Source organism: Dipteris shenzhenensis, chromosome 23, assembly GCF_047967505.1.
Source record: "Dipteris shenzhenensis isolate YYH24624 ecotype China chromosome 23, Dip_SZ_1.0, whole genome shotgun sequence".
NCBI lineage: Eukaryota > Viridiplantae > Streptophyta > Polypodiopsida > Gleicheniales > Dipteridaceae > Dipteris > Dipteris shenzhenensis.
The window spans coordinates 12,251,203-12,323,291 of NC_141618.1; the positions used below are offsets into that span (position 1 = coordinate 12,251,203).

Sequence of the window (72,089 nt, forward strand, 5' to 3'; positions counted from 1 at the left end):
TGATAATGATACCTATTTAAAGAAACAGTAGCCCATGCATTAGAAAACAAAATCCTTGTTAGCTTGCAAAAACTAGCACCAAATCCTAGAAGTTCCATTGTTTGCAACACAAAATCCTAGCCTACTCCTCGCTTACTCTATCATAAGCCTTTTCAAATCAATGTTCAACATCACAAACCTCTCATTTAATGCCACAGCATAGTCAATAGCCATCAACACTACTCTCCACTAGTTGACATTCGATCTGTTCTTATTCTTAGGTACTAACTTGATGACCCCCATGCTGATTTTCTTAGGCATCTTACCTGTTGTGTAGATCCAATTAATTATCTTGAGCCATGCTCATAATAGTGAACTTCTCTCCAAGAGCACCCTTCTTTGCAATTTGCTTCGTGGGGAAGCACCCTTCTTTGCAATTTGGAAAGAAAATCCCTCGTTCTACACTTGTAATCCACGAGCCAAGTGTCTTGCAAAAACTTGAGCTATATTCAAGAGTCAATTGAGGACATTGCTCGAAAGCTCTCATTGAAGGTTATCCAGCGTGAGATAGCAAAATCGCAAAAAGAGATTTTTTTGTTGAAACGGACAAAAACGGGCAATCATCGGGTGAAAATCTTAGGGAGCCCAAATCGTGTGGACACAGGCACAACAGGCTCTTGAACCAACGATAGATTGCAACTCGTGTGGGAGGGGGACGAGGGTGAGGTCCGGTCCCAGAAGAACCGCAAACGAGGAACGGTGAAGAGGAGAGCCGTGAGGCATTGAGAAATGGGAATGTTGAGGTGGAAGGCAGGTCCTATGATTGAGGGATGAAGACAGCAACGGGGAATGTGGTCGAAAAGCGGTCGGACGGGACGTGGAATCAAATAATAACGGAGAAGAAGAAAGAGAGATTATAAAGAGAAGATAAACGAGTGATGACTAAGAGTGACGGAGAGTGTGAGAGAAGAAGGGAGGAGCACGGAGGCGGCGGGAAAGGAAGCTGCCGGAAAGGGCGAAACCAGGTTGTCCCATCCTGTCTGGAATGACCGGATGGTCAAGCAGAGAATGAACTGGGATTATAGAATGGAATGGACACCAGGACGACCGACCGCAGAATGGATTCTCGCACAGAAAGAGCTCGTCTCTCTCCTTTAAGTTGAGAGGTTCCCCAGCTCTTCCCTCCACCCCCCCGCCGCCATGGATCCTGCTCCAGCTCCCTGCTGCTGCTGCTGCTCCTCCTCCTCCTCCTCCTGCTCCTGCCCTCCCTCTTCCTTCTCTACCCTCTCCGCCTACCTCTCCGCCCTCTCCCTCACCCCCCGCCGCCTCGCCCTCCGCTTCTCCTCCACCGTTTCCGCTGACTCTGAACTCACCCTCTTCAAAGCCCGCTCCGGCTCCCCTATGCAACGTAAGTTGCATTGGTTTGATGTCATCTGCCTTGGCGTCGGTGGCATGATTGGCTCTGGGATCTTCGTCACCACTGGCAAGGCTGCTCACCAGTCCGCCGGGCCTGCCGTCATCGTCTCCTACGCCTTGGCTGGCCTCGCCGCTTTGCTCTCCGCAGTTTGCTACACTGAGTTTGCTGTGGAGGTGCCGGCTGCCGGAGGGGCTTTCAGCTACCTGCGCATCACCTTTGGTAATTTCTACAATGCCACGCTATGTCTTTCCTGCGCTTCGATGCGCCGCTTTATATCTTGGTAGCTCAGTGGTCGTTTCGATTGCTTTGCGTGGCACTCGTATGCATTGCACTCTTGACTCGACGTGTATTGCTGCTTCCCTGGCATTATTGGTATGATCATGGTACGATGTGTCTTTAACAGAAACCATTGCTTTGATGCTTTGCTTGTCCACCGTCCATGGTAGTACTGGTAGTACTTCGTGTCGTCGTAGGTTTAGTGGTTCCTAGATGTGAGCTGCTCAAAGTATATTTTCAAAATTAGCACAGGTTTCAGGTAGTTTCCGAGTCCATTTAAAGATGTTTCACGTGACTAAACCAAGGCATCAGCAGCCGGAAGTTCCGGATTTGCGCGGCTTGGGATTCACATACAGCCATAAAATAGTCAAAAGTCACTGGTGGCGAATTTTTGCATTGATAGAGGAAGAAGATATGTATCTTGCAGACGTGCGCGTTCATACTACATAGACTGATTGAGTAGAAGAATTTGACAGCAGTTAGAAAAGGTGACCGACATTCGCTTATTGATTGCGGCCGAGAGGAGATGCAGACGACGTGTTAACTTCTCACTGATTGTGAGTCGATGCTTTTGGTGATGTGTGGTGGGCAGGCGAATTGGCAGCTTACCTGACAGGAACGAATTTGATCATGGAGTATGTGATATCGAATGCAGCAGTCGCTCGCAGTTTCACTTCCTACTTGGCTACTGTCTTTGGCCAGGACGATCCCAATGCATGGCGACTCAAAGCTGAGGGGATTGCTTCTGGCTTCGATATGCTCGATTTCCCTGCAGTTGCTCTCATAAGCACGATAACTGTTTGCATCTGTTGCAGGTTTGATTTCCTGCACAATTCCACCTTCTCTCTGCTGGAGTTATTCTGATCAGAACTTATAATGACTTTGCTTTGAATCTTATTATACATCCTTGCTTTGCAGTACCAAGAACAGCTCAAGGTTCAACGTGTTGATCACATTGTTCCACCTTGTGCTTATCGCCTTCATCATCGTTGCTGGCTTCGTCGAAGGTAGCACCGCCAACCTGACTCGACCCGGAAACCCCCACTCTCCCGGAGGCTTCACCCCCTATGGCATTCAAGGCATATTCAACGGGGCCGCCGTTGTCTATTTCAGCTACATTGGATACGATTCTGTTTCGACCATGGCCGAGGAGGTGGCGAAACCGGCCAAAACCATGCCAATCGGAATAGCTGGCTCCGTGTTGGTGGTTACCATTCTGTATTGTCTGATGTCTACTGCCCTCGTCTTTCTAGCTCCCTACGATCAGGTATCTCCCGAATTTCATCCTTCGTTGATTGGACCTTGATCCTGAGGATGTCTGCGAATCGAGAGCTCTTCAAGTAACACGTTTCTTCGAAATTCCTGTGAACAGATAGACGTGACGGCGCCTTTCTCTTTGGCCTTCAGAGCCACTGCTGGCTGGAGATGGGCATCTAATCTCGTAGGCGTAGGCGCCTGTATCGGCATCTTAAGCTCACTACTTGTGGCTATGCTAGGTCAAGCTCGCTACCTTTGTGTCATTGGCCGTGCCAACGTGATCCCATCGTGGTTTGCTGCGGTGAATCCATCAAGGGGAACCCCCCTCAATGCCTCCATCTTCCTAGGTGGGCGCCAGCTCCCCTAATTCACAAGCTTCTTGCCTTTGCTCGTAATTTGATCAAAGTTAGCTTTTGCTCGTAATTTGATCAACTACTGATGTTCATTCTTTCCCTCCGATTTTTCCAGGTGCTTGCACTGCAATTGTAGCCCTCTTTACAGAACTTGACATTTTGGTCGATCTGATTTCCATCGGGACTCTCTTCGTGTTCTACATGGTCGCCAATGCTTTAATCTTCAGGCGGCACGTATCACTCGGAAAGACAAAGCCCTGGCCAACAATCGCTTTTCTAATTGCAATATCTATACTATCAGCTGGATTTGCCACATTTTTGCAGCTTGGGGGCAACAGAACGTATGAATTGCTCGTTTTTGGTGGAGCTATCCTTATCCTGACAGCAACTTTCAAAGGGCTGGTTCCAATCGTGGGCACGGACGAGAAGAAATGGGAGGCTCCTTTAATGCCATTTTTGGCGGTGGCTTCTATAGTTCTGAATGTGTGTCTTGGAGGATCCCTCAAGGCACAAGCCTACAGGAGATTTGGGATTTGGTCAGCGGGCACACTGCTATTCTACTTGGCTTACAGTGTACATGCAGCACATGATGCCGATGCTTTGCAATCGAGAAAACCTTGTATCACCCCTACCAGCGTAGAAGTCATGCAGCCGCAGGCTAACAAGAAAGGATTCATAGCGGTTAAGGGTCAGGTGGCCTTTCCCCTCGAATCAATCAACATTACGCAGAAAGAAGTCATAGCGGTTAAGGGTCAGGTGGACTTTCCCCTCGAATCGATCAACATTACACGATAGTAACCAGAAACACCTGGATATATTATACTGCTGCAAGTCATTATACGGAACCCACACATTAGAAACCTATAACGCCCCTTGATCTTGTCGTCGACCCTCACAGACATCTAACCAATTCCAGCTGCCTGACAATTCCAGCTGCTGCCTTTCCCGATGACAAAGTGATGTACGTCATTGAGGATGTCAGAAAATACTGATCTTGAGCTCCCAAAAGTTTGACATTTAATGGCATGTTGCACCAAATGCGCATGTTCGTAGTAACCATCGCTCGACATCAAATGTTCGTGAACCTGATCGTAATTGGCAAAAGGGAACGAATCAGTTTTGTACATTAGAAATTCTCAGGGCTCTCCTCCGGTGGTCTATTGCAATGTCCCCCCGTTGTAATGGATATATTGAAATCCGCGTTGTTGGGAAGTCCCATCTTCAACATCTTGTTCTGAAAAAGGCAAGCTGTTTTGGTCTCTGATAGCGTGTCGAGATATTGTTCCTGATTCCGAGTTCTGGCTGTTGACAGCGAGAATGTAAATTCGCGCGCACAACAAATATTCTCTGTGCTAGAAACATTGAAATTTGAGCTTAATAGCAAAATCCTCATCTCTGCAAGTAATCAATGTTGCTGGAGGAAATCAAGTGTGCCTCTCGTACATGTGATTCTGTAGTAATCACTGCAAACTGGATGATTTCGCAAATAATTTCGAAAGTGCGCTGATCCGCTTGTTAACGGCCTATTGTGGTCTTGGTTGTCTCCCATTGCGTCAAATTCCACGGATCCGATGTTTATTGCCGATTCTGTGTGTAGGGAAATAATGCTGGCTTTTCCTAGGCAGCCTACTTTATGCTATATGCCTTGTCAACCGTTGCATTTGCATTCCAAAAGAAGATGCTCGTTAAGCCTTGCCATGTATATTCCATCTTTTAGTTCTTAAATTTGCCCTCCATTATTCCCATAAGATTCATTCCCCTTACCTCCTTTTCTTCACATGAGTCCACCCCCCTGGAAGATGCTCGTTAAGCCTTGCCATGTATATTCCATCTTTTAGTTCTTAAATTTGCCCTCCATTATTCCCATAAGATTCATTCCCCTTACCTCCTTTTCTTCACATGAGTCCACCCCCCTTTATTCTACTTCCTGCTTAAAGACATTCCTCTTAGTATGTGGGAAACATCATTTGAACAAACTTAGTCTATTTTTATGACAACTATGTTATAGTGATGTGTATGTAGGGCATATTGCTTCTCACTATCAAATTAAAGTTTCGAAAATCTCATTACAACCTTGTTAAGTGCACAAGAAAAGGAAAAAGTAATTTTCTTAAGAGATTGGGATAATCAGATTTGCCTTAAACTTTCATGAAGTAGCATTTAAAAATAGAAAAAGAAAAACTAAACAAGGCAAATTCTTTCTTATTAAAAAGTTGCAAAACTTTACCGTAGGCCGTAAGCTTGATGTGACTTCTAAGCATTATTTGTTGCTCATAGAAATTCTTTTGTTTTACATGTGATGATCAATGTGATCCCTTCAAATTCTGTGCCCAATCCAAATGCAATCACTTTGGAGGATAAGAAATTGTTCGCAACCTCAAGATTTACAATTATACAAAATATTGTATGACTTCAAGTTCCTTGAGACCAACATATATTCCCTTCACATGATATGATTTTTCAAGCATGAGATGGATAAGGGTGATAACTCAAGTATTATCCAAGGTCTTGTAATGTGCTCAGTATGCATTCCTAATATCCTTGATGGACTTCTTTTATATTAATTTAATGGTTGATTATAAGAAACACACATTTCTTCAATTTTTTACTTTAACTCTTGTTTGGATAGAGCCAAAAATCCTTTCTAATTGAAAAAGTGGATCTCAAAAATCCTTCCTAACAGAAAAAATGAATTGGAGGATCTTCAACCTTTCATTAATACAAAAATTTGGAAAACTCAAGTGTTTATACTAATTCTAACTTTTGCATAATTATAAATAAATAAATATAATTACAAATACAAATACAATTAAATATATATATGTATAAATATGAATGCATTATACAAAATAAATTAATTTACATTTATTCATCAATTTATATTTATGTCTATATTTACACATATATCAATTTCGGAATATCACTAAATGAAATAAAGAACTATGGAAGCCTTGATTTATTGCTGTAATTAATATTGCATTTAAATTTGAAAATCTCTTGTTTTGTTAATGGGGCTCTTTGGTTTTGGAAATTTTGAGAATGTATCTATTGTTTTGTTAATTTTGGGAATGATTTATATATTTATCTATTCCATTAATTTTTCCTTTTTGAGAGAATCACTATGAGACACAGGTTGCTTTTCGACATCGATATCGACGCTAAATACGAAGAAATTTTTTTTGTTTAACAAGTGGAAAGTGTTGAAATGACCGTCATTATGGACGTCACAAAGAAACTGTTGGTGCAGGAGTCAGTATCACCATAGGTAACTTATGGCTACCAGTGTCAGTGTAGGAGATGATGTAGTCGTCAGTATATAGCGACATTGTTGTGTCAGGTACAGGCGTTGCTATATACCGATGTTTTTGCACGGAAAAAAAATTATGGGGCAGCCTTAGGGCTTGTTTCAATCCCATCCTGCCCCACATTTTTTTTTTCATCAGAATCATGATGATTAAATGTTGCAAATGAGGCATACATGTTACAATTTTGCAAAGAAGGTCTACCAAGTAATGGAAAACTTGCCGGAGTAATGCGCTACAAAATGGCAAAAGTGCCAAACTCCAAAATGGCAAATCCGCCGAAGTAATGCGCTAATGCGCTACAAAATGGCAAAAGTGCCAAACTCTAAAATGGCAAATCCATTGAAGTAATGCGCTACAAAAGGGCAGAAGTGCCGAAATACTAAACGACTAAATGTCCTATCGTACTATTGCTCCTCCTTGTCCGCCTAGCCCTCCTCGTCCCCCTTGCCCTCCTCACCCTCAGTCTCTTTGCATGTGCCTGATCCCTCGCCCTCCTCTTCTGCGAGCCCAATCACTTCTTCTTCAGATCCAGTCTCTCTATCTAGATCTCCGAATAAGTCAAACGTGCCTCCCTAAGAATGAAACAGGTTAGAAAAACTAAGAGCATTAATTGTAAGACAACGGTGATAGTCAAATGATAACGAAGAGGAATAGGGTATACTCACATGATGCGCCGCCACCCTTTCCCAATCGATGTGGACCCCTTCTTTCTCCTTCTCCTAAAACCAAGGCTTGGCTCCAATCCTGAATGCCCTTCTATACTCCTCGCCGTCTAGAGGCCTTTCAATCACAGATTCCTATGGCTCCAAATTCAATTAGTTAGATATGAATGACAAAACATTTGAACAACTAAACATATTAGATATGTTGTAGAAGATAAATATATACTTACCACCCATGTTTCATTGCCTAGTCTTCCATTGCTCCCGAGATGCGAAGGACCTATGGTCTCCAGGCGTATCCTCGCTGCCCTCTGTTGAGCCTCAAATGCATTTAGATTCTCCTTGTGCTCCTTCTTCACTCTCTTCCAGTCTTTCAGGTCCACCCACCTTGGCTTGTGCTTACCCTCCTTAGCAGCCTCCCTTAAGTCATATCTATAAGACTTAAGGAGCTCCCCCATGCATGTAAGCATGGTATTTTGATCAAACTCATACCCTTTAGGGTTTGTAAATTGTCTCTTGAGGGCATCTATGACTGCCTCCTTGGCTCTATTGTCCTATTGTTTCCAAGGTTTGAATATATCCTTGGGGAAGTGGGTGCTCATCAACCTCCTCATGTATCTTGTGACCTTCTTCCCGTCATCATCTTGTATAACTTTCCCAACGCTGTTCACTCTGTAGGATAGGTCCTCGGACAAAACAAAGTTTGAAGGATGCGTAGGGGAATGGAGTAGCAGAGCTAGAGCGAGGGGTGGAGCGAGCGCTTAAAGAGCGAGGAGTAGGGGAGCAAGTGGTCTCTAGGGTGCTGCGGCCTGTGAATGGAGAGGGCAAGGGACTAGACTAGTACTGCGTCTCATGATATAGGGGAGACCTAGAGCGGTGGGTATACTCGTGTAGATCTCCCATGCCACCACAGCAGCCTTGACCCTTACTACTCTTTCTGGACCTACAATGGGTACTCCCAAGTGATGATCCCTCGAAAGGGGCTACAGGGGACAACTGTCAAATAGCTAAAGCCATCGATGTCCCTGATCTACCCTTGAGGGGTGTAGGAGAGGAAACAGTGGAGGTCCTCTGGGATAGGAGAATTGCGTTTTTTAATGTGAATACCTTATTTATTGTTCCAAAACAGTGTTGGCTTCAATGTCTAACATTAATATATTTTCCTCGGCCTCACAAGGGCAAAGTCACCCTTTTTCACATCTACTAGTGGTTCAAATGTTTCTTTGGACTTGTTACATCGTGGACCACAAAAGTGGTCCACTAGCATCCTTAAGCCCATGAATCCTTCGTCTTTATTGGCATTGGTGTTTTATCGTATTGCAAGTTTTATGTGACCAAAAGTGTTTACATGTACTTTGGATTTGCACAACTAGTTCTGACAATGCCTCAATCATGATTCGCCAATATTGTATCATTAGCAGTATGTCTATAGAATAAGGGTATATTGAATCTTTCTCAATGTGTTAGTGTCCCAATAGTTTATATAGTTCTTCATACTAGCTGCTTGTATTCACACATTGGAAGCACCATCGGATTCCCAATTTGCAATAAAGGTTTTCCAAGAGCGTCTGTTTTCCATAGTTGTTGCCATCATCCTTGGGCATCCAATTCTCTGCACTACCAGAACATCATATAGCAACAAAATCCAAACCACACAATGGCTTCAAATGTCCAAGAATTTTGGCCTTTGCATAAGTAGCCATCAATAAATCCTTTGAAGTCCAAAACCTTGTCATGAAAAATGGGCAAGCCTTAAGGTTCGACACGAGTTGAAGGTTTTCATTAAATTAGCTAAAGTGAGTGTATGACCTCGACTATTCAAAAAAATGACTAACCAATGTATCAATGTCCTCATGGATATGAGTACCCATTAAGAAACCCATCTCTATGATAAAGAAAACCCACCTTCCCAGCAATAAAGATAGGTATGCAAAATAAGAAGATGCAGAAATCACCCGCAAGGGATGTGGAAATGAGGAGACTTTCCAAGATTTGAATCACTTGCATATGTTCATAGATAGCAAGCTATCCATGCACCAAATGTGCAAGAAATGGTGTCCCCAGGTAGTCCCATATGTACACAATCAAGGTCAGATGATGGATCATCTATTGATGGAAATAATGAGCTCAATGAGGATGATATGCAGGTGGGACAACAAGCTAAAACTCCCTTGAAAAGATCAACTAGAATGTCTAGACCACCTAATAGAGTTGTTCCAAGGGCGGATTATGTTTGCTTACTGATTGCAACAAGGAGCCTTCTTGCTATAGAGAGGCTATGATGTGCAAGGATCATCGCAAGTGGCAGTATGCTATGCAATCAAAGATGAGTTCACTCATGAAGAGTAATATTTGGGACTTGGTTTCTTTGCCACATGGAAAGAAAACATTGCCATGTAAATGGGTCTACAAGATGAAGATCACAGGTCATTATGTGCCTAAGTACAAGGCCCTTTTGGTATCTAAAGGGTTCAAGCAAGAGAAGGGTGTGGAATTTGATGAGATCTTCTCTCCGGTTGTGAAGATGACCACACTTAGATATGTACTTGGACTTGTGGCAGTAGAGGATATGGAGCTTATGCAGATGGATGTCAAGACAACTTTCTTGCATGGGGATCTGCATGAGGAAATTTACATGGTACAGCCGGAAGGCTTCGAAGAAAAGGGCAAAAACCATTTGGTTTGCAAGCTAAAAAAAGAGTATCTATGGCATTAAGCAAGTGCCTAGAGAATGGTATCAGAATTTTCATGCTTTCATTTGGTCTCGGGGTTTTTGAAGAAGTCAGATTGATCACTGCCACTACACTAAAAGATCTAAGGATAATAGCCCAATACTCCTGGCACTTTATGTGGATGATATGCTATTGGCCAGAAAGAACATTTATGAGCTGGGTGCATTGAAGACCAAGTTGCATGAGGTGTTTGACATGAAGGATTTGGAACCTGCTGGTTGGTATGCACATCACACGTGACTGCAGTAGGAAACTCCTTTAGCTTTTACAGAAGGAGTATATTACAAAAGTGTTGCGACGTTTCAATATGGAAGGGGGAAGGTAGTAAGTACTCCATTGCCTCCATATGTGAAACTTAGTCAGGCAGATAGTCCCAAATTAGATGAGGAGAGGGCCATGATGGCCAAGGTTTCTTATGCATCAACGGTTGGGAGTCTTATGTATGCTATGATAGCTACTAGATCGGACATTGCCTTTGTTGTGGGAGTTGTTTAGCCGATATATGGCTAATCCAAGAGAGGAAAGTACACCATGAGAGGCACATGAAGGGTACTAAGGAGATGTGTATCTTCTTTGGTAGAGGAGAGATGCGTGTACTTGGGTACATAGATTTAGACTATGCAGGGCATGTGGATAGCAGGAGATCCACTTCTAGTTATGTGTTCACCTTTGCAAGTTGTGCAGTGTCATGGATGTCTCACGCATAGAAGTATGTTGCTTTGTTTACCACAGAGGCTGAGTATGTTGCAGTCACAGAGGGTTGCAAGGAGGCTATATGGCTTGATCGACTAGTGGGAGATTTGGATTCATATAGGTGTACCGACATTGTATAGTGATTCCATGAGTGCTATTCAGCTAGCATGGAATTCGGTGTTACATGCAAAGACCAAACATATTGAGATTAGGTACCATTTCATCAGGGAGGTACTTGAGGACAAGCGCATAGAGCTTGTCAAGGTTCATACAGATGATAACTCTGTAGATATGCTGACGAAGAGTCTACCTAGTCAACAATTTGAGTATTGCTGTGTATTGATGGGCATTAGATGTATGTCCACTGGTTGTTCTCTTTTAAAGTCACATTGGCCTTTAAGTGGGAGGCTGTGGGGGTTAAAGGCCTCTGTGCCTTAATCCCGGTTATGTACAATACTCAAACACACACACACACACACACACACACACACACACACATATATATATGGATGCCATAGAAGATTAGGGTTATCTGCACCCACCCAAAACTTGTGTGGTTCTCTTCTGGTTCTCCCTCTCTCTCACCCTCTTCCATTTTGATTCCATTGAGAGCACTCTCAGCACCCTTTGCAATAGGGCATGAGTGGCAAGGAGGCCTGGTCAATGACAACGAACACACAAGCTGTGACTAACGGTGCTATGAGAGGCATGTATGACGGTGCATGGTCGCGCTACTAGCACAACCCCCCTTACAGCAAAGTGCCTAATACGATGAGGCACGAGTGGCAATAGCACCAAGGGATGGTGGACACCCAGACAGGACAACATAGGGTATGGGCATGAGTGGGGTGAGGGGGTATAAAGAGAGAGAGTGTTAGAGAGTGGTGAGGGGTGGAGTTAGAGAGAGAGTGTGTGTATTAGAGAGTGGGGAGGGGGGGGTGAGAGAGAGTGTGTTAGAGAGTGGGGAAAAGGAGGTAATGAGAGGGGGAGGGGGGCAGACAATGGAAGATGGGAGAAAGATAAAAGAGGGAGTGGAGGTGGAATGGATGGGAGGTGGAGGGTGGTTGTGAGAGATGGAGAAAAAAGGAGGGAGGGAGGATGGGAAGGGGTAGATGGAGTTAGAGAATTGACGAAAAGGTGAGAGGGGGACCGATGGAATGAGAGAGGGGAGCAATGGCAAGGAGATGGAGGTGATGGAAAAGAGGGGAGAAAAGAGGGAAAAGTATACCTTGAGAGTTTGACGGTATGGTGGAGGAGGTCATTGAAAGGAAATTGGGACTGGAGGGTGGACAACAATAGAAAAAGTGGTGGTAGAGGGGGTAGAGATGGTGGACGAAAAATGGAGGAGATGGTGAACGAAAAGTGGAGGTGGAGGGGAGAAGGTCAACAGAAAAAATGGTGATGGTGGTGGTGGAGATGGTGTATGGAAAAAGGAGGATATGGTGGATGGAAAGTGGAGGCAATGGTGGATGGAAAGAGCAAGTGGAGGCGAGAAGGTCAATGGGATTAATGGTGGTTATGGTTGACAGAAAGTGGGAGGTGGAGATGGACTGAAAGACTAGTGGTGGTGGAGGTGGTGGAGATGACTGAAATTATGGAGGGTGGAGGAGAGGGGAGTGGCTTGCAAAAGTGAGAAGAAAGAAATGAGGGGGAGGGGTGTTGCTTTTATAGGGTGTGAGGGATTAGAGGGTTAACCTTGTTTGATTACTGGGTTAATGTGCTTATGCAAGTCGCCGTTATTTAAGATGAAAATCTCATAATTTTGCACAAATTAGAAGCATTTTGGCACTCCTTTGTCTTGAGGGATGTATCTGGGATGGCTTTTTGAAGGGCGTGCTTCCTTAGACATGTAAACACATGTTTCGCTTTTGCTTTAGGTGCCAACCTCCTTGGAAACGGTGCCAAAATGTTGTCATTGTCTCTCTCATTTCCAAGTCTCAAGGAAGTTGGTGACCTATAATCGTATCGTTTCTCATTTGCAATATATGTCAATGAGTCATATCCTAGTGAGAGGTGTAGGCGAAAGCGTAGAAAGAAATGCTCATACATACTTAGATGAGAATAAAGCGACGATCACAAAGATTGAAGAAGGTTCTTGCCTCCATAGGAGTTCAAGGTTTAGGAAAGGGTTACAAGGTTTAGGAGGGTAAGGTTGAGAAAGATGACTAGGGTCTTAAGGTTTAGAAAGAGTTCAAGGTTGAGAAAGAGTTGCAAAGTTGAGGAGTGGAGAGCTGGTCTCCTTCATGTACTCATGGGGTTTAGGGTTGAGGAGGGGTGAACAAGGGTGAGGAGGAGGAGGAGGAGGAGGAGGGTGAAGGAAGGAGGAGGAGAAGAGGGGATGAGGATGGTAGATTGCAAGGTTAGAGCATGCTATCACATGATAGTGTTGAGGGAGCATGGACCCAAGGAGATCAAACAAATGAACACCAAAGTGAAATGAACAAGGAATGCACATTGCACCCCAAAGAGTCGGAGCTTCTTTCCATTGAAAGATATTTATACATGTTGGTTTCTACACACTTTGTAGGAGACTTCTTGGTGGGACCTCTTTTGTAGGAAACCTCGAGGGTGGGAGTCTCTACAATTTTTGTAGGGAACCTCAACGATGGGACCTCTTTTTTTAGGAGACCTTTTGGGAATCTCTACACTTTTGTAGGAGACTTCTTGGTGGGACCTCTTTTGTAGGAGACTTCAAGGTTAGGAGTCTCTACACTTTTTGTAGGGAACCTCAATTGTGGGACCTCTTTTGTAAGACACCTCTTGGCATCTCTAAACTTTTTGTAGGGGACCTCAAAAAGGGGTAGGCTTTTAGTATTTCTCTCTCTAATTTAGTACTTATCTCTCTAGATCATGATTCTGCAAATATGGTCATATATTTTTTAGAGAGTATTTTGGCTATTTGTATCCGATTGGTTTCCTTACACCTACTTTCAAGCCCAAGATATTACAAGTAGAACTTTGCAGCCACTCCACACACAATGATCTATTAGTTGCATTGAGCCTCTTGTTGCCACAGGGTTAATACTATGGGTCCTATACTTTCTAAGCCGAGTCCTCCTCCAAAGCCTACTTCTCAAGAAACTACTCAAGAGAAGACATTTTGAAAGTGGCAATAAGCTATTAAGAGTCCATAGTGTATGCTCGCAATGGACAACAGTTTCAACCTCTTACACTAGGTCGAGGATGAGCTAAGGGACACTGTGCAAGAGCCACTTGATCTAGACTCAGAGAAAATATTAGAGAGGATAGTTTTGAATGGAATGTTTGATACCAATGTCAATGGGGCACACGGTAGTGTCAATCTAGACAATGTATATCTAGACAATGTATATCTAGACAAAGACATGGTAGCCACAATCAACATTGCAGACAAACTAGGGGTTATCAAGAGTCACCTTTTGAAGATCCTTGTCAAGTAGATAGCAAATGCTTTTAGCCCACAAGGGCATGGTAATAAAAAAAGTAAGAAAGGATGTTGAGTTGGTATTGAGGTGTAGTAGTTTTAGATGATTTTTGGCTCACTCGACCTATCTATTTTTTGGTGATGTATGAATAATAACTTGTAATTTTTTCAAAATCCTATCCCAAAACAATTAACATCATTCATAGTTAAGCAAAAAAGAAGGATCATAAGATAAATTAACCTTCTAGGTCCTTAATGATCACACAAGATTAGCAAGTATGTCCCCCTTGACATTGAAAAATGGGAAATTCCTATTAATTAGTTGTGGAGAAAAGAAGAGGGGGAGTGTATGCTATCAACAATACCGTCCTAAAGTATATATTCCTACACTCCCTCCAATGGTAGTGCTTATTCATGGTGTTTGGAGTTGATGCTGATTCATGGTGTTTGGAGTTGATTGGCTAAAGAGGAAGATATGGGTTCCTGCTCTCGACTGTGCTGCTGGGGCGGAGCCGCCCTTCAGCGAAGTCTGATCAGTGATGGCTTCTCTGCAGTACTTCCCCTACAAGCTCCCCCACTTCTTTCAGCTCACAACCAACTTGCCCTCTCTGCCTCCTGTCTACGCCCGTTTGTTGCTCCCTTTTCATCACCTTCCGTGACTGCCCTTCGGACTTTCGCGACCTCCACGGATTTAGAGCTCGGCCACCATTTGGGCGATTACGTTGAGCTCCCTTCGATAAAGAAGCATCTTTGCTACTACTATTCGCAAGGCCTCTGCACATTGGTAGGTTTCCCTGCTTTTGGGCAAATGCAGATGAATACAAACACACATATACCGCGTTTGGTGAAGTTCTCATCGATTACGAAAACTCACCGAGAAGTATTTGCCTTCAAATAACATTACGAACTACTAACAACACTAATCCTTTTGATACGGGATAATTAGCAGCTTCGCTTTAGATTTTGAGCACGATCCCATATACCCTTATACGGCCAAGGAAAGAGTGGGACGAGAACTCTACTGTCATGATAGCTTTCTTTCAGCTCGTCCTTTCTTTAGAATGTTTCTTTGATATCATAGGCCCTAGTTGATTTGTATGCTTAGCATTTAATATGCTAGAATTACTTTTGAACTCGTAGAAGGTCCGTTGTCACACCTTTATGCCCCCAAATGGCGAGCATTGGGACATCGGACCTACATAGGATTGGGGGCATGCATGCCACATGGAAGATCATCTAGGACCTGACCCAACTCAGGTTTGAAATAGGCTCCCATCTCCTCCTGGTCGGTTGAAATAGGTGGGCCAACCCAATGCCCTCCAAGGGCCGACTGCTCCTGCCAGGGGGCCGACCCCCTCAGCCCTCTATAAGGGCTGGCACACAGCCCTAAGAGGGGCTGAAATTGCAAGCCATCCATGGGTACCCAATCTAGGGAAGAGGCATATTGTTTACCATATAGATATGTTCTTTGATTTTCTTTTTTCTTTATGAGAAATTGATGCTGAAAGCTCAACATTAGGGGAGAAATGGAGTCTCAAATGGGCCTTGAATTAGTGTTTCCTAATTTCAAGGGATTATAGAAGTTATGTATTGTACATGCTTGATCCTTGTTGCAAGCACTTGCTTTTTGTGAGTTACATGACTAGAAATTAGATGAAGGTGGAGCTCGATGACTTCCTAGGTCCTAGTCAGATCAAAGGAGATTGGGAAAATCTTGGCACAATGAGTGTGTGTGTGTGTGTGCGCGCGCGCACGCTCACACGCCCCAAGATTCCTCCAGTCTCCTTTGATCTGACTAGGACCTCCTAGTCTTCAAAGCTGTAGATGAGTCTCTCATTGCTCTTCCTGTTCACTACAATTAGGCTTTTCTACAAGATGTAGATCTGCCTCTTTGTGTACTCCTGGATGACCCAAGACACTTGCAGGATGAACTCCTGTGAGAATTCCTTTTGCTGCACACAAGCACTCTCCTTTGCTCCCCAACTGGATGCTGGTCTGCACTAAGGAAGAGGCTGAAATGCTCAAAAACTGAACCAACAAACAACCTTGCATTGGGGTCCTTTCACAGGGCCCAATGCCCTGCTGTACCACTAGATTTGGAGCCAGATCTGGCGAACTAGATCTGGCCAACTAGTCAGGCAGCAGTCTGTTTGGCCGACCTATGCAGGCCGACAAGGCACCCGCGCTGAGGTGAATGAGGAGTAGCTAAGGCAGTTCTCGCCCAAGTTCCTCTCACAACACACAAAGATACTACTCGGCCAACAGGAATACGTCAAGTTGTACCCTTAAGGCCTAAAGACAGTACCCCAACCAAGTCAAGAGCAATCTACAGCGATCTCACAACCATGAAGGCGGTTATGATAGGTGGGGAGCTAGTGAATCGGTTCTTCCGAGTGGTAGACCTGCCTACTCGGGTTTTGGAGCAGAAAAGTTTAAGTCTAGCTCCAACATCAAGGTAAAGTTCCAAAATTTCAAAGGCACGGATGATGAAGATCCTTACAGTCACTTGCAGAGTTTTTTGTGTGTGTGAATCTCAAGAACGTCAATGCAGCAACAATCAGAGATCACTACCCCCTACCATTGACTGAACAGCTTCCTAGTCCTTGCTGTACTTGCTGCTACTTCTGTACCACCTAGGTGCATTACCTGCTGTACCAGCCCAGGTATCTTCACAACCTTGGCTAAATAGAAGGTCTATGTGCTCTGCCCATGTCGCAGCCAGTCTGCTGCCCTCATGGCAGCCCTAATATTTCTTTCTTTCTTTCTTTCTCAGCCAGTCTGCTGCCCGCATGGCAGCCCTAATATTTCTTTCTTTCTTTCTTTCTGAGCCTATATGGTAATTCATCTTCTCCCAGTCCTCCCTGCTGTACCTGCCGCTTTACCAGCCCAGGTATCTTCACAACCTTGGCTAAACAGGTCTACGTGCTGCCCATGTGGCAGCCAGTCTGCTGCCCACATTGCAGCGCTAATCTCGATCTCTCTGTCCCTCCCTATATAGTAAGCACCTTCCCCATGTCCTCCTCATATGGGGGCTCACAGGTTGGAGGTGACCCTCATATTCCAATAGCCCTTTCTTCCACGGAGGCAGAGTACAAGGCTGCTTGTATTGTGGCTTGCGAGACCTTGTGGCTCAGGTGGATTTTGGAGGATATGGATGTTCTTCAAGAGGTGATATGTTGATTTTGTGTGACAATCAAAGTTGCACAGGTATTGCCAAGAACCATGCTCGAACGAAACACATTGAGGTTCATTACCATTTCATATGGGGAGTCATCATTGATGAGATTGGGGAAGTGATGTGCCATCTATGATCTGACTTCTCTCAGATGTGCCCACGAAGTCTCTTCCAAGAGACCAGCTACAGCACCTCATTCGATGTATGCGTATTGGCCCATAGTTGAGTCATTGAGAGGTGGTATTTGAATTTCGAAGAATGGTTACTAACCCAACTGTGAGCCCCTATATGAGGAGAACAATGGGTTAGTAGGCTAGGGCGGGTTCATGCTTACCTGGAGCTGCAGAATGGGCTGTTAACCATGAACCACATGTGTGCAATGTCTGCACCGGTTTCTAGAGGCATCTGCGGCAGTATGGGATAGTAAGATTGCGTGGCACATAGAAGCAGAACAGTAGAGTACTACCGGAGCCTATTTATAGGCCTGGCAGTAGGATAGCTCCAACAGCATGTCGAGGCAGCAGCAGGTCCAAGTTGGGATGGGCACTGGCTGGTTGAGCAGTTCGCCTAGAGGGGTGGTCTACGGTGATTTTATGTGACACTAACCTAACTGTGAGCCCCTACATGAGGAGAACAATGCGTTAGTAGACCAGGGTAGGTTTGCAAAATGGCCTGGTACACCATCAACAACATGTGCACAATGTCTGCACCTGTTTGGAGAGGAATCTGCAGCAGTATGGGGCAGCAAGGCTGTGTGGCAGCGCAGAAGCAGAATAGTACAATATTGCCTGGGCTTATTTATAGGCCTGGCAGTAGGACTGCTCCAATAGCATGTCAGAGGAAACAGCAGGTCCAGTTGGGGTCGGCAGCAGGCTGGTTGGGTAATTCGCCTATAGGGTCGGTCATTTTTCTTTTTTAGATGGGGAGAGGAGGGGGGGGGGGGGGACACTTCATCAGCCGCACTGAAGGCCTGCAAAGGGAACATAGACTGAGTGTTTGAGCATACAGCTTCCTTAGAGATCTGCAGCAGTGCAATCATCCTTGGTTGCTGTTTCACCCAGCATCTTTGCAGGATGTGTTTATCTCTCCTCGGAGTTGTTTTCCCCACGTGAGTTATATATATATTGTACTTACGATTAATTAGGTCTGCCCTCCCTCACCATGTAATGATGATCGAATCTGTATAAGTGATTATGCTGGAGGATTCTCTTCTCTTGAACTACGTCTGTTTTGGGAGAACTATTGGTGAACCCATGGTGATGGTGTCAACCAAGGAGGAGGCAGCCATTCCACCTTATTGCTGATGTGAGCATGCAAATTTCAGTGAACATTAAGGTGGAATATAATTCCTTCATCATTGCGCAGGAACAAGGTATAGAGAACAAGCAGAAGCTATGTTTCTTTTCTAGAACGAACATATTATGAAAAATTTTCAGAGTTCTGCTCCATCCCTCCTTTTGGTGTGTAGTAGTGCGTGGAGTAGCAGGGCATACGCCCTTATTTAGTTCCCCGAACGGGCATATGTGCCCATAGTTGGGTCCGTACGTGTACGGACATTTTTTCCGTACTCCATCTGTACGTACAGAATAAAAAACGGCCTTCTATATGAGTTTTTTTTTGGGGGGGGGTTTTGTTTTTTTTTGTTTTTTTGGGGTGGGGTTTTTTTAAAGGGGGAATCGATTTTGTGCCTGGCCAAAACCTTGGAAAACGCATTTTTTAGCACTATTCTAATCCGTAAGCTGTACACTGTTGGCCGACTTTGGCTGCGGTTGGCCTCAAGGATGGTCTCAAGGAGGAGGATGGCACTGATGCAGATGATGATGATGATGATGATGATGATGATAAGGATGAGGATGAGCAAGAGAATGAGGATGAGGATGCAGCTTGAGGCTTGAGCCTCATCGGTTGTAACTTGTGAATGGTGACGCTTCTCAATTTTCAGCTTTATTTCCGGGCTGTGGCAGCGTTTTCTTATATGATGTTTTGCCTTCGATGTTTTGGTGTAGTACCTACTTCTAAGTTTCTACTACCTACTACCTTTGATCACGATGTTTGGTGTAGTATTGATCTATCTTTGGCACTATGTATCAGAATCCAGATTCCATATGACTCTGGTCAATTTTCATGAATCATGATTCATGACTTTAATATTAATACAAGTTTGAAGTGGAAATTTTTGTAGCTCTATGTCAATGTAATGTGTACAATGTACATTTTTCTAAATGTTTTTGGGTAAAATTAGGGTCACATATGTTTCAGCCCTAGGGGCTGAACCATACTCCAATCATACTTCCATACTCGTATGACGTATGCGTATGTAACGCATGGAAAAGACTATGTGTGCCACTAAGAGGCTGCCTTGTCAGCTGACTTGTTGGGAGCTTGAACCACCGACTTGACTAACTGACCTCATTTGGATATAATGACTTGAAGTCAGGCAAGTAAACTGAACCCTTGGTAAGACATACCAGTGCTGATTTGCCAATTCTGTGCTCAAGATTGGGCTTCTTTTGGGCCTTTTCGTTGTGCTCGGAATGGAGCCTAGGGTGCCCCCCAAAGTTGGATCATAGTTGGATTATAACCCTCTCCGCAATCTCTAATTGTACTTTTCCTCCTGGCCCTCCTCTCATGGGGTCTTACACCGGGGGATCTATACACTGTATCCCATAGGGATTGGTAGGGGATTGTAATATTCAACAATCTACTGATTAAAATCCGCTTGCACGCCCTATGTCTAGATTATTTGGTCTAAGGCTTAAGCAATGCCCTTCTTCGCAATCATTAGTTGGTTCATGACGTGTAAACTATTGTTATAGATAGAAATTAAATCAGACATCATTTCTTCTCTCATTTGATTGAAGCAAATTTTGATTGTCTTAACAACCTCAGAACTTTATGAGAATGTCACAGACTTGAATAAAGAGAAATAGAAGATGTGAAGTAATGAACTACAATTTGTGATGAATTGTGCTTGTGGATTGTTCGCAGAAATCCTCATGCTTGCTCACACACTTTTGATCTCTGTAGCCAACCCATTCTGCAGCTCCACAATCTAATCCTGATTTTTAAATATCTGATGAGATTGAAACTGTTTTAGGCTATTTATGTCTACGTCTTCCCGTTTTCATGGGCTCTTTTACTTTTCCTTCTTTTCATGCATATGCATGCGATTTTGATACTAGATTGTTTAGACGATTTATTAAGGTTATATCCTTTGTGCTGTTGGATATGCAGGCAGAAGAACCTTCCCACCTAGCGAAATTCACTCATGTGTTTCCTGATTTGAAAGTGAAACCCCAGAAATTGAAGACAGTTCAGCCGCAACCATTTCAGTACTATCTGGTTTTAGATTTGGAAGGCATGGTAGAAATCCTGGAATTTCCAGTAGTAATGGTAAATGCGAGTACACTTGAAGTTGTTGACCGCTTCCACAGGTAGGTTGACACATGCTTATGATCTTGGCTTACTGAAAGTTTTTTGCTCTTTTAGGCAAGCTGCCGGGAGGTGTCAACAACTCTCAAAAGATTTTGACGTTTTCATAACTTCTGTTCATATCATAGATAATCTGTCTTGAGGCTTTTCGGCTTGTTTGCTGGCATGATAACGTTTATTCAGAGGGGATACAATGTAAAATCTTGCCTTTTTTTCACCAGGTTTGTAAGGCCAGCCAAAATGTCTGAAGAAAGGATCCAGCAATACATCAAGGGAAAATATGGGCGATGGGGTCTAGACCGGTGCAATTCTCTTTTCTATATCACCATGTTCTCATTTGCAAGTAGACAATGACAAAAGCCTTCACCAATGTGGTTTCTATGCAGGTTATTTTTTGCACTTATCTGTAGCTTTTTGATTGCTTCCACTGTTTTTTCAAGTGAACTTATGTTAATTCTCTATGTAGTTGCCATTATATCCAGGCATTGTGTTTTTTGGAAGGTGACCCCAAGAACCTTTGCCTCATTAGCGTATAATTATACATTTGGACAAGTGTGGGCTGTCTTTTCTATACTTCTCTAGAACTTGTATTTAAATATCTATTTCCCCTTCTTCTCCTTGCAAATACACTATTTCTTTTTTCTTTGTGGGCTATTTTTCGGGACTGTTTTTTCTCTTTTATCACTTTACAGGTACCCCCTTTTTTGGGTTCCATCTTCAAAAGACATGGCTGAATACTCTTATGAAAAAACATTTCAAAAGGATCAATCGGTTCAATGCAAAAAGCAAAAGCAGGCTGAAGATCAGCATGACCTTGTGCATGATTCTGTTGAAGCACAACTGGTTTATGATGTCATGCACGAAGGATTTGCAGACACAAGGAAAGAGTGGAAAGACTCCGTTCCATCAGTTGGTCTCATGGTTGAAGTGGATGAAATTGTGGATCCACTTAGAGAATATGCCAAAAATGCAGTCATTTTATTTTTCCCATGTTGGATGCCTGTTTTTAAATTTATTTTTAATGTTTTGGACGTATTTTAGATTGCCCAAGAGATTCCGTGGGTCTTTAGAAATCTAGTATAGCTGCTTATGCTTGGGCACTGATGACGACACAGGTGTTGCTTTGCTTGCTATGTATGTTTTCCTGTTGTTTTTCAAAAAAATTTGTTACCGCTTTTTTCTTCTCTTTCGTTTTCTCTTTTATTTTGTGTGTAGATTTTGGACTTTAGAACAACAAAAAATCTGTATTTGTACGATTGGATATATTCTAGTCTTACAAAGGTATATATAATTGTTTTATGTAAGTTGTACCATATTGCCGTTTCTTGTTCTGTCGTTGCGACTGCGGCTGGAAACCCGGTTTCTCCCATTTCCGTTCCCCTGTTTTTGTTTCAGCATGCAACTATGATTGTGCATTTATCTCAAAATTTATTTTCTTCCACTGCTTTTTCATTGTACGTATGTTGTTTGTTCAAAATATTAGTGCCATTATGTGCAGGCAATTTGAATCTGTTGTAGGTGAGCCCAAGAAGCTCTCTCAAGATATCATGGGAAAACTGAGTGGTTGCTATGTCAAAATGTTGGAGATATCATAGCCAAAGAGTGTGTTGGTGTGAAGTGTTGGTGTGTAATACTAGGTGATCTAGTACTAGTGTATGTGTGTGTGTCATGTGAGTGCCACGTGTCATCATGGGACTTATCCCATATGCACTAGGTGCTAGTGTGTGAGTGTGTAGCCTATATAAAGGCTTGTACTTCACTTGTCATGATGTATTTGATAAATGAATGAAAGCCTTCATTATGTCTTCATTTGAGTATCACTTCTTTACTCCCTAGCCTCTCTCTCTCTCTCTCTCTCTCTCTCCCTCACACCATGTTTCTAACATGGTATCAGAGCCAGGTTCACCCTGCCATAGCTGCCACGTCATCCTAGACCTAACCCTAATCCAAAATCCTAATTTTGCTCAATCCTTTCTTCCTGCAGCCGCCTCAGCCCTGCACATTTCTGCCTCAGATTCAGCCTCGTTTCTGTCTCCTTTCAGCTGCTTTCTGCCCTTTTAGGGTTTCTGCACAGCTGCCATCTTTGCTGCCCATTCCGCCTCTGTTTTGCAGCCCGTTGGCTCTCCTTTCTGTACGTGTAGCCACTCCATCATCTCCCCTTCATAGCCGCCTCTGTTCAGGTCTGTTAGGAGCAGCACGTGTGGAAATTCGAGCCATTTTAGAGCATCTTCATCCCCGTTTTTAAAGTTTCCAGACTGCTGCAGCAAAGCAGCCCATCCACGCACGTTGGTTGCAGATTTTTGAGCTATTTGGAGGCATCTTTGACCAGTTTTGGAGCTCTTGCTTGCATTTTCAAGGTGTTCTAAGGTTGTTGTTGCAGATTCGCCTACATCAGAGGCATGTTCGGGTATTTCTGGTCTTTCAGCACGTCCTTATGAAGAGTATGCATGGCATTTGCACACTTTTGAGATCCTTCGTCTTGCCACTGCCACGTTGTTGGGATATCTCAAGGTGTATGCCTCAGGCACACCTTATGTTTCTATGTGTGTGTGCTAGAGGCACAGTTAGGTGCCCACAAGCACAGTTAGGTGGTGGAAGAGCCACATAGGATGATTGAGAGAATCTAGGAGCAGATTGAGGAGATGATTGTGGAGCTTTGAGGTCATCAGTGATGTCAGTGAGCATGTATGAGGTGCCTACTTAAGGACTTCACTCTTCTTCATTCTACAAGTAAGTAATGCAAGTATTCTGATTTTATGTCAACTCTACTCTCTCCTTTCAGTGTTCCAACATGGTATCAGAGCCATTTGATCCCCCTTGAGCCCATTTCTGCCACATCATCATCATCTTCTTCTTCTTCTTCTTCACCATCTCTCCCTCTTCTCCCAAAAATTTGCTTGAGCTTGTTCTCCTTCAATCCTCAACCATTTCCCACGCCCTTTCTGCTGGAGATCCCTCTTGATTAGGCGAACTTCGGGCTAGAAGGAATCGACGAAATACGCGCGCTGCTCGTCGCCATTGCAGAAACATCGTCGAAATTCTCTACTGCAAGTTCTCTGCGCTTGCTCTGTCTTTTCCTAATTCCTTCCAGGGCAAGCTTCTCCATACCTAGAGCTACCTTGTGCTGAAATCTGAGCAGCAATGGCTGCATATTGAAGGAGAAAACAGAGAAAAACCAGTCGACTTTGTTCAAGAAGGTGAAGGCGACCTGACGCATATTTTCGCCTCTTCTTCCCAGAGGATCTACTGTGGTATACCAGCTTTCTTTTGCCTCAGAAAGCCCTCTTTCTTTTGCTTTGAAGAGTGTGATATGAGCCCTCCAAGTTCAGCTCTCTAGTTTTGACAGTTTTGACATACTTTTGAAAATGATGCTACATAAAATGCTACTCTAGCATTTTTGGTCTTTTGAAGTTTTTAATAACTTCACTACAAGTGTTGCTTCAGTTTTGTTTTGACTTGCTAGACTTGGTTGTGATTGGAAAGTGTTTATTTCATTCACTCCTATGAAGCATGCAAAAGTAGCATCATTGTTTGAAAACTAGTCACTACTATTTGCTACATTAAGTGGCTATACTTTGGAAGTATTTCAGTTCTTTTTGCCTTGTAAGAGAGATAGACACTGCCCAATATCTGGGTTAGACCCTCTCATGGCTACTTTATATAATCTTGAGAAGTTCAATGGAAAGGGGTTCCATACATGGCAAATGAAGGTAAAATTTGCATTAATGCGGGAGAACTTATGGGGACTTGTCAAACCTACTCCTTCCGCTTCTTCTACGGCCTCAAATGCTGGAAAATCTTCAGCTCCGACACGACCGGCAAGGGATCCAGCAAGAGAAGAAAAAGCATATGGTATAATTGCTTTAGCTTTGGGTGATGATTACATACATCATATATCTGACTTGGAGTCTCCATCGGAAGCATGGCAGAAGCTAGATTTGATTTTTGGTGCAAGCTCTCATATTTCTAAACTATCACTTAAAATCTCTTTCTTTGAATTAAAGATGGCAAGTGATACTACTTTAGCTGCCCATGTCAACTATATGCGGAGTCTTATGACTCAGTTAGCTTCTATCAACTCTCCTATCACCCCTGATGATGCTATGGCAGTACTACTTAAGAGTATGCCTGAAAGCTTTGATCACATTATAAGCACTTTGAAGAATCTTCCCAATCCAAACCTTGAAGGCATCATCTCAGCTCTCCAAGAAGAAGAAAGACACATGGAGTTAAGGAAAGGCAATGACACTGCTTATGTTATGAAATTCCAGAAGGGCAAGTATTCTCCTTGCAATCACTGTGGAAAGACAAATCACCTTTCAAAGGACTGCTTCAAAGTTAATCCATGTAAGCACTGTGGCAAAAACAACCATAGTGAGAAGTTCTGCAGAGACAAAGCAAAGACAGAAAATGCAAATCTACTTACAGTGAATTTGCCTCCACAAGATGAGGCATCCCATGAAGATTATGCATTTTAAATCATCTCTATGTATGCTCCAGATCTCTCTTTTTATGTCAAGGTACTCAGCCTGGATAGTCCTCCAAAATGAATGAAAATAAATTAATGTGTGTTGTGTGTTTTGTAAACACCTCTGGTCACCTTATGATGTAGGCCATGTGTATGTTTGTTCCATGGTACCTTCTACAGACATTGTGTGCATGTACATGTAGGGGAGATAACCATTGGAAGGTCTGTTTATATCCCTTTCTGTTTACCTTACACCCATGGAAACCCTTGCTAGCATGAGAACCTAGCCATAGATTTATCCTTGACCACCATGAGATGGCATGAGAAACTATGAGACTAGATGTATCCTTGACATAGCCTGAGGCATTTCCTTGAGGGGGGGTTTGTTGGGATATCTCAAGGTGTATGCCTCAGGCACACCTTATGTTTCTATGTGTGAGTGCTAGAGGCACAGTTAGGTGCCCACAAGCACAGTTAGGTGGTGGAAGAGCCACATAGGATGATTGAGAGAATCTAGGAGCAGATTGAGGAGATGATTGTGGAGCTTTGAGGTCATCAGTGATGTCAGTGAGCATGTATGAGGTGCCTACTTAAGGACCTCACTCTTCTTCATTCTACAAGTAAGTAATGCAAGTATTCTGATTTTGTGTCAACTCTACTCTCTCCTTTCAGTGTTCCAACACACGTTTGATGATATGGTGGCCCTCCTCCTAAAGGATCGTCACAATAACGAAGCCGCTCTTGCCTCTCCTATTGATCATGCATTTGCTTCCACAAGCAAATGGAAGACCAACAAGAACGCTATTTGCAGGTTTTGCAAGAGGAAAGGACACATTGAAGCCCATTGCTTCAAGAAGAAAGCACAAGAACAAGAGAAGCATCATGCCAATCTTCTGGCTGAAGACCAAGCTGAACCTGAAGAGCCCCCAGAGGAGATACATGCAACTATAGCAGAGGTTCATGGCCTCTCTCTTGAATGACGACAAGGATCCATTTGACCAGGGTTGGGCTTTCTAGGCCCTATGCTATGTGTGTTTGTGTTGAGTCAAATAAAGGTTCTCAGCCTTGAGTTGTCCCTCTAAATTGAATGTATTTGGAGTCAATAAGAGGTACTTTGCCTTGGGTTGTCTCCCAAAAATGAATGTATTGTCTTTTACTTTGGTTGATGGTATTGACCACCCAGTTTAGAGTAAGGGGGGATGACGAGTAATGATTTGCCCTTGCGGGTCACAAGCTGATTGAGAAGTCACTATCACAAAGAGTTGTTGGATAGTTGGACTTGCTCTTTGCAGTATTGCGGTGGAGGGGGGATTGGTCTACTCTTGCATGTTGGGTCTCACACTCTTTGCTCTGAAGGGGGGTGTTGGAGATATCATAGCCAAAGAGTGTGTTGGTGTGAAGTATTGGTGTGTAGTACTAGGTGATCTAGTACTAGTCTATGTGTGTGAGTCATGTGTGAGTGCCAGGTGTCATCATGGGACTTATCCCATATGCACTAGGTGCTAGTGTGTAGCCTATATAAAGGCTTGTACTTCACTTGTCATGATATACTTGATGAATGAATGAAAGCCTTCATTATGTCTTCATTTGAGTATCACGTCTTCACTCCCTAACCTCTCTCTCTCTCTCTCTCTCTCTCTCTCTCTCTCTCTCTCCATCACATCATGTTTCTAACACAAATACCATGTCATTTGTTTAGGGAATAATATATCTACTAAGGTAAAAGCTGTGCCTTTGAAGAAATCTTCGATCTTCAATTTAAGTCTGTTGGAAGATGTCCTCTTGGTGTGACTCCTCTCGTGAGGATCAGGTTCTATGCTGACCTTGGTGAGGGGGCTCAGAGGCCATGAGGTCAGCTTGGGTGATAAGAAAAAAGATGTTCATCAGAGTAAGAGGATCCATTTCTGTAAAGACCTCTCAGCTTGCCACATTTTAATATCACCAAAAGAAGACATGAATTTCTCATAAATCTGGACCAACCCATTTGAAGATTTTGTACAAGAGTTGAAGTGTTAGTAACTGCAAGTGAATCCACCATAGGAGTAGCAGGGAACAATCTCGGTAGGATCTGTGAAAGGAGTCTAGGAAGTCTTCCAAAGGTGATCAGTTCACTCAAACGGTGCTGGAAAAGACAGAAAGGTAGTCGTCACCCTTTTCAATTTTAATCTCCTTCTCAAGTCATGATACGTGCAGACAATAATAATATATTGGATGGTGCCATTCAAGGGGTTGCGTGGAGTTGAGATCCATGAAATAATGGCTATGTGGATGGACTTTAGAAAATGACTAATGTTGAAAAAGGAAGCTGTGTGCTGGGCAAATCTTAGTGTTAAAAGTAGTATTAGGTGCATTGTGATTTCATCTTTCTTTCAAGGTCACAAAATGTTAAGCCTCCACGGGCCTTTCTCTAGAGGGCTTGGTAGTTGTGGACTGGTAAGGCATTGATGGGGGTGTGAATTCCAATGGGACAGCTGAAGATAAATTCTTTCAAATCAGTAGAAACATTCAAAAGGCTAAATTATTGTATCTTTATGGGCAAGTGGAATGCCTAGTGTTGGTAAGCTAAGGCAACCATGTGGGGTTGAGAAGCATTGGTTTACAGAGGTGCCGCCAAATGGTTTATACACTCGTAGCATGTCTATTGATCACTTGAGAACTCATCTCACCTTGACAAAGCTCGTACCATAAACCTGCTAAGGCCTTGGCCTTAGGCCCGTAGGTCACCTTTCCCCACCCTTTTTACGCTTAACACAGCAAGAGATTTACCTAGTCATCAGAGATCTATGGCAGATGCACAATCAGTGGACATGGGTCTCCATGTCAAGATCACCTATGGCTTCATACAGGCATTGGGGCACCTACTCTCACAAGTAGTATGGATAGCCATGGGCTAGCTCTGGACATCATCCCACCAGTTTAATTTGAGGCAGGATGAGATGTTTTGAGGCTACGTGACATGCCGAGATTCGAGATGCTTTTTATGTGGCACACATGAGGTGGAGGCAGCCAAGCATGCATTGATTAGATTCTCCGAGTACTATGAAATTGAGGTTGATAGAACTCCTTGTTTGACCAAGGTTTCCTATACATGTGTCAGATCATTGATACTAAACCCAATGCTGCAGTTTCCTGCCTTATTTGTATCAAAGATTTCTAGATTTAGCTGGACAAGAATCGTGAAAACAATCGATCATTGATTTCTTTTTGCCAGGAGATGAGCCACACTTGTAGACATCAGAAGAGAAGCAACACAAAGTCTGTTCTCTAGAGATGCAGGATGTTGGACACAGAGCATCGAGCTCTGGTCCCAATTTGAGACACCGCGATTGCAGCATCACCTCACGACACACACACAAAGAGCGAAGTAGAGGACAATAGCAACAAATCTTTGGCACTTTCCAGAGACAAAATTGGGCCCGCACATAGGTTTGATCACTCATATCCGCCGCTTGATAGGATCACCCTCATGGGCTACACATACAATTTTATTGTGAATGTTGTTTTTAGTGACAGTTTTAGTTTCCATTTTCAGTCAGATCTTTAGACACCTCTAGTTTCCCTACTAGGGGTTTTTTCTCAAGCCCCAAGTTGACCATGAAACCCGAAGCACAAGCACGATTGACAAGAGAGAATATCTCTTTGTTGAGACTAGAAAGACAGTGTCTCCAAGCCATAGTCACAATGAAACGCGTTTCATTGGTAACGAAACATTTCGAGACTTGCAACACGTTTCGAAACGTTTCATTACCAATGAAACATGGAGTACCTTTACTTGTACTAACCTAAATCAAAGAGATTAATATTTCAGTAAACTTTAGTTGAAAGTTTGAAATTTAAACTTTGTAATCTAGATTCTAGTCTCTATATTACTAATTTTGAAAGTTCATAGCTCACTCTTTAATTTAAATTATCTCTAGTCTTCTATAAAAACTAGTTAGTAACAACTTACAGGCTAGAGTACTTTCAAAATCATTGGACATTATAGGCATTGTATGAAGGCATTTTGTGATTTTTAAGCTTATTTTGCATAGTTTCAGCATACTATTTGTATGCAGGGCATAAAATTTGCATTTTTTAAGACCCAAATATATTTTTGAAACTCCCCCTGTTTTTTTGAAACGTTTCAAAACGTTTTGAAATGTTTCACGTTTCTAAGTATTGAAACGTTTCTTTGAACTATGCTCCAGGCACACTTCTAGCATGCGAACATGAAGTCACTCCGCTTTGACTTTCTAGTTTGACCAGTGGATTTATATGCAGGTGCTTTTGGACTATAGATCTTTTGAGGATGAGCGGCTTGATTGGAGAGGCTATAGGTCATGGTGGTATTGTGTATGATTCAAGGGAAATGATGTGCTCCACACAATATCATCCTGGTAGAGTTTGTAGCAAGATCTCTCCACATGCCTCATTCCCAATCATTACATATCTAGTCAGAGTCAGATAATTTGGATGGATGGATGTAGGTCAGCATAGACTACCATGCACAGCCCTCTTATCATCGGTACAACTAGTCCTGTTCATATGCATGAGCATCTTGATGGTTTCGATTGTAGGTCATGCCTTTCTATAGTTAATCCCATATCAATGTTCACTAGATGCCCCTTTCTTGTGGTTGACTCACCAGGAGATTCATCAGATCATACGAGATGATCTATGGCAAGTATACATCCACAGGATATGGATAGCCCTCCTCACTTCCACACATGACGAAGATGGCCTTCCATCGAGCGAGGACTGTTTCATCTAGGCACTAGGATATCTTTAGACCCATGCAATAAGGATTACCACAGGGAAGCTCAGTACCTAATCCCATCGATTTAAGATTGAGTCAGGATGTGAGATTGCAGCCACACTACATCGTAGCAATATGAGACTCTAGACTCTGTGGCACACACTACGTGGAGAACAGGGAGCATATCCTGATGAGATGCCTAGATATTATGAGATTAGGGTGAGGTCATTGCCTCTTCACATGGCTACCTTAATCAGAGATGCATCGCACTCTTCATGCATGGGTTCATGGGACTTAGATCTAGACTCATGAGATCCACCAAGGATCACAAGCTCAAATAGCAAGAGATCACTGACTCCTCCTTTGTAGAAGAAGATATGACTAGTACATGCGGAGAGTTAGACCTTGGCTTTTAGGCATGTCTTATCAGGAGATTAGACATCAGGTTATGTGGGCACTGGTCCCATCTGGGGTACCATCATTGTGGCATCTTGACAAGTACATCCTACAAATAGGAGCCAAGGATGTCATCAACAATCTTTGAAATGTTCTAGAGAGACCAAGGCCACACGGCGCTTACACTACTCATGGTTGACACAAGACAGGATAGATTGAGAACTCCCTTAACACTCGGAGCTTCGTCTTTTTCACGTTGATGTTGCTTCTAGTTTCATTTCATTTCATCATCTGTAGTTTCTAGAGGATGTGATAGACACTGAAACCAGCCTTCGGAAACTCCAAAGGGAAGTGGACAGTTAGTAACCAAAAATACTTAATTTTCAGACATATAGAAATTCCCACAGAAAACCAAAATAATTTTGAACACAACACTAAGAGCTAGATTGCCCTCGTCTTGCACCAGGCACCAAATTAGCCCTAAACTTAGCGCCCGGCGGTGAACAATTATTAACAAGAAAATAGCATAATTTCAGCCACTTAGAGAATTATCACAGCCAAGTAGAAAATAATAACAGCCAAAGAATTAATCATCACAGAATAAACACAAGGAGCTAGATTGCCCTCGTCGTGAAGCTAGACACCAGATTGAATCTAAACTTAGCACCCCTTTCGGTTTTTCTTTATCATTTATTCAGAAGGCATCCAAATACAAGAAAAGCACTGTCGTGCATCAGCCCAAAATCGGCCAACTGAATATCCGTTCACACTTCCGTCTTACTATGCATCAGTTTCAGTCTCTGAAAGGCATCCCAGTCCAGTGCAATATCCCATGGCAGTCTTTCTTTCGATTTTGGCTGATAGTTCTAACTTGGCAGATCTAGATTCTAATATCCTTCAAGGGAGTCCTGGTAGAAGAGAAATCAGCCAAGTCTGTCCTGGCTGCTCTGATACCCTTCAAGGGAGTCCTGGCAGGACAAAGACCAACAAAACAACCAACCCTCGCTGTTCCTGGTACACAGAAAGGCTAGCTGCAACAAGGCAATAGGTTCTGAAGATTCTGAGGTAGTAGGAGAGCTTCTGAGAAGCAATCGACAACTGATGTGAAGGCTCTGGGAACCTAGAACGGCAGCAAGCAAGTAGGCGAATTCATCTGGAGCAGTTCCCAAACAGTCTGGCAGTCAAAATCAGTAGCAACAGCCCTGGAAGAGGTGAAAAACAGGAAACGATTTCCGTATGGCACCCCTCAGGCCCCTAGTAGTCCAATCCTGAAAGGCGATTTGAATTCGGTAACAATCTAGCACTCTGGAAGGCTGGAACACTGATTTCGTCCAGCTCTGGGAGTCCGGAGCTGCTCAAACAAGTGGAATTCTGAAAACGCTCAGTCATGAGACCTTGAAGCAGCGAACTCAGATCTGGCAGCCTTGGAAAGCCTTTGGTAGGTGCGACTCAGCAAATCCTCCCACCTGGAAGCAAATCAAGTTGCCTGGAAGCTCCAAAGTGCCTGGAAAAGTGCGATTTTGATAGGCATCTGGCCTGGAAGGCTCCTGGAAGAAGTGTGAATCAGATTTGGGGCTTTGGGAAGGCAGGAACGCAGGCATGCAGCAAAAGCGTACTGATCCGGAGGCTCTTGACACAAAAATGAATTTCGTTTTTGAGCTTCTGGCAGCCTTGGTAGCCCAACAACTGCTCATAGACTGTCCTGGTAGTCGAAAATCAGCAAAGCGATGTGATAGAATAGCGCTGGAGCACTTTTCCTAGCCTGTGACTTGCCTCTCCTCGTTCTTCTGTGGTCCAGAAACAAGCCTAAACACAAAATTTGACTTTTTGCCTTGTTCCACTACCAAACGTGCCACCTGGAGCTATTTTTAGCTAAAGGGATTTTTACCCCTCTCTAACCTTCAGACCCTTGCCTTGGTCCATGGAATTAATTGCAGTGAAGTGTCCTTTGAATTGTTTTTATTAGTTGGAGGCTAGGGTAGTCACCGTAAATTCCTAAAGCTTAAAAATTCACGTCCCCGTGATAGACACCCCTAGTTCCCCTAACAAGGGGTGTGCTCTTATGTTGTATTCATAGCCTTTTTTGTCTTCAATAGATGTTGATAAATCTTCCTTTTGTTCTTTCTTTCTCATGATGTATTTCTGACTTGGTGTTAAAGGCCTTTTTAGCCTTCTATAGATGTCTGTAAATCTCTCTCTCTCTCTCTCTCTCTCTCTCTCTCTTTCTCTTTTATGATTCTCAACACCTCATGGACCTTACCGAGAAGAGCCGGTGGAGATCGTGCAATCATCCACCTATCTAGGGGCAGTCTTCACAGGATTAGTTTTCACGGTGATCCACGTAGCAAGGGCACAGCTGACATGAGGTCAGGGAGCTTTGGCCCAGCTGGGCGAAGTGTTTCCAGGCACACTTGCAAGCCCCCCCAATAAAGGGATGGCTGTTTGATGCACAATTGAGATTGATAGCCATGTATGCAACACCCTTCTTGGGGAGTGATCTCTCGGCGATTGATTGGCAAAGATTTGAGAGGTTGTAGGTGATTATGGGGTCTAGGATGATTTGGAGTAAGACCTTAGCTCACCATCAGATTGTACAGACAGAGTTCGCCATGCCACTCTAGATTAATGCTATCTTTTAGATAGTGACATACCTTCACAAGTTTTGAGCTTTGCCTAGTTGGGGATACGGAGGCTGGCACTAGAGTCATCTAGACGACTGGTAGAGAGGGTTAGCACGGCCTGATATGCATGTATTTCAGGATGGTTTGCCAGTAAGCGTATTCGGATGGACCGACTCCTCTCCTTCCAGTACAGCTTGGATGCCCTTGTCCCCCTTGATTCCACTAGATGAGATTAGCTGTATCATATGGTTGGATCTACTCCAGCTCTATATGTCACGGACGTGGGATGGAGATTAGGACTTTTCCACCACGTGGCATCTAAAATACCTTGGTCCACCTCCCCCTTGCACTCCTCATTTGTGGGCTCACAAATAGGGAGGAGACCATCTATACTCCAACAGATTTTATCCTGCATTCTTGTATTTGGTAATACTTCATAGAATTGTTTTTGGGGCAAAAAATGCACCACCACGTTGTGCCTGTATTTTTGTGAAAATGAAAGCTTAGCTGTGGTCTGTTGTTGTCGCTTTTATATTTCAGAGCATTCAGCTTCCATATACATATGTTTTCGATGGAAAAACAACATTTGGATGTAAAGTTTCCTTTGAAATACTCAGTGTTTATAGTTATGAGGCCTGAAGTTTGCTTTTATTGTGATTTTGTGATACTGTTAAGATAATTTGCTGGAGAAGCAATCTCTGAGGCAATTGACATAAGCCAAGATGTGGCGGGTAAAAAGGGAGCATGGATTCAAGGCCTTCAAGTTTTAAATCTGATTAAAATTGCCCGCATTAATGTTGCGATGTCACTATTATCCTTGTTCACATTGCTTAACACAAACCTTAGCATTGAGAAACATAATGATCCTTTATGTGTTCTTTTATCTTTTATGCTTGATTGAGCATTGTAGATTGGCATTTTATCCCAACCTAAGAAAAAAGACTGCACTTGTGGTGACATTATGGTCTTTCAAAATTACAGTGTGTGGCATGATACTGCAATACCATTTGTAGAGGTGCTGCAACGGTTTGAGAGCTGGTTGGAAGATCATGGGATCTGGAACAGTGCAGATGCTGGGAAGTTGAAACGAGCTGCATTTGTGACCTGGTCAGATCTCTGATGCTTTAATAAAGTCTTCTGAAGAATATCTGTACTCTAGTTTGCTCTTCTTTTGGATGTTTTTTTCCAAAAAACTAGCAATCCGAGAATTGAAAAGTACTCCCTCTCACGTGCCCTCCCTTAGGGGAAGATTGAATGTTTACTAATGTGCATGAGAATGGATGGGTATGATGATGAACTGTGCTCAAGTTTTGCAAGAACTTCGTTTTTGGGAAGCTTTCTTTATAGGCCTTTTTAAATTTTAAATTTCTTTCAGTGGAAACTGGGATGTGAAGACGAAGATCCCACAGCAGTGCATCACCTCCTCCATAGATCTACCACCATACTTTTGCGAGTGGATAAATTTGAAGGACATTTACTTGAATTTCTACAAAAAGAGGGTATATATTTTCTGAAGCTCTTGAAATTTTGCATGAAGTATAGCGCAGTTTGGATGAATGTACAAAGGGTCTGTGCAAAGGTTGTGCTTTTTGCTTTAAGATTAAGTTCAGAGAATGTGTGCCATATGATTATTTATGTTTGCAAAGACAGGCTGGAGGGATGTTAGCGATGTTGAGAGACTTGAAAATGCCTATGACAGGAACACATCACGTGGGACTTGATGATGCACACAACATTGCACGTGTTCTTCAACACATAATTATTGATGGCGCAGTTCTGAAAATAACAGCTAAAAGAAACTCAGACAACCCCTCAGAGGTTAAGTTCCAGTTCAAATATCGGATCAAATGAAAAGATCACTTGGGAGCTGGATAAATTTTATTCACAAAAATCTGCTCACGTGTTTGTTTATAGGGTTTAACTCTAAAAAATTTGATGGCCTTGCTTGTGTTCATAATGAACACATCTGGATAAATGTTTTTGTGGGCATCTGTCACTTTCCAATTTTTGGAGATGCGAGGAAGGCTGAAGCAAGACTTTTGTTAAATTCCATTGTACATCCTGACTCCAAACAGGAAGACACTCGTAAGTGTCCTAGGTGTAGAAAGGGACCTATTAGTTTCCAGGAGCTGAGTTTTATAAGGTGCCTTGGCTGACTTTTGTAACTACTGTAACAGTTCAGTTCTTTGACATCGCCTTAAGTGTTGGTATTTGTAACAATTGAGCAATTCTATTTCGCTTCTCATTTCATGCAGAAAGCACTAGTATAGACATGCAGACATTAGTCCAGACAGCATGCACATAATGAGGTACTTGCAATAAAAATTTGTTGTCTATTTCCTTTCATAATCCACAATTGCATTCCCCCACCAATCAAGTTTTGTACAAGAGAGCTCTCATACTTGCACAAATATCTATTCTAGATCTATCAAGTGCAAACTGCATGAAAACAAAGCAACAATAACCACTCAATTGCTACACAAACAATGTCTTGATATCATACAGAGGGCAGTCCTATGTCCATTTACTGTCTTATATACCTTTGAGAGTTGTTATTGTCAAAGTGTCCTAAAATGTAGCTTGCTACTCCATGCATAAGGGGATCTTCTCATTGATATGAACCATGCTACAAAGCAAGTTACTTTTGCACAAAACGCACTTTGAAGTTTGTTCCAAGTCTTTTCCGTCACAATCAATGTGTTGGGCTCTTGAGTTGGCCCATATGAAGGGGGCTTTTGATGAGTAATGCTGAACATCTTTAGGTGCTATTCTAGATTTGGTGAAGCTCAAGATTCACGAGGTTCTCCCTTTTATAGCATTTTTTAGTTTGAGGGTCTTCCATCATTTTTCACTCCATCATTCATGTACAAAAGGGGGAGGTTTAGAATGTCTTATTGTACTTTGTTTATCACCTTAATCATCTCTTAGATGTGGGGTATAATGTCAAGTTGCATATCATTGTTATGTAACCCTCTCATGCTAAAAGGTTCTTGTGCAAAAGGGAGAGAGAGGAGGCTATGGAGCGGTTTTGGGGGGGGGGGGGGGGGGGGGTTGTTTCTAGTCTCCAATAATTTATTTAGATGTTCAAATTAGAATTGGTGTTTCTTAAGCTAATTCTGAGGTCCTTATGAGTAAGGTCTTGTGTAAGGGTCCTATTCGCCCTCAGTCATGAGTAGGATAGTAGAATTGCAAGCAACATGAGACCTTGTTTCTTGAGTGCCATGTAGTTGGACTCCAAAATTTTCCTAACCAACCTTTTAATGTGCCCCAATTGCGTGGGGAGTGATCAGCTCCCTTCCTAGAGGTTGACATTTTTCGATTGATCTTTGCAAATGTCCCAATGTTCAACAAATTTAGTTGCTTTAGTGCTTTTGGGAGCTCTCAATAAGCTTTGCCCGTATCAATTTTTTCAATTAGTTTATTACTTTGGACCACCTACTTGCACTGAGCTCTCAATGGGCCTTGCTCGTACCAACTTTTGCAATTAGTTTATCACTTTGGACCACCTACGTGCTACTATACACCACCAACTTTGGATATCTACTTGATCAAGAAGGAACAATGACCTCAATCACCAATTATGAGGTGTATATGAGGCCTTCCTCTGTAGGGTATCCCTTGATCAATGAGCTTAAATAAGACCCTCCTAAGAACTTCAATAAGAGTGCAAGACAAGATATCACTCTCATGATATCCAAGGCTCTCATAAAACAAAAATTTACGTTGAAGTAAGAAGACCAGCTAAGCAGGGTACAAGGGCTTGGCAAAACTTAAAATCTTAACTTGGCATTTAAGGACAAAAGAAAAAAAAGAAAGTCTATTTACGTCAATTGGAGACCAAAAGGTCTATGGGGCAGCAAGAAACCCTCTAGTACATCTGCTTTAGGGAGGGCCATGGTAGCTTTGCCATTGTGTAGTAGGAGGAGAATGTTCTTTTTTGAACTATTATTGCAACTTTCCATAGGGCCAACTTGGGGAGGGATTGCCTACAAGCGTGCAAAGGAACTTGCCATCAATAATAAAATATGGGTTTGGGAGGAACAATGCAACTAGTTTTCCATCGACATCATTACGGGTATTACCAGCTCTTACTTATTAACATAGACCTCATTGATTCATTTTCATAATTGTGACAATTAATTATATGGACCTTTCAAGTTTTGTCTCACATAGAAATTGTGGGGTGTGCGCATGCGCACGCGTGCACACACACACACACACACACACACACACACACACACTATATATATATATATATATATATATATGTATGTATGTATGTATGTATGTATGTATACACATATAATCCTTGAGGGAACCATTCTCAACGATGATGCAGTTGTATTTGTGCATAGTGAGTGGTTTCTTGATGAGTTATTTGATTTAATAAGTAACAATCGCTTACTATCCTTATCTTATTCGGTAAATATTTAAGCACACATCTTGCAATCCTATGTGAATGCATAATGTTTCCTCATGAAGAGTTATGTGCTATATGATTCCAATTGAGATGATCGGTAGCTATCCTCTTTTGCAAAGGTGCTTCTTATGCGAATATGGTTGCTCTATACAGTGCTCAGAAGCCATCTCTACATTCAAATATACAAGTTCACTAAAGCTCACCTAGATATAGCAATGGTCGGCACTCAATACGGGGATGGCTTGCATAATCTTGTAACATACATTTGAAACACCAATGCAATATCCCAAATGGTAGCAAGTAAGCCTTATTAACTGCTAGCCTCTTTGTGAGTAAAAGTTGTGTTCTCCTTTTTTATGAACTATGAATGATCTTGCACAATGTTTTAAGCAACATGATGTTGAGGTGAAAACCAAGCATCGTGTTAATTATTAGGTTGATATATAATAAAAGAGTAAAGGGAATCAAAGATCATTAGAAAAGCACCACATAACTTACACAACAACAAATTTTATACAAAGAACCATTTGCATAAAACCACTAGCCTCTTTGCAAGTAGTTTGTGTGTTGTCCTTTCTTACAGACTATTAAATGGAGATTTACAGGAAGCATATAAGTTTTGAGGTAGAAGGAAAAGAACATATAATATGCAAATTGAAGAATCACTCTATGGTTTGAAGCAAGCTCCAAGAGCTTGGTACATAAAAATTGATGCATACTTCAAGACAAAACGATTTGTTAGAAGTGAAGATGGTCATGTGTTATACACCTTGTATCAAGATGGAAACCTAACAATCATTTACTATATGTGGATGATTTGATCACTGTAGTCAAGAACATGAAGATGATAGATCAACTGACGCCAAACTCGAGTAGACATTTTGACATGAGAAATTTCTTAGATTAATGTTTTAAGCAACATGATATTGAAGCAAAAAGCAAGCGTCGTGTTGATTATGAGGTTGATATAACATTAGAGTAAAGAGAAATGAAGATCACTAAGAAAGCAATGCATACTAATACAACAACAAATTTGAGGATTTCTTCAATATGTACATGGATTGATTAAAACAAATATAGCTATAATAAAGAAATCCAAAGAGGCCCATCTCGATATAATGTGTTTGCAATTGACATAAAAAAGAGGAACGTATTGACATTGTAGTAGGTTTAGCATTAAGGACGTTTTCTTTATTAAGGCAAAACTTCATGTTATCGGGAGTTCGGGTTGGAAGGTATCCTTGTGAGAAATCTTGAAAAACCAATCAATCATGGATTAACAAATTAAGCCATTGGATCTTAAATTTAATCTTGATTTGAAACTTAAGCTAATGCGGTTTTGGAATTTATCCAAAATTTGTTTTGTGTGTTTGGGTAAGTACAAACTCTTTAAATAGTAGACTAATAGAGCATCTCATAAGCTATATGTTGTGTTTTAAAAAAAGAAATTGCCCTATAAATTCAATATAGTTCCTTCTCATTGAGTGATTCCTTGTTGAAAAGGAGGAAAAACTAGGGCACTTTTTGCTCATCATAACAAAAAAGTTACTGGGATGGTACCACCTCTTGATAAGGATTGAAGTTTGTATGTGAAGTAAACCCATCATTCTAGACTAGGAGCTAAGAAGAATAAGACCCCTTGCTATAGTATATACTATTGATGCAAAGATTTTTTAACCTACAAGTAAAAGAAACTCCTCTTGTGTACTTCTCAAGGAGATTATTCTTCCTTTGCTAGTTTTAAGCAAGGCCCCTAATGGCACGTCAAGTCATTTGCTGTATCTCATGGACTCTCTTGCCTAAATCCACTTCATGCATCATTAGGGGAGAGTGCTAACAAAGTTCTCATGTACACGGAAGTCTTCCCATATAAATAGCCCATGAATTTGCTTGTGGAAGCCCGTCTCTCCTCCTCTCCACCACTGCCTCCTTTTAGGAGAAAAAAAACAACATGCCTACATGTGGCACACCCACATTTTTAAAGCAGTGAATATTAACACCAAGATAGTGTATATGTATACCACCTCTTTAAGAGAACACTTATCATGTGTTCAAAGATCAAATTACTCAATGCAAGGGGTTGTCTAAAATAATTGGCTTAACGTTATTTTCTTTTAGTATTTAATGGGGTGACTATTAACACCAAGATAATGTATATGTACACCACATCATGTCATGTGTCAAAGTGCCTTAATTGTCTGCCGCCCATCATTTGTGCCTTAGATGCATCATGTGATCTGATGGTTTGAATTTAGCATCACTCGTGAGCAATTGATGGAACATGATCTAGGGGCCTTAGTTTAGGCACCATTTGTGAGCATTTGATCCATTGAATCACCATTCCTTGATGCCTCTAGATTGTCCAAGCCTCAAGGGAGCTAAATAGTGACACACTGGTTTTCCACATAAAGTCCTTTCATTTATTGAATCTTACCAATGGATTTCCCCCTTCAAATTAAGGAGATTACCCATCCCTTTATCCTCTCCTTTTTGAGTCCATATAACCCCTAATTGATGTGAAAATATTATGATTATTATGTCTGTAAAGCAGCTGTATAGAGTATTTTGCTTAGTTACTTTATCTTATTTTAAGCATTATTTGTTTTCTAAGATATCTATGATACTTAAAAAGATTTGGACTTTTATTTAGTCCACTTATGAAATTGGACTTACTAAAGTCCAAAAATTGTGAATATTGTGTTTATCAACACATCTACACCATCTAAATGTCCATTAAAAAGAAAATGTTGACATTGTGACACGTTATATACCTCTTTCATAATCATAAAACCTTAATAACTTCTTACCATGTCTTTTTTATCTAAATATCACTGCTTTCCTAATCAAAATCTAAATGAGGTCCTTTTTTAAGTCCAAATCTCCTCCAATGGCATCACAAAAAGGACTTTTATGTACCAAATTCACATGTAACTTTGTGGTTAACTTGACCTTAATTTAACATTCATTATTTCCCTAGGGATTGGAGGTCAGTAATGGAGATGTTAGAAGATGACCTTGCCTTGTACTTGAAGTGCATTGTATGGAAGCTATATAGAAACACTATGTGGTGTGAAATTCTCTCCACCTAGGGGCATATTAAGTGTACATCTATGCCTAACAACTTGAACTTGAAGTAGGATAATTTAGTTAATCATGTATTTAGCTTGATATTGTGAATCTAGCTAGCTATGCTACCCTATCAAGTCTATCAAATATCCTCTCACACTCAATTTATTACAAATGGAACTTTTTATCTACTTAACACACACATACAACCCTAATGACTCCATTTCTCTTAGAATTTCAATTTGTGCACATGCTATTGCATTCAAGATCAGCAACAACTACCTCTACCCAAATTAACTACTTGTCCTCGGTATCAAGTGCATTTGGAGTTGGAAAATTTTGCATCAATTCCTTTTACCACACTTTGAGACATACCTTTTTCTTGTCTTAGATCACATACATGGTAGATTTTCTTCTAGAGCCCCAAATTTGTTATATCCAATATTGTCCTAGTCAAAATATAAAAGACCATACTTTATTTAAAGCATGTTGGATGCTCCAAGGAAGAACTCTACTTTTTATTCTAATTGCTGTTTTAAAAAATAATTATAATTGTTTGACAAATGTAGAAGAATGATGTTGATTGTTCAAGAGTTCACTTGCTATTGTTGATTGTAATGACTGCTACCCTTCTCAAGACTTAGGCTGACTACTCTTTCTTTCTCTTTCTGGTGCTCCAAGGAAGAACTCTACTTTTTATTCTAATTATTGTTTTAAAAAATAATTCTAATTGTTTGACAAATGTAGAAGAATGATGTTGATTGTTCAAGAGTTCACTTGCTGTTGTTGATTGTAATGGCTGCTACCCTTGTCAAGACTTAAGCTGACTACTCTTTCTTACTCTTTCTTGTTCTTACTTGGACAATCACCTGATCCTTCTCTAGGAATTATTTCACTAGCCTATAGTTGTTTTTGTGAGGGTGGTCAAGACCTGCCTACTTAAAGGTGCACGTAATCCACGAGTAGCTATGCAAAAGATGCCCTCAATCCATGACTAGGTGACTATGGCCTTAACCCTTGACCATTTGAATTGGTTGCAATGCTTGCAACATGATTTTGATGGCAAAAGGGGAGGGGTGAGCAAATGCGGGCAACATAGAAAAAGGTGTGCAACCTAGAATAGAGTGGTTGGCATAGTGAAAGGGTACTCAAAGCAAGATGAGCACACATGAGGCAGTAAGACAATCGGGTTTGGAGGAGAGGCATGGAAAGGGGGCATTAAATAGGGTGTGTCAGAGTCGGGAAGGGAGAAGATTGGGGAGCAGGGCAGATTGGGCTGGCAGAATAGTAAAATGGTAAAGGGTTAAATAGAGATTGTTTTTGTTAGGCAGAGGGGTTTTGGGTTATTTGAGTGTACAAAATGGGAAGTGTAGTTAGGGAGAGTAGTTAAGTACAAGGATAGGTTAAGTTGAGAGGAAAAAATTAGGGGGACGTAGTGAAAAAAGGGCAAAAAATTAGGGAAAATTGGGGGAAGAAGAGGAAAACCTAGGGAAGAGAGTGGGGGGAAAGGGAAGGGGGGGTAGAAAAAATAGGGTATAAGCACATATATATATATATATATATATATATATAGATTGCTGCATGTACTTACCCCTCCCCTTTTGCCATCAAAATCATGCTGTGATGCGTGTTAACTCTTCTAATGGCTAACTATGGTGCTTTTATGAGCCCTTTGCACCACTTATTCCTGATGTCTACACCATTTGCACCTCTACTCGCCACCATTGTGTGCACCATGATTCAGTATCATCCTTGTAAAGAGAATGTAGTTGTTGATGCTCTCAGTAGACAACCAAGTATTAATCACATCACTACTGTAGAGATTCAACCTTTTGAAGGTATAAAGAATTCTTATCAAGAGGATCCAGAATTTTTTTATATATGGAACAAATTAGAGAATAATAATTGGAATCCTATGTTGGAATATTCATGCAATGATGGATACCTCTTTTATCAAAACAAATTATGCATCACTCGACCCTTTAGAAAAATTGTTTGTAATGGAGAAAATGCACCAAGCACCATATATGGCAGATTGGGGAGTGACTGCCACTTTACAAGTGATATTCAATCGATAGTTAATAACTAATGTAATTGGTGGCTTAAGTATAGGTGGTTGAACTAATGGTAGGATTGGAGTCAGAGCGAGGGTACTAATCGAGGTGTTGAATGGCAAAACTTTTATGGCCATGGGCCAATTTCGTATTTGTTTAATATTGCAAAGTTTGAGTAATATATTTTGGAGAAGACATAAATCAATTTTGGGCCCAAAGAGGCTATGGAAGAGAGGGATAATTTTGGCTCCTTGTGCTTTTATGAAATATTATAAATACACTCGATGAGGAAGCATGAGCCACTCATCTAGGGGGGAGATTGTACACAGTCTACTTGTCAATATCTTTGTGTGATTGTCTTCCTCATCTCCAATTGAATTAAGTGGTGAATTTGTGTGTAAGAGTCTCCCTTTTGGTTTCAGTGGTATCAGAGCAAAGGTCGCACTCTTGTGGAAGAAGAAAAGCTCCCTCGTGGTGGCCATTGAGGAACTTTAGAGCAATACTTGTGCTCTACCTTGGAGGGGGTTGATTCAAAAGGAGATTTTTTTCAAGAAAAAGCTTAAAGACAACCCTACTAGCGATCCAATCATGCATCATATTTACTGGTGAATCGTGCCTCCTGCATCCTACTTGCAACATTAACTCCACCTAATGCATCAAAATTTGGGGAGTCATCACTGCATTGTGCAATCAGCAGCAGCCGTCCCTATTGATTTATGTCTGCCTCTCTCTCTGCAGCTTGGCCCACGCATCTTCACTCCTTCCTCATGGCCACATGTCTACTTTAGAGCTCTGTACATGATACCACGAGCCCCTATAGCCTCTGCCAGCTTGCGTTGTCATGTGCATGCCTGCTGCCTTACTACCCGCCAAAGCAATCAATGCCACAACCTTTGCAATCACTAATCCTCTGTAGCTCGTAAATGACCTCGCGATCTGCACACCTCTAAGAAATCATGTGCTTCTCTTCCCTACATGCATTGCTACTATTGCTATGCATAGCCTTAGCTCCTTGATCCTAATGCGAGCCTCACATTTACTATAGTCAGCCCACGTAGTAGCCGCCTTTCAAAGCCACCCCTCTTGATTTTGATGGGAGCCTCACATTTACTATAGCTAGCTCGCATAGTAGCCACCGTTCAAAGCCACCCCTTTTGCTTTTGAATCTCTACATCATTGACAACAATACCTGTAACCTTAATGGCACCAGCTTGATTTTCTCTTCATGACAACAGTTTGGGGAGGCGAGATCATGGAGCAAATAGTTCATTTCATCACGCTCCCAAGTTAAAGATTTCTTTGACTAAGGCTACAAGACTCCAAGTTTTTTATTTTTTTAATTATTTTTTTTACAGAGCACCCAAAGGTTCATAAAAGCCCCTTTAAGGGAAATTTCTTTTAAAAGAAGACGTTTTGGTGATCTACAACACAAAAAGTGCGAGGCCGCTCCATTGACCAACAAAGGCAAAAAGTGCAGTTGAATTTGAGAAAGCTCGAATCAACAAGGGGATTTGGAATCATAAAATCTCCAAGCAATTGATTCGAGAGCTGAATCTGAGAAAGCTCGAATCAACAAGGGTATTTGGAACCACAAAATCACCAAGCAATTGATTGGAGAGCATTTGAGCACAAAGGCAACTTCAAACGACATCATAGGTCACATATCTCCCTTAGTGCTTTCTACATCCACCATTCGCTTCTTACCAATTACATTTTTCATCTGTTTATTTTCTCATACACTTAGTATCCTTAATTCCCTCTACTCCACTTTATTTGTATTTATTACATAATCATGGGGGTTCAGCCACAACCACCCATGCTCCAAGAGCAGTTAGATGCACTTCAAGCATAGTTAACAGATGAGTGTGAGCATAGGGAGAGATTGGAAAAGAAAGTCACAACTTAGCCTTACTAGAGGGATGTAGAGTACATCTAGTTTTTCATGTGAGTAGGCTTAAAAGGAAAATAGGAGATGATGACAATCTCATTAGAAATGAAGTTATAGTTGAACTCATTGATCCCGCTACTACTTTACCACATGAACCACAAATAATTTTAAATAGACAAGAAAAATGAAAAAGATGTAAAATTTAACAAGAATTTCTTGCTAAGTGGAAAGATAGCCCTGAAGAGGGTTTAACATGGGAAAGGGTAAGCAACCTCAAGAGGAGATTTCCCAAATTTATTTTTAATGACATAAAGAATTCTTAAGGGGAAGGGAATGTTATCTCAGCCACAATCACGAAAGCTTGGGGCTTGGTTATTGTGAGGTGGGAAACCAGAGAGCTTGACAATGCTTGCAAATGTCTTCGATTGAAAGGCTAGAGTCTATGGTGTATTCCTAGACCTAAGCACTAAATGAAGGTGTCACTAAAATGCCCTTGAGAGGGGTTTGGCTAAAGGTCTATCATGGACACATGAAATGCCAAGAAGATTCCATAATTGGGCATGGTAAAGGGTTTTGGAGAAAGCCAACCAAGCATAATACATAAGGAACTTTTACTGAGTTCATGTGAGAATTAGATGGGAGCTTTCAAGGACCCGTAGATAGGTAGAAGATTGATTTGTAGCTCTTGCCACACTTCTATTGGATGATGAGGAGTCAAATGTTGATAGAAATAGACATAACATGTGCAAAAAAGGTGGCGATTGATGCAAAAATATAGGTGTCATAAGGCCAGAGCTTGACTTTGGAAATTAATCAAGTTTTCTACCATTGCAAGGCATGAATTGGGTTCCATTGTAACTAGTGTTCATGAAGTAAACCCTCAAGTGGAGAGTTGCATTCTAATTTTAACACAAGGTCAAGGCAAGCAAAGAGAGGCTCCCATCTATGTGAAGGGAAAAGATATGTTTCTTCCACTAAAGTGGGAAGTGTTCGAAATGTTTAGCCGCTTGCATCTTGAGAAGGATTTGAATTTCAATGGTAAGAAATGGAGGAGGCATTCATCTGATGATGAGTCATCCGACAATGAGTCTGAAGATGATCCTATTATTAGGACAGTCAAGGCTATTATGAGAAGTAGAGTTGCATAGTGATGTTGAAGAGCATGGTGCAATACACAAAGATGAAACACATCAAGGTTCATGTTTCCAAAGCTTTCAATGGAGTGATACAACTAGATGTCCTGTCAGCAGATCAATGCTTGCATGAGTATCCATTTCTTTAGCATGATGATTCTGCATTAATGTGCCCTCAACATTTAAACTACCACGCATCAACATGTCATGCCTCTCTTCCACTATCCTTAACCAGCTAAGTGGCACTTTAGTTGGTGTGAAATTCACCAAGGCATTGTCAATTGAGTGATATGCATCCAAGTCTTGTCGATCCAAGGACTCACTACTGGGTACGGCTTCACTTTGCTCCCATTGTAAAACTCGAAGAATACATTTTCTTACCTATCTTCAAGCTGAATTGTCCCATTAGGAAAGAATCCATCTAATCGGTCATTCCTTCCCAATTTGAAATTTATTTTGAGAGGCCCCAACTTAGCATTATATAGTAATACGAGCACACCCTTCTTCAAATGCTTAGGCACAATGTGTCTATCATGCCATGCCTTTCTCATGCATTGTATCCACCTGCTGTGTCTAGGATGCTCAGAGGTGTAACTCATCCACGTGGCTTAGTTGATGCAATCATCCCTTGATTGTTTTTGACTCACCTAAGTGATGCTCGGTAGTAATTCAAAGACTCGAAACAATAAATTCTAAGGGAACAACTGCTTCCAAACCAAAGGCCATATGAAAGGGTGTAAGATTTGTAATGACCTTATAAGCAATAAGCAGTTCGATATGCCCAGAGATCAAAGTATCCCATTCAGCCTTAGCTGCTTGCATTGTCTTGTTGAAGATGAGCTTAAGTGTTTTTGTTCATTGAATTAGCCTCACCATTGCCACAAGGATAGTAAGTCGTGGAAACTATATGCATGATTTTGAATTCAATCTTAAGAGACTATACAACATCACTAAGGAAATGTGTACCTTGATCATTGACAAGATGCAAAGGGCATCCATATCTACGGATGATATTTTCAAAAATGAACTTAGCAGTGCTCCAAGCCAAGTTGTCTCAGAGTGCCTTAGCTTCTACCTACTTGGTAGCATAGTCAGTAGCTACAATGGTGTATTTATCATGTGTAAGCCTAGTAGGTTTAAAAGGACCAACAAAATTTAAACCCCATCTCTAGAAGGCTTCCCATGGACGAGTAGGTTGTAATAGCATAGACTAATTAGCCAATAACCATCCAGTGCATTGATAGACATCACAGTGTATACATTTTTTTTTAGCATCTTTGAAGCAGGTCTCCCACCACAAGCCTACCTGTAAGAATTTTTGGTGGTTAACTCCCTTTGGAAATGTCTTCTGATGGACTCAAGTGTGCTTCCTATAACACGACTGCTTGCTTGTATGGCACAACCCAACTACAAAGAACTCCATCTACACACTAATGATACAGGTCTCCACCAATCAAAGTGTATTTCCAAGCCTTCAAGGCCAGTTGTATATCCTAAGGCATTGTGTCAGGAAACGTACTCTTAGACAAATAATCCATGAAATTGGCATACTCATGCTCATAATAGTCAATTGCAAAGAGTTCAGCATCTGTTAGTTCAATATTGACACCTTGCGTATCCTTGAGTGCAGGTAGCCTCCTACATGGCTTTTCTCGGGTTTATAAATGATTTTAAAATTGAACTCTTGAAGAAGAAGCATCCAGTATACAACGCGTCCTTGAATAACAATCTTGTTAATAGTCACCTCCTACATGGCTTTTCTCGGGTTTATAAATGATTTTAAAATTGAACTCTTGAAGAAGAAGCATCCAGTATACAACGCGTCCTTGAATAACAATCTTGTTAATAAGCTAAAGCAATGCTTGATGGTCCACATAGAACACAAAAGGATTAGCAAGTACATAATGCCTTAGTTTTTGCACACTAAATATTATTCCCAAAGCTTCTCACTCAATAATACTATAATTAGACTCACTAGGTGTCAACAATCGACTGGGATAATATACTGGATAGTCTAATTGACCATCCAACTGAGTCAAAATAATGCCTAAGGCGGGCATACCCAAAGGCATCTACATGCACATGGAATATAGCATCCCACATTGGTTGTGTTAGAATAGAAGTATCCATTGCTTGGTTCTTTAATTCATGGAAAACCAAGACCCATCTAATATCAAGTGCTTTTGTTGTGGAGAAAATTGTCTATGTTCTGACTGTCCAATATGGGCTGAACATTTGAAGTTTCTCAAGACTAACATGGAATGGAAAGAAGTGGATCTAGAATACCAAGTAGTTGTAGCCAAGCTGCCAGATGTAGTTGATGCACAACTGACCACTCGATTGAAAGGATCAGTTGCAACCACTGAAGACATGGATTCTTTAAGTAAAGACATCAATTGGAAGGCCCACAAAGAGTTAGCTGCTAAAATTGCAAGGGAGTTAAAAGGAAATGCTCTAGTAGTGGAGATGTCTGAGCAGATTTAGCAGTCTATTACCAAGTGAGGGGAATCCTCAAAATCTAAGGGAAATACAATAGAATCAAGTGCTTCACCATAACCTAGCCCAGAGCTAGCCCAAGCATGGGAAATATTTTTGAATATGTAAGTCAGCCTGACATTTCACCAAATTAATGCGAATAGCTCCATACTATCAAGATTTATTTGCTCAGCAGATCAAAGAATCATCCCAGCAACCAAAAAGAGGTACAGTCTTTAGTCACAGGTGTAGCAACAAAAAAAGGTATAGCCTTTAGCCACTATACTTGTGATTGGCACTCCAATAGTTGATGAGAAAGTGCTAGTAATCACGATCAAGGTTGAGAAACAAACTATATCGGGAGTGATACTAGATGGTGGTTCTGGAGTGAATATCATTTTGAAGAAATTGCTCAAAGATTGAAGTTTAAGTCATACAAGCCATCACCTTTCCAAGTACGATTGGCAGATCAATGACCAATTGACCCAAAAGGTATGTTACAAGATGTTGTCATCTCTATAGGTGGAATCTATCATATCACTAGCTTTATTGTGATTGCCATGGAGCAGCATGCCTATCCAATACTATGGGGATGACCTTGGCTGAAGAGTGCAAAATTACTCCATGGTTGGGGTTTAGAAGAGATGATCATTAAAATAGATAGTCATGGTGTGAACATTCCTACAAATCCTTGGAAGGTTTCAAGTAGTTGTTGACCAAAGAATTTGGAGGTCATAGATCCATTTCCTTAGGATATTGAATCACAACTGATGGAAGTGTAACTTCTACCTATGGGTGAGATTGACATTTTCCAAGTGGCTATAGATATCAAGCAGAAGTTCAAAGATGAGCAGATTGCAAAGCAAAAGGTTCTCTCTGTGAGTAACTTCATTGAATACATTCAAGGGGAACGAGAGATAGCTGAGTAGCCGCAGTGACTATTACCAGACTCACTGTTGAACACTTAGTACCAAAGCCAACACAAGAGCTAAATCTTGGAACAGAAGACAACACTGCCATGGTAGTGGTAAGTGCCAATCCTTCTTCAGAGTAACTAGGGGTTACAAGAGATTTTTTTGTTAGGTATAAGGGTGTGTTTACTTGGAGTTACACTGGCCTACGAGGAGTCCCTCCTGAGTTGTGTCAACATAAGATACCTTTGGTGTCAAATGCAAAGCTAATTTGATAGCACAGATAACTATGCCAAACAAGTAAAAGCTAAGTTAGATCAAGTCTTGCGTGCTGGGTTTATCTATGCCATTGATTGCAAATCAGAGTATGCATGGATTTGAAGAAGGTTAATGTGGCCACAAGACGTGACCACTACCCCGTGTTGTTCATGAAACATGTTCTAGAAAGGGTAGCCGGAAAGGAAGCTTATAGCTTCCTAGATGGATTTTCAAGTTACAACCAAGTCTCAATTCCCCCCAAGATCAACACAAAACCACCCACCTTCGCAACCGAATGGGGTGCATATGCAACCAGGGTTATGATATTTGGATTAACCAATGCCCCAGCCACCTTCCAACATATGATGATCATGGTATTCAAGGAATACCTGAGGGACTTTGTGGAAGTGTTCTTGGATGATATTTGCATGAGCTTGAAATGGGATGACCACCTGAAGTATCTCAGGCTCGTCCTCGAGAAGTGCTGCTTATACTGCATATCCCTCAACACCCTTAAGTGCCAATTTTGGGTCAAACATGGTGTCATCCTAGGGCACATAGTGTCCTGAAATGGAATCTCCATGGACCACAACAAAATCAAACTCATCTTGGAGTTACCGCCCCCCACCAACGCTAAGGGAGTCCAATGATTTACTAGCCATACGGGCTATTACCGGAGATTTATCTTGTTCTACGCCAACATAGCCCGCCCGTTATACAAACTTCTAGTATCCTTTGAGTGGACCAAAGAATGCTAGACATCCTTTGAAACCCTCAAGCTAGCTCTAGCCACCACCCCAATACTGAGATCTCCCGACTGGAATTTAATATTCCATGTCCACATTGATGCCTCTAACTTTGCCATTGGATGTGTGTTGGCCCCCAGCCCGAGGAGGATAATTTGGATTACTTGGTATACTTTGCGAGCCGTCAACTAAATGAGGCCAAAGTTAACTACACCACCACTGAGAGAGACGGTCTCGCCATGGTCTATGCAGTCAAGAAGTTCAGGCACTACTTGTTAGCTAACAAGTTTGCCTTCTTCGTGGACCATCAAGCACTACTGTACTTGGTCAACAAACCCTGCATGATGGGATGCATCACTAGGTGGATGCTGATCCTGCTAGAATTCGACTTTACAGTCACTGTGCGCAAGGGCAAAACCCACATTTTAGCCGACCACCTATTGAGGATCCCAAACGGGGAAGCTCCAACAGGAGTAGAAGATGATCTCCCCGATGCTTCCCTCTTCTTCCTCGACATCCTTCCAGAATGGGCCACTGAAATCAACCACTACTTGGCCAATGGACTACCCCTAGGCCAAGACCTTAAGAAGGAGAGATCCCGTAAACTCATTAAGGATGCAGTGCCATATCAGTTGATAGCAGGCCAACTCTATTACATGGGTGAGGATGGCATACTGCAAAGATGCATATGCAAACACAAATACATCAAGGTGCTTGAAGAAGCCCACTTAGGAATCGCAGGAGGCCATTTTGCTATTGCTGAGGTTACATCACGTAAAGTGCTGCAAGCTGGTCTCTGGTGGCCAATGCTCTTCGGAGACGCGGCCAAATTTGTCAAACGATGTGACCCCTACCAGCACATCCAAATACCACACAGGGAAGACGTGATGCCCTTGACCGGGATCCTGGCTAACTAATCCTTCGAGAAGTGGGGCATCGATTTCATTGGTCCCATAAGCCCAGTTTCTAAGGGGACTGGGTCTCGATACATCATCCTAGCCACCGACTACTTCACCAAGTGGGTAGAAGGAAGAGCCACAGTAAAGGCTGATGCAAGATCTACCGCCAAGTTCTTATGTGAACAAGTCATCACGCAATTTGGATGCCCGTCGGAGTTAGTCAGCAACCGAGGAACTCACATCCTCAACAAAACCATAACAATCCTAACAAGCGAGATTATGATCATTCATAGGAAGTCAATGCCATACTACCCTAGAGCAAATGGCTTGGCCGAAAGCTCCAACAAACTTACCATAAGATTATCATATCTACGGTAGAAGTCGGTCATACTGACTGGGTGCATAAGCTCATAGCAGCGTTGTGGCCCTACAGGACCTCCTACAAAGTGGCAACACATTGTACCCCCTTCAAGTTAGCCTTTGGGGTAGAGGCAGTAATGCTAATGGAGTATGTAGTGCCTAGCCTCTGTCTTGTCGTAAAAGAAAGACTCGCAGAAAATGCGCTAGCCGAAAGGCTAGTTGACCTCGAAAAGCTAAAAGAGACAAGCTTGCGAGCAGCCCACGCTCTCCAAGTAGAAAAGGCCCTACATAAAAAGTGGTTCGATTGCAACCTCAAGAATAAGGACCTGGTGGAAGGAGACTTGGCACTCTTGTACAGTGTCTGCAACACCAAACGTAAGCTTAAGTACCAAGGTATGGGTCCTTACCACATATTTGAGATCACTCCCCAAGGGTTGTGCCGAATAGCCATGCTTGATGGGACAGAAATGGATGGCTACCTAAACAAAAGTAAATTGAAAAGATACTACGGACCACTCACCATCTCAACCCTTCAAGCTGTGCATAGAGAAAAAGAACTCAAGGCAGAGGTGGCCAGGATGAAGCACTAGGCCATCGAGGAAGCTAGAATCTATAATGCTAAGATCCGACAGCGTAGACAAATGACCCTGCTTAAGGCAATGATGGAAGAGATGAAACTAATGGATGAGCTAACAATAGAGCCAGCCAGTCAGGCTGCTTGTTCAGCTATAGGTACTATGCATGTGCATCAAAGCACTCGTGGACCCAGGAGTGAGCCATAATTTCATCTCCCGAGAGGTATGGGAAACGCTACAGGTACCCCTAACCCTCACTATTGCCTCAATAAGAGCTATAAATAGCCAACTTCTGCAAACCTTGGGTTATGTAAATCTAAGTCTAATGGTTGTTCGCAAAGCTGTGGATATATGCTTTTATGTTCTCCCTACAGAAGCCACCAAAGAGCAGATTATTCTAGAAAGAGCCTGGTGCTACATTGTCAACTGCCCAATTGACTGGCATGCCCGAACTGCTTCGCTTACCAATGGTGGTCAAACGGCGGTAGTCCCACTGTGCAAACCAAGCCCCCCCTCTTCAACCCCGACCTCGCTGATTCACGACAATGAAGCGATGCAGCAAAGCCAATTGGAAGCCCTAGCCTCCACCAACACACCGCTTAAGGGCCCAGCTCGAAAGGAGAACAAAGCTCACCGTAGTGGTGGTAAACCAATGCCATTGCATGCTCAACCCAGGCTACCATCCTCCGCTCAAGAAGTCCAAGAGCTGCCAAGTATAAGATGCTATCCTCTACGCCCAATGCCACTTCGATCGGAACCGATGCCCAGAGAACTGTAACACTGCAACAGCAGCTCCGGTCACCTCAAGATCTCTCTCCCCACACACATTCACTACTCGGAAAAAGCCACGCCAAGCACTCATGCCTCATCCATCGCCACGCATCGCCAACAGTTTGAGCAACACCGTCCGCTCGGGCAGCCAACGCAACAAAGTTGCTTGGATCCAGAAAAAGACAGTGCAAACCCCGAAGGTGTCGAAGGCAGCACGACAAGAACCTGTCTCTCCAAGATACAACACCACAAGAACCTACCAATGAACCGAATATAGTAGCCTAGCCTCAAGGTACCGAATACGCCTTGGTGCCATGGGTGGGTCTAACTCAACACAAGCATTGCCACCACCATTTGAGGAATTCCACAGGAATCGAATTCCACCCCACGAAGAGTTACACAAGAACCTCGCCTTGGGGATGGACACTCGAAGTTGGACCCCGCGACAACAACCAAGTCCGACACAAAGGTGCCTCTAGCATCCAAGGTAAAGAACAAGCTGGATGCATACTCTACATGGCTGCTCACTCGCTATGCTATAGTACGATGCCCACCTCCACCACATTCATCATAATCATCATGTCTAGGTCTAGGTGAGTCAGTACAGTAGGCATCTCACCCGATGCACCCACAACCCACTAGTCCCTACCGAACACACCGCACGCACATACATGGTCAGCACCAAGTGATTAGAGTCCATTCAAGCATTTTTTACAAGTGTTCATGTTCTTGCACACTGACCTTGCACAATACAAGTGCCCTCCGCTTAGTCCACATTTCCCCCACCCCACTCCTCCTTCCTTCTCTTTTTCCTATTTTTACATAGTCACTACCCCGTCGATCATCGCTGAAGTGTTCACCACCGACCGTCGCCAAAATGTTCACCGTCGATCATCACCAAGCCATTACACCACCGATTGTTGCCGAAAGGTTCACTACCGACTGTCACGAGATCACGATACCCCATCGGGTCATCGCCATCCAATCAGCACCGCCTTGTCGCCATTTAAGTACCATGCCGACTGCGGCCTAAGACACTCCATGTCGACTGTCATCGTCGAGGTTTGCCACTGACCATCGCCATCAAATTCAGCACCGACCATCGCCATACCAATATCCCACCGGTCGAGGGGATCGAAATCTAATAAAAGTAGGCCTACCCTACTAGGTCATCGCCATAGCTGTTAAGCAAAACTCTGTCAAAATTTATCCAAAAATCTGACAATTTCCTGCCCACTTCCTCTACATCCCCACCGGCAAATTTATGTCCTGTTGTTCTTCCTCATCTACCGATTCCCTCATCACACAACTTCCACTCTTGTTTGCGATGACTTTTTTGAATTCAAGGCTGGCTTGGGTCTCCACCCTCGCCCTATTCCAGAGGCCACTGGCCCATCAAATTCTCAGAGCACTCCTTCTGCCACAATTCGAATGCTCATCAAAATACCCATGGAGGACTTACAGGATGAAGACACCTCCACCAGATAGGCTTCCCAAGAAGAGCCAGCTACAACAGGCATGCCCCCTACGAAAATACAAAAGTGCACCCTGGCACCAACCGCAGGCGAGTACAAGATCGTGCGTTCACAAGCGGACTCGCCATTGGGAGAAGCATGGCTCCAAGAGCTAGATGCTTGCATTATCCACTCACGCTTCGCTTATGAAGGTCGAGACTACACCCTCCACTACCACACCGCAGTAGCATATGCCGCTCTCCAGGACCTGGCAATTGTGGAGGCACTTAATACGATAGCAACACCAACATTGGTGTCTTGCGAGATGCAGTAGGCAACCCCCACCACTACCAGATCAATCAAAACACAGTGCGGGCATCATTCCCAGTGGTGGCAGAAAAATATTCCAAGCAAAAAAAGAAGCTCGACTCCCTAAAGACGGTCTGTCACTACGACTGCCACAAGTGCAGCAGCCGCATCCAATTCACCACCATCCACAAGCCGGAGGTAGAGCGCCCAACAAGAGCCCTGCAATGGCTCAGGCAAGTGAAGCACACGGACCATCATCAATCCGTTGTGCCCAATATCTTGTTGAGAATGGTGAACTTCCAGGAGACGAACTGGGCTGACTACTACTGCAGCCAGATGAGAGATGATCTCAGCACCCACGGGGACGTCATTGGCAATCCCATGTTGTACATGTCGGTCCGCTATTGCCTGAAAAGTCAGCATTTACTAGTCAGGGCTTCGGTCTCATCGAGAAATCTACCATTAGATCCATACAGACTGAGCAAGAAGAGACAGAAACAAGGCCCAAGAGAGCGAGGACAATGCCAAGTGCTACTCCGATCACTTAGGTGCAATCGCAAACAAGTCGACCACTCAACCAATATGAGGAAATCCAATTGCATGAATTCATGCAATGACAACTACGCTTGCAATGGTTAGGTCCTCAAGATAAGGGAAAATAGGTGCAAGGAGCGCCTATTCTCATTGAAGACCTCCAAGGTGACGACACCATCGAGATCGGCCTCTATATAGGAGCCGAAACTGTGCCAATCACCCCCGCTACACCCTTCGTCTCAGTCTCCACCACCCCTTAAGAGACAGCATCCTTTGCCACTAGCAACTCTTCCATGCCATGGGTAGGCCTAGAAGAGGCCATAAAATTTTGTAGCGTGCCCCAGTACAGGGCAACGGGAGGCTACATGATGGCAGAACAGTTGTCACATGCAGACATCATGGAGATGAATCTCTTTGAAGCCATGGCACAACTGTTGCAAGTCGCCCGCACGATCTTATAGAGGAGGCAGGAGCAAGCCTCACAACTCTCCTCAAATCTCATCCAAGCCTAGATCTCGACACATGAAAGCCAGGCAACAATGGTCACAGCTCAAGCAACGGGCCATGCTGCACTACATCAAGCCAATGAATACCGGGCTAAGGTGAAAGAGCTTGAGCTCACTTTGATGAAAGTTAAAGATGACCTCGCCACTAGTGAATCCCTAGTCCAGACACTTATGGAACAAGTGGACATGGCAGAATCAACCCTACACACAACATTGGAACAGTAAGCACAAGCAGAGCAACGGTACGCTTGCACACAGGAGTCCCACGACCAACAGATCCGCCCTCTATAGGATCTCCTGGCACAAGAGAGGAACCTCACGGTCTCCCTCTAAGAATAAATCGAAAGATAGCGCCACTGGCCACTCTGAGGAGTCAGTGTTGGAAGATCACGAGTAGGAGTTCAAGATGTACAGGGAGGTGTCTGCACAATTAGCCATATATACACTTGCACCACGCACCATCGCCCAAACCTTGCAAATGCACTTTGCACACAAAACCTTACCTTCCACCTAGACCTTACTACTCCACTACCGCCTAACGCCCTTCAAACTATTCTCCATCATAATCTCGACCACTATCGCCCCATCTTAGCCATGTCTTATTTTTCTCTTGACCTTCAGCCCACCTCCCTATCTCTTCTCTGCCCCTCGAATCTCCAAACCCTATCCGCCCATCCCATTCTTCTTAATTTTCAAGGCTGGTGCACGTCATCTCACTGAGTCCCTTAATTATCTTGCGGATGATGAAGTGATGCAACTCGCAAAGCCCAAGGAACTCACACCATGGGTCTACACTTCCAAAAGTCTGCATGCAGACATAACTTGGATGTAGACCTATGGCCGCCTCAGTAGTCCAAGCTCAAGGACACCTTGTGGCCTACTAGTCCACCACCTACCAACCCCTCAGAATAATAATACTCTTTAATCGGGTGCTACAATCTCTCCAAGACTCACTTGAGTCCTTGATGAGCAAATTTGAAACAATTCACGTAGCATACCCTGAGAAAATAACCGAGGACGAAGAACAAAATGCAATCACCCTCTTTCATACCACCGCCCCCCTGCAAATATTCCATTACTACCTCCACTAGATCCTGCCCACCCACCCAACAAGCTACCCAACCTCCTCTCCCTCGGACAACACTGCCCAAGTAATCATCCAATGCCTCCAACACCACCACCGCATAGCACGGACCCTCCCAGTCCATCACCTCCAACGCTCTGGTTGACCTCTCTGATGAAGGCTTCAACACGTTGCTCAAAGTAGCACATTTTGTACAAAGCACCAACACCGTGACTCCTGCAGGCCCCCCAGAGATAGAGCCAATGCCACTTGCCAATGACAAAGCTCTTCCATCCCCACCGAGGTCTCCTCTTGAAGATGTTCATTGGCATCCAGACTTGTAGTCCTTCCAAGAGTTACCGGATAGTGCGCTAATGCACCATTGGAAGCACCAGCTCGAGGGCTCCAACCTCCACCTCTATGAAATTCTTGAGGTGTGCCCTCTCACAATTCATAGCGCAGTCATTTGACGACTGGCGTCGCATCATCCCAAGCACACAAGAGGAGGATATAGTCTTGACCTCGATGCCCCCGTCCCCGTGATCGATGCAGATGCCGATCTATAGCCAAATTGGCGGCTCCCATTTTTGAAGTTGGAGAAATTTGGTGCTACTACAGCAGCGTGCCCATCGATCATCGAGTCCACCCACTCTACATGCCCATGGAACAACGTTGGACTTGGGCCACCTTTCAAGCTCTCCAGCAACAGGACCCCAATGTGTTGTACAATTTTCCTACGTACAACCTTCCTAAAGACATGACACAGGAGGGTTTTTGCTTCCGCCTCTAGTCATTCAATGACACCTATGGCTCCACCAGCCATCATTGCCGCCGTCCATTTCAATCACCTCATCCTCTTACTCCTCTACGATCTTCCCGCCCATAGTTTCCCCATCGATGACCACATTCAAAATCTGACCAACCAATTTATTTTCAACCCCGATGTTGGTCCAACTCAGTTCGAGGACCTCTGCCTCTACCTCTACGTCCGCAACCTCCACGAGCATCACCTCCATACTTACAAGGATATGCTTGCCACTCATTTTTGAAAGTACCGCTCGTACCTTGCTCGCCTCACATCAAGGCAACTGGACTGCTACGCCATCCTGCAGTCAGTCCTCCTCACCACCAACCTCCTCGAGCATGGTTGATGACCCGAGGACGAATCAGCAATAGGAAAGGGGGCATGTTAACATCCATAGAGTACAGCTGCCAAATGCAGGGTAGTCAATGAGTAAAGGTGACCAAGCCGAATGATCTACTCCAACAGGACAAGCTCAAGGGAGTTTGATACCCAAATACACCAAGGTCAATGATTACAAGCGATGTGTACACGGAAGGAGTATAGCTCAAACTCAGCGAGTTTGATCGCCAAATACCCAAAGTCTACTCCAAAGTCCCAAGGATTCAAAGATTCCAGGCAACATGTACAGGTTGTATGTTCCAACTACCCCTGCCCGAAACAAGGAGGTGCATACGAGGAACAAGGAGATGCACACTTCTAGGCCACAAAGAGTGCATGCGCCTTGCACTGTTTAGCTCCACATCCACAGGAAATAGCGACGCCAATAAAAATAGCCATGAAAGGAGTACAGCTCAAACTCAGAGAGTTTGTTCCCCAAATATTCCGAAGAAAAGGCTTCCTAGTAACATTCAAGGTTGTCATGGGGTGTCTCGACGAAGCCTAGCCTCATCACTCTAGGTTTTGAAACTAGTCTACGAGGTTCGAACCCCAAATAGGTGAAGGTGTGAGGGCGCTCAGGGAGTTTGAGCCCCAAATCACCCGACCCTAGGAGTGGCAAGGCTAACACAAGCGCTATCTGGGAACCAGTTAGGACCACCTCCTAATACGAGGTTTGTGTCCCAAGCACTTTAATATGGTTAACAGAAGCGCTATTTCCACTAGTAGGGAGAGCCGGTAAGAATAGCAATATGCCTTGGCACCCTATGAGCCCAAGAGCTCATGGTTGTAAAGTGAGGGAGAGTGCTAAAAAGGAAAGGGGTTGGTTCTCCCTTCAAAAGGTGACTTGTATAAAAGGCCAAATGATTGACTTTGGTCTTCATTGTTGTTTGCACAAGTTTGAATACAAGCTCCCTCTTCTCTTCCAAGAGAGTGTTTTGGGTGTTCTCTTGTTTCCATTGTAGTACCTTTGTGGTTGTCACTCTATCCCCCTTCACTCCCTTCTCCTTCTTCCCTTCCTCCTCCCTCGTTCTCCCCTCCTTCTCCCTCTCCCCTCCCCTCTTCCTCTTCCCTCTTCCTCGCACAAAACCACATTGCAACAATTTGGAGGCTGCTTGAGTGACACTTGCGGATGGCTCATGCTATGCATTGCTCCCACAAGGAGTAGCTAGGAGTGGAGGCTCCCTCGGCATATCTTCAACTACCCCATGACACATGAGTCACCGTACCCCATGACACATGACTCACCGCTGAGACCCACTATATCTACATACACATATGTTCTTTCCTTCAGATTTATCTCCCCTCCCCCTTCTCTATATATCTTCTATTCCCCTCCTTTCCTTTTTTTATCCCCCTTCTCTATTTACATAGTTTCTTCAACCCCCCCCCCGCCCCCCTTTTTTTTTCACCTTTTCCTTTTCTTCTTCTTAAATTTAATATATAAATTCTAGCTATCAATTCCTTCCCTAAACCTAACTATCCCAATAATAGTCTCCTCCTTTACAAAAAAATATTTATTTTACTCTTCTATCCTTATATAATCTTCCCACCCTCCATGTTTTTACTACTTAGATTAAGTTTTTCCGGTACACCTTCCCTTCCCCTCCATATTTATTTCAAGTTGATTCACTCCACTCCACAAACTATAAACTCATCTTCTTGCACTTGCAATTCCACCTTGAGCTGTTTAAGTTTGTAGTTTAGCTTCTATTTTATTGTGACCCCGATAACAAGGGAGGGGTGTTTATGACACCTGTCTTCCCAACCAAAGTTAAGCTGGTTCTTACCAATTTTTCTTGTTGGATGGTGGCAGGTATGTAGACTCCCCTCTTCAATAAAAGTGATGATGGCTAGGACTTCTCCAAGCTCTACTTTTATGCAATTGTGCAAAATCATTTTTACAAAATTGCCCACTGCTTGGCAACTTTTAGGGGTTCACCTACTTGTTCAAATTATTTTCCTTTAATGCAATAAATTTCTCTTTCTTTTTCATTCTCCCGCTTCACTCTCTAGTCCTTTCACTATGTGAAGGGGTGTTGTCAAGTCTTACACACACACACACACACACACACACACACACACACACACACACACACACACACACACACACACACACACACACACACACACACATGTACGCACGCATGCATGCACACATGCATTCATATGTACATACATACATACGTACATACATACGTATGTACATACGTACGTACATACATACATGCATGCATACTTACATGCATACTTACATACATACATACATATATACACACACACATACATACATACACACACACACACACACATAGAGAGAGAGAGAGAGAGAAGGGGGGGGGGAGAAGAAGAAGAAGAAGAAGCAGAGAGGAGAGGAGGAGGAGAAGGAGGAGAAGAAAGGAGGGAGAGGAGGAAGGAAGGGAAGAGTAGGATGAAGAAGAAGAAGGAAGGGAAGAGAAGGATGGATGGCCATGGATGCCACTCAAATAACTACTTTCTGGCGACATTCAAAGATTGTATTTTTAATTATAATGGCTGCATACCCCCCTAAACCTCATTCCTCCATCAGTTTGCTCATCTATACTTCCCATCTACCTATTCTCATCTCAACAAATTATTCTACCTTATAACTTAACCTAAGGAGAAAGAAGGCCTTTAATTTTCAATTGGGAAATTCAATTGATTTCGTAGGTGAAAAGGTGGAGTACCCAATTAAGCTAAGTAGCTTCAAATTTTCATTAAAAGGAGGGACTGGAACTCGAGATATCCATTAAACATTCACAAGTTCTTAGCTTAAGCTACATAAAGATGTTGTGAGAGAAGTATAGAGGGTGCCCTCCCCTCATAAATAGATGGATGTCCTCATTAATCACTCTCCTCTTGACCTCTCCCCTTGCCCTTCCACCTCTACTCTCCTCATTTTTTCCCACTATTTATTACATTTGTGAATTCTTTTAAATTTGGGGGACTTATTTGTTAGCTTTTCTTTAAATTCAATCTCACTAAACATTCTAACCTATTTTAGGGATTATGCACTATTAACTTTGTTTTATCTAGTCGTTGGTTATTTTGGGGATTTATATGAAAAATATGCATCGGATGGTAATGCATATGTTTATGAACAATACAAGTTTGTTTATCACACCATTATTAAAATGATCTATTTAAGGTGGTGTCATATGTTATTATGATTGATTTACTTTTGATAAGGGTATACTCTTCTTAGTAGGGATAAAGCTCGACTAGTTTTATCATGAAAATTTTTTAAGTATCTTTACCCAACCATTAAGAATATCAAGTTTAGGTCACTTTTTTATGAAAATTTTTGCAATATCTTTACCCAAATCTGATGCTTACACTGGAATTTTTTAAGAAGGAAGAGCAAGAAAAAAGGAGGAAGAAGGATAAATAGACAAGAGGGAAAAATAAGGGTAAGGGGGGGCTAAAAAATAATAGAGGGGGAGGGGGAAAGAGGATGAAAAAAATAATGCGGGGAGGGGGTGTGTTAAATAGCTATAGAGAAGGAAAATAATAGTTATAGAGATAGTGACGACAAGTAGAGGAGAATTAAATGGGGTTTTAGGGGGTGGGGGGGGGAGAAACAATTAGTGAGAGGAGGGGAAAAAAGGGGGGTTTGTTAAAAAACCAAAGAAAACCTGAGAGTCCATGGAGAGCATGCAGACAACGGAACTGTGCAGAAGATGGAGGAAGATACGGGGTTCAACGGTCATAAGAAACGTGTCAAGGGTCATGAGATCTCGAGGGAAATGAAGGCGCAGTAGACAAGAAGACCGACCCCCAAGAGAGATACTATGCAGTCGGAAAAAAATGCTTAGAGGCATTGAAGCACTGCAACATTGAAGGAACTGAAGGCCCTAGAGGCACTGAAGCCATGGGGGATTAAAGAAGACCCGGGGGGCGAATTGATGCGACTAGCACCAAAGGCGGGGATTGTCAATGACCACATGGGCAGGGGGGAGTAAAGGTTGCATGGGCAAGCAGACAGTCATTGGTCTATGGAGCACGAGGTCTGTCACCACTAGAGATTAAGGTGAGGTGTAAGCGAACACGCCGACGCAAGGACCACCAGAGATGATTGTAATAAATAATAGGCACGAGTGAGTAGGGGAGCGTAGAGAATGAGGCAAGGAGTGATTGGGAGGAACTAGATTAAAGGAGGAGGTCTTTTATAAGCGAGGGAGTCCATAGGTCGGGGAAGGGAGGGGTCGGGATATAGAGAGTCAGGGAAATGGAGAGCTAGGTTTTGGGTTGGTTTTAGGGAGTAGTTAGCGGAGAGTTTTGTAATAAATAGGTTCAGTTTGAGAGTTTAATCAAAGGGGGTTAGGAATAGTTTAGGAGGTTAAAGGAAAATAAATAAAAAATACAAGGAGAATTTAAAACATAAGAGAAATAATGGAAGAATAAATCTGATAATAGAAATTAAAATAGGAGATATGAAAACAAGGGAAGAAAAATAGAATAATAAGGAGGAAAATAATAAAAGTAAGAAGAAAGAACATTAGTAAGTATAAGAACAGGAAAAACAAACAAGGAGACAAAAGGAATAGGTTTTTTCTTTAAAAAGAAGGAAAATAGTGCAAAAGGGGGAGAGGGGGGGGTTAGAGAGAAAAAATTTGGAAAAATAAGTAAAGGATTAGAACAATAAGAAAAAGGGAAACTAAGATGAAAAAATTAAGGATTTTTTTTTTTAATTTAAGAAAATTTAGGGAATAGGAAATTAAGTAGACAATTAAGGAAAAAAGGAAAGGAAAATTGAGACGTAGAAGGAGAAAAGAAAATATCAAAAAATAAATTAAAAGGAAAATAAGGAAAAAGGGAGAATTTAAAAAGGGAAATAAGGGGTGCTTGAGGAAAAAGTGAAAAAAAATTAAAGGAGGACTTGAATGGAGAATGGGAGAAAAGAGGGAAATCGTAGGGAGAGGAATTGAATGAGGGGGGGGGGGAGGTGGGATGATAAATAGAAAAAAGGTGTTCAAAACGAGGAAGGGGTAAGAAGTGTGTGTGTGTGTGTGTGTGTGTGTGTGTGTGTGTCTGTGTGTCTGTGTGTGTGTGTATGTGCACATGCATGCATGCATGTGCGTGCATGTGTGTGTATCTATCTATCTATCTAGATAGATAGATAGATACACACACACACACTTTTTTTGGTGTCAAATCCATATGTCTTTATATTACAAAGATGGTGTCACCAAAGCAGAGATCAGCAAACAAGTAAGATAAAAATTTCTCATTATAAGACAAGTAGCAACTGTAATCTATCTAACGAATGGATAGACAATCATAAAAGGATTGCCTGAGCGACATCTGGAAAGAGAAGAAAAGGGAAGGAGTAGACTCTTGAAAGACTCTTTGATTCTTGTCTTTCCACAGATTCTAGAGTGCCCAATATCTAACCCATGTGAAGAATAGATCAAAGTCTACTCGCCTTGGGTGAATGACAAAGATCCAAAACAACTTGCCAAAGGAGGCAATTGGAAAGCGAGTTTAAAGGTGCTGCTAAAGAAAGAACGGGAAGTCATGGGTGACAAGACAATCCCAGAAAAGATGAAGTAAGGATTCCCTGGGTGCCAAACATTTGTGGCATAAAGGAGGGGCAATATGGTGATGGGCCAAGAGTTGGCCAAAAGGAATAACACCAAGCATGACTCTACTCATAAACACCTATTGGTGAAGTGGAAATTTGCAGGACCAGATCACCTCTGCAATCTTCTACACCACCATTTGGCATTACACTTAAAAGATCAAAGCTGGATTTCACATGTTGCAATATCTAAGGAGGAGACATCAAGGCCCTATACAAACCAGCCACGGAGATATCTCCAAGTTGCAAGGGGCGAATAGAAGAACCGAGGAAGAACCTTAGCGATGCAAGGACCAATCAGCAAGCTGCAAGGGGCGAATAGAAGAACCTTAGCGATGCAAGGACCAATCAGCAAGGCAAGAGCCTAGGCACCAAGCAAAAAAGAATGAAGCATCCAAGAAAGATAATGCCAGAGGCATCGAGAGTGCATCCCCAATCCATACTGTCTGGCCACCAAAAGAAAAGATAACAAAGTACCATCATCATGAAGTACATCACCAACTAGAGTAATGCCTTTGCAGGAAACAAAATACGAGCGCCTGGGTTTCTGTAAAGCAGGGGATCAATCATTGGCCTTCGACCAATGTAGATTCTCAATACGCAAGGAGTTCCCAGTCAGAGAGTCCCGACCATTCCACCATCTGAGATGAGAAAGAATCTCCTTCTAGGCCAATAGCATTGCTGAAACAAAAGGACAACCTTTAAATGTACCATCAATATAGCCCAAAATGAAATGCCATGGAGTGCAATGCCAATGCCTAAAGGCAGGAGAATTTAGTTGCAAAAGTAAGTGAGACATCATGGCAACCCAAGGCTGATCCTCTGTAAAAATTGCAGCATTAATTTTCCCTTGTGAGCCAAAAGATGAATATGAATATTCAAGATGTTCGAGCCACCATGCATCATTGGGGAACATAAATGCTCCCCAGAGAATAACTTGATTCTCTTATGGCCCTGCTTGGAGCACCAAAAAGTCTCCATAAGGGTCGATATGAAAGAAGAGATATCCTTTCTTCCAAACATCATCAATGGCAAGAAGAACTGAATATAAACCACCAAAATGGATTGTAGAATTCTTAGTCGAACATGAAGATGTTGGGATAAGTATGATTAAGGGCTTGCTCTATGGTGCATGTGTGCATCTAGGGGAGTCACATGTGTGTTTGTGTGTGTTATAAAGGCACATCAAGTGCTATGATGTGTCTAGTGTGTGACCTAAGTGATGATGTAAGACAAAGACAATCCCATTGATGTAGGGATTGATTCCCACTGATGTAGGGGCTGATTGCCACTTATGTAGGGAAGGTACTACCTTCTCCCCCTTTCTATAAGAGAGAGACCTCTCTCACAATCATAACAGAGAACTACCATCTTTCTTTCATTGTGCTCTCACACCTCTTGCAAGATGCATCTATTCTATCCTATGGGATTCTACACTTGGTATCAGAGCCTTAGGTTCTAGATCTAGCCTAGCCTAGCATTAGATGCTTTCTCTAGCATAAACTACTAGTTTCTCAAAACTTCTTCATCTTCTCCATTTTCCTCCTTCTTCCCCAAATCTTTGAGAGCTCTGTTCTCTGCCTACAAGCGACCATTGCTCAAACCCTTTGAGCTACAGACTCCTCACGTACGGGCAAACTTCCAACTATAAGCATTTAGGGAAATTTCGATTGTACGCGCAACACCAACACTCAGACTCCTAGACGAACTTTCGCGCAGTGCCGCCTCTGTGCTTATCCTTTTGCAAATTCCTCTGAGCCCAAGCTGCATGACACTGAAGGCAAGCTACTGTTGAAATATGAGCTCATTTGGTCAAGAGATGGAGGCGCAACAGACAAAAAACCGGTCAGTTTTCTCAAGCTTGGCTATGGCGACCTGGCATAACATTGCACCCTTCCTTGGTGGTGGGCCTTATCTGGTAAGAGGCCTTTCTTCCTGCATAAAAATCCCCTTGAATAGAGCTATGAGATGTGAGAATTGCACCCTCCAAGTTCAGGTCTCTGTTTTGGACAGTTTTGACAATGTTGTGAGTTTGATGCTACATTAAATGCTACTTTAGCATTTCTGATGTTTTAAAGTGTTGAATAGCATCAGTACAACTGTGGCTACAGCTTTCCTTTGAGTTGCTATACTTGGTTTTGCTTGGAATACTTTCATTTAGCCACCTCTATGAAGCATGCAAGTTGAAGCATCATTTCCATTATGTTTTGTAGTATGGAATTTGGTTGCAAGCCTTTGCTACTCCAAATGCTTGTACTTTGAAGCTCTTCAACTCTTTTTAGCCTTGTAAGAGAGTAGACACTGCCCATTTTTGGGTTAGACCCTCTCATGGCTACCTTCTTGAATATGGCTAAGTTCAATGGTAAAGGCTTTCACACATGGCAGATGAAGGTTAAGTTTGCATTGATGAGGGAAAACCTCTGGGGGCTTGTCAAACCTGCTTCAACTACTTCTTCAACAACCTCTAATGCTGGAGAATCCTCAACTCCGACACATCTGGCAAGAGATCTTGCTAGAGAGGAGAAAGCCTATGGCATCATTGCCCTTGGCTTAGGAGATGACTATATTCATCACATTTTTGATTTAGAGTCTCCTTCTGAAGCCTGGCAGAAGCTTGACATTATTTTTGGTGCTAGCTCTCACATCTCAAAATTGTCACTTAAAATTGCTTTCTTTGAATTAAAGATGGCTAGTGGTAGTCCTTTGGCTGCCCATGTCAATTATATGCGGAGTCTCATGACTCAACTTGCTTCTATCAACTCTCCAATCACTACAGATGATGCAATGGCAGTGTTGCTCAAAAGTATGCCTGAAGATTATGATCATGTCACTTTGAAAAATCTTCCTAATCCTACTCTTGAAGGTCTTATTACTGCTCTTCAAGAAGAAGAAAGGCACATGGAACTCTGGAGAGGCAATGGCACAGCCTATGCCATAAAAACTCAAAAGGGCAAGTTTTTTTCTGTAAAAGGAGTCTCAAACTGCAAAGCCTGGTAAGAGCAATAATGGGAAACACATGTCATAATAACTTCCCTCTTGCCAATAGAACATGGTATGAAGATGACTCCAGATTCCCAAACTGTCGGGAAAATGATGAGCACATGCTTGAGCAAGCTAGGTCCGTGAGGAAGTCTAAAGACCATCAGATAATATTGCGAGCCTGCTTTTTAGAGCGTAAGCTTTTGAAGAACTCTTTAGAACCTTTATCCAAAAGAGCCTTCTACCTATTGGCCCTAGTTTCCTTTTTGGCAATTTTCCTATGATCATTACTCTATAATACGTGGTTAGCATGGCAAAAACTGTCAAGCTCAGTGTGAGACAAATCTTTGACATGACGAAGTTCAATCAACCTTTGACACATGTGACTTTAGCAGCTGCAACCGCTTTCCTCAAGTCACGCAGGTAACACTTTCCATAATCACGAATAACAAACTGCATGCAAGAAGCAAAGGCATTCAAAGCATAATCAAGATCAAGCTAGCACTGCTCACGAAGGGGGGCAATGGCAGAACCAACCATTTGCTTATACTCACCATGCTCCAAGTAAGAATTGTTAACTATGAGAATTCATTAATTTGGCACCTTGTCATGGGACATCGGATGGAAGCACAACCTTAGCCATAATGGCGCACGGTCAGAGTGAGGGAAGGCATAATCTACCCATATTTGACAAGTAAAAGCTTCAGACTACTACGCATTTATCATGTACCAATGGTTTAGCTTGGCTTGATACACAAAAGGGCATTATGCTAAAAATTATATCCTAGAAGCATTGGTTTTAGCTCCATCCAAAGATCAACAAGACCAAGCTAAGAAATCAATTGAAACGAATGGCAAACGTTCCAGAACCAACATGTGAGTATGACCTGAAGTATTATCCCCTCGAATTGGTGCATTATTAAAATCCCCACAAAGAAAACCATACTGTCTCTCGAGATATTGCTGCATATCTACCCAAATTAAAGCTATTGGATGAGAAGATTAAGGAGCATAAAATGAGACAAATTCCAATATTTCACCCTGGATAAGACACTGAATGATGATCCACCTTCCGTCTTTCTCATTTAAGGATGCAAGCGAGTGAAGAGCATGCTTGTCAAAAAGAACAACACCCGAGAAAGAATCTTCTCCCGCATAAAAGATATCATAACCAGTATAATGACCTATCCTGCCTGCAAACATATCTGCTTGTGCTTTCAAAGTGCTACATGCCAAGCTACATCTCATTGACATAAGCACACAATGTTCCATTTCCAAATGTCACACAAACCATGTACATTGAAGGTCAAGCATTAGATTTGTTCACACATATTTACAGACATTTTATACAGCTATACACAGCTTAGAGCAAAAAGACATTAAGTCTACATTTCTACCTTAGAATCTGGGCCTCGTCCCTGAGGTGACACAACTACTCGATGAGAGGATAACAAACCAACCACTTCTTCTGGAAACAAAGTATGTCTAGCTGTTATAGCAGCCAGGTAATCCCAATTCTAGAGTTTTATGCAGGAGTATGACCATTTTGAAGAACCACTTTCCATGTGCGAGGAGGTAAAGGTCGTTAAACTGAAATAATTGTTATTAGAGTCTGCCAGTTATCAAATGCATTTTTTTGCTTAACTCGAGGCTAAAATATGACAGGCACTGGACTAGAGGCATTCCCATTATTCAAGACTGGAGCCTTGCCTTTATCGAGAGTTGCATTTACAGATTTATTGGCTTTATTCTCTATGCTAGAAGGCCCAAGGGCTTCCTTATTTTGTACCAGAGAAGGCATGGCATCCGGGGGCATTTTATGCAACATCAAAGGACACTGCGAAGCCATTTGCCTTCGTAGGCTGTCTTCGAGCACCGCTTCACTCCATCGGGGTGTCTCTTTGGTCTACGTGTTGCCTTGCGACTCGCCTTTCTTTTGTCCTGGTGCCTTGTCTTTGTCACATCTGATTCATCGTCCTCTCTTGGTTCTTTTCATGGTGTCTTGTTTTCATGGGAGGTCTTCCTTTGTCGTTTCTATCCTAAGCCCGTTGCCTCTTCTGTGAGTTCTCATGTCGCAAGTTCTTGCTTGAGTTTGGTCGTAGCCTTGTGCACAAGTATGTGTTTGGGTCATGTGCGTTGTTCGTGGGTGTTTTCTCTTCATGTGCAGCCCAACCCGTGTGAGCAATTTCTGGCCTCACCGCTCTATTTGCTACTGTTTCAACCCTCTTGTTAAAGGGTTTCCAGTAGCACAGCCTTGTCTTAGCCCTTTTGATAGCATTCTCTTCATTTGGTGATTTTGCTGACCTTTCGTCCTCTTTTTTTGTCGCCATTTTTCTTGTCTATTTCTCTCTACTCCTTCTATGTGTTCTCTTGTTTATATCCTTCAACCCGTTGCTTTCTCTTGTCGCCCTCATTTGTCAGTGTTTTCCTCTACTCTTTTGTGTTTTTGAAAAATGGCAGCTTATGATTTTAAAAAGACTTTCAGTAAAGAAACATTGGCTCATAACATAAAGCATAAGCAAGCTTTGGGTCAGGATGACCCTGTTTATACCTCTCGAGAGGCACAACTCATTTTTTATGTTATGCATGAAGGTTTTGAAGACACAAGAAAGGATTGGAAAACTGACACTGCAAATTGCATTGTTGATCGTTTTTGGAGGTAAAACGAGACGGTGCTTTGTGCTTTTATTCCAAAAGGCCAAAATGGCAACTTTATTGCAATGAAAATATAAGGCATGGTAAATTTCCTACTTTTATAAGAGCTCAATTTCCTTCAAATGGTCCTTTGTTAGATCAACATTCTTCCCTTTGAGGCTCCTAATTATATGATTGACAATCATTAGTAGCATTTACATTATTCGATTAATTTTTCTGTGGCAAGTGGGAGAGGACTAATTTGAATTTCCATTTTTTCAACATCATGGGGACAGTACAATTTGAAAATAATGCCCAATTTTGTATGTTTCGAATAAGCATTGCCAGAAATAGGTTGCCCTTTATGAAAAAAAAAAGATTTTCGCTAGCACTAATATTAAGCTCCCCTGGTCGATGGTCGGGTTGGGTCGAAGTATATATTAAGAGAACATTCCCATGTCGAAGCTTTGGAATCCCTATTTTTATGCGTAGGCCATAAATAGGATCAATGCGTGAAGATTGCCTTTTTCATCGACTCTGAGGGAGATATCTATTTTCGCGCGACTAACATCAAGGATTTTGGTGATGTTAGTCGTGAAAATAGGCTAAGAGACCATTGCAGAGCATTCGAGCCAATGAGTTGACAGGAATCGCTAGGAATTTCGGTGCGAGCAGGCTGAAAACTCGGGCACTTATTTCTCCGAAGTTGAAGCACTAAGATGTTCCCACGACATATCGAGTTCATTCTACCTATATTTCTGTTCGTCACGGGAATATTCTCTAAGCAATGTGAGAACTAGTCAAACTCTGAATAGTTTGACTTAAAAACGAAGTGGGGGATGGGCCTCTTTTTGGACAAATACAAATAACGTGGGGCCGGCTTCCACATTCGTGATGTGCATTGGTTTGAAAGGCTTAATCGGAGCCCTTTGCATTGGAGAGGACACGTGGCAAGAAAGATGAGGACCGTTGGATGCAGTGCGGTGCATAATGGATTAAGTCAAAAGGCCATGATTAATGCAGATTAATCACGGCAGTATTAATTAAGTTGGATTAATGGACTCAAGTCTACGACCATAAGAGTCAATCTGACTGCACAATGATGCTACTAATTTAGGGTGAGGGCTCAGGGCTAGGTAACCGGAATCAGGTCAAAGCAACTGTAAGAAGGTTCCAGAATCCTACGTGGATGAGTCGGCTACACGTGGAGATGACGTGGAGCCAGGAAGCGTTTTGGCACGGCAGATGACGTGGCAAATGGACTAGACGTGGCTAGTGTGCCAGGGGAGAAAGGAGTGACACGTACGTCATGAGGGCGAGCATCCCACGTGGTGGGCGCATGGGGGTGACGTGGCAAAGGCTGACGTGGAGGAGGGCAGTCCGAGGTGGAGCGAGCGGGTGGAAGGGTGGGGATGGTAGGACAAATGGGGGAGGGACACGTGGAAAGTGATGTGGTTCGAGGCGGTCATTGAATTGGGGCATCGTCTTCTTCAGAGGGTCGTCTCTTTTTTGTTGTCTGTGCTTCGTCTTCGTTTTCTGAGCAAAAAGCTCGATTTTCGCCATAGCCACGAACCTTCAGAGCTTCAGAGCTTCAAAGCTTCACGCCTCTTCTCCCCTTCCCCTCCCTTCCTCTTCTTCCTCAACAATCAACCTGCTCCCCCCTTCCCCGAAGCATTCCCCTCGGTTCCTCCCACCTCCTCATCTTGTAAGTCCCCTCGATCTGTCCTCTCTCTCTCCGATTCTCGCTCCTTCTTCTTCAATTGCGCTCTTCCTCCCTCCAACTCCCCTCCCTGCATGCCCCCTTTTGGAGCTCCGCATTGCTGCCTTCCTCCTTGCCTCCCTCTTCGCTGCGGGAAGTGTGCTCCCCGCAGATCTGTTTAGGGTTTGCTAAAATCTCGCGACTCTTCACAGAAAAACTCAGAGACCTCGGTAGCTGCGAGCAAACAAATTGCGCTTGCGATTTTGCACTGGAATCGATTGGCTCTTATACTTTCACACAGCCTCCATAACGATTTGCGCAGAAGACATTTTTCATGAACAATTTCAAAAACACCGTTTGCGCGATTATCGAAGAAACGCTGAGTTCTAATAGCGGAAGCTTAGTTTTTCCCCGATCCCATAAAGCAGGGACTTTTGCGTCGTGCCTTTCATGTTTTTCGCTACATGGCAGAGAGCGTTGACTACGATCTTGAGAGGTAAGAGGAATGGATAGTTCGCATACACACGGATCTGCTCTAGTTAGGTTAATGTGAAGTCCAAAAGCCACTCTGCGAAATTTAGGTTTGTATGTTGTGGACTTTGTCGGAGGTTTCAGCCTCGTTAGCCATGACCATATTCGCAGGGATCGCATTTAGGCAGTTCATCTCTGCGCAAAATTTGCGATGTTTCTGGAGGTGCAGTTTCGAGCAGTCTAAATCTTGTTGATGGCTACAAAGCTTACGACTCATTGAAATTGGGAGCTTTTGTAATGCTCAGGGGCTAGTGTCACTTCGACGTGATTCGTGCAGGTTTTGTTTATAAGGCTCAGGGCCTCGTGTCTCTTCGACGTGATTTGTGCAGGTTTACTCCACGTTTGAGTGTAGGTACGCTAGTTAGTCTGATGTAGTCTTATTCGTCCCAATTTTGAAGGATATACTCCTGGGAGCTTTGTTTTGAAAAGCTTCTGTCTTTCAATCGTATGTTTATCGGAACACTTGGCTTGAATTATGTCTAATGGTTGAGCAGTCTACACTGGCGATTGGCTTATGGCAGGTTTACCATGGATATTTCTCTGGAAAAGAAAAAGGTTTACAATGGATATACAGTGTAATTGAGATGGCATCGTGTAATGGAGTTACGGCAGGTGAAAAGCCAGGCTTGCTGGCAGCTTCCAAACGAATTCTCGCAACACCACAGAAACACGTGGAGAAGCGAAGGCTTGAAGAGGAACCGAGCTTGGCTGTCATTGCAGCTATGGAGGACGACGTAGATGTAGACTTGCGGGAGGTCTACTTCTTGATTATGCACTTCTTGTCTAGCGGTCCGTGCACCAGAGCCTCTGGCCAGCTATGGAACGAGCTCCTGCAGCATAAGCTCCTACCTAGGCGTTACCATGCCTGGTATTCAAGGGCGGGTGTTTATAGCGGTGACGAGGATGACGACGGGTCATCGTTTCCTTTGAGTTACATCCAAGTTGTAGAGAGGTATGTGTGACGTGTTGCAGGCATTCTGCAGGTTTTAACTTCAAAGGTATCAGTGCGGAGGCGTGTAGAATGTAGCACATTTGAAAGACCTACAGATTTCTTACTTGAGGATATTTGTGCGTCAGTCTAAGACGTAGATAATCATCAATAGTACTCTTGCAGTTCTCTTTAAGGCTTTTGTAACCT

General features: G+C 42.7%; 3 protein-coding genes across 6 annotated transcripts in view; all 3 read left to right on the forward strand.

Annotated features, from left to right (window-relative positions):
- Nucleotides 1-1,317: 1,317 nt before the first annotated feature.
- LOC147886989 (cationic amino acid transporter 6, chloroplastic-like) lies at nucleotides 1,318-4,545 on the forward strand. Its single transcript, XM_087394470.1, has 5 exons — nucleotides 1,318-1,615; nucleotides 2,265-2,487; nucleotides 2,591-2,939; nucleotides 3,045-3,276; nucleotides 3,398-4,545. The coding sequence occupies exons 1-5, from the start codon at nucleotides 1,381-1,383 to the stop codon at nucleotides 4,075-4,077; spliced, it is 1,719 nt and encodes a 572-aa protein (XP_087250596.1). The 5' UTR covers nucleotides 1,318-1,380; the 3' UTR covers nucleotides 4,078-4,545.
- Nucleotides 4,546-14,485: 9,940 nt separating this feature from the next.
- On the forward strand, nucleotides 14,486-35,097 carry LOC147886990 (putative exonuclease domain-containing protein At3g15140). Of its 3 annotated transcripts, none has more exons than XM_087394543.1 (6): nucleotides 14,486-14,861; nucleotides 20,487-20,686; nucleotides 20,906-20,986; nucleotides 33,886-34,011; nucleotides 34,280-34,403; nucleotides 34,555-35,097. In XM_087394543.1, exons 1-6 carry the CDS (start codon nucleotides 14,553-14,555, stop codon nucleotides 34,753-34,755), a joined length of 1,041 nt encoding a protein of 346 aa, XP_087250669.1. In that variant the 5' UTR covers nucleotides 14,486-14,552; the 3' UTR covers nucleotides 34,756-35,097. The 3 variants fall into 3 exon arrangements, with proteins under 3 accessions (XP_087250669.1, XP_087250672.1, XP_087250670.1); XM_087394546.1 differs by having other exon boundaries at nucleotides 34,604-35,097; XM_087394544.1 differs by having other exon boundaries at nucleotides 34,551-34,758.
- Nucleotides 35,098-70,243: 35,146 nt separating this feature from the next.
- LOC147886991 (uncharacterized) overlaps nucleotides 70,244-72,089 on the forward strand; it is a 13,260-nt gene continuing 11,414 nt past the window's right edge. The window contains exons 1-2 of one of the 2 annotated variants that reach the window (XM_087394391.1): nucleotides 70,244-70,426; nucleotides 71,473-71,903. In XM_087394391.1, the coding sequence (XP_087250517.1) occupies nucleotides 71,536-71,903 (368 nt within the window). In that variant the 5' untranslated portion in view covers nucleotides 70,244-70,426; nucleotides 71,473-71,535. Of the gene's footprint in view, nucleotides 70,427-71,232; nucleotides 71,304-71,472; nucleotides 71,904-72,089 lie in introns of those variants that run through there. The other variant, XM_087394392.1, reaches the window with a different exon arrangement.

Coding starts and splice junctions, on each gene's coding strand:
- LOC147886989 (XM_087394470.1), top strand. CDS start 1,381: ATGCAACGTAAGTTGCATTGGTTTGATGTCATCTGCCTTGGCGTCGGT. Junction 2,488..2,590: donor ACTGTTTGCATCTGTTGCAG/GTTTGATTTCCT, acceptor CTTGCTTTGCAG/TACCAAGAACAGCTCAAGGT. Junction 2,940..3,044: donor TTCTAGCTCCCTACGATCAG/GTATCTCCCGAA, acceptor TCCTGTGAACAG/ATAGACGTGACGGCGCCTTT.
- LOC147886990 (XM_087394543.1), top strand. CDS start 14,553: ATGGGTTCCTGCTCTCGACTGTGCTGCTGGGGCGGAGCCGCCCTTCAG. Junction 20,687..20,905: donor GTTGTTGACCGCTTCCACAG/GTAGGTTGACAC, acceptor TTTTTTCACCAG/GTTTGTAAGGCCAGCCAAAA. Junction 34,012..34,279: donor CGAGCTGCATTTGTGACCTG/GTCAGATCTCTG, acceptor AATTTCTTTCAG/TGGAAACTGGGATGTGAAGA.